Source organism: Pyrus communis, chromosome 6 (assembly GCF_963583255.1).
Source record: "Pyrus communis chromosome 6, drPyrComm1.1, whole genome shotgun sequence".
In the NCBI taxonomy this organism is placed as follows: domain Eukaryota; kingdom Viridiplantae; phylum Streptophyta; class Magnoliopsida; order Rosales; family Rosaceae; genus Pyrus; species Pyrus communis.
The window spans coordinates 5,495,845-5,567,933 of record NC_084808.1 but is presented as its reverse complement, the minus strand read 5'-3'; the positions used below and the strand labels follow the sequence as shown (position 1 = coordinate 5,567,933).

The 72,089-nt window shown below is 38.9% G+C and overlaps 2 protein-coding genes across 3 annotated transcripts; one reads left to right on the top strand and one right to left on the bottom strand.

Annotated features, from left to right (window-relative positions):
* Positions 1-32,874: 32,874 nt before the first annotated feature.
* LOC137735967 (uncharacterized) lies at positions 32,875-41,009 on the bottom strand. The gene is made up of 5 exons (XM_068475317.1): positions 40,848-41,009; positions 35,700-36,346; positions 35,275-35,605; positions 34,650-34,818; positions 32,875-33,290 (listed from the first exon to the last, which is right to left on the bottom strand). Exons 1-5 carry the CDS (start codon positions 41,007-41,009, stop codon positions 32,875-32,877), a joined length of 1,725 nt encoding a protein of 574 aa, XP_068331418.1.
* A 12,761-nt stretch (positions 41,010-53,770) lies between these two features.
* Positions 53,771-63,310, top strand: LOC137737210 (uncharacterized). 2 transcript variants are annotated; one of them, XM_068476628.1, is made up of 4 exons: positions 53,771-55,214; positions 60,862-61,698; positions 61,762-61,951; positions 62,222-63,310. In XM_068476628.1, the coding sequence occupies exons 1-4, from the start codon at positions 55,137-55,139 to the stop codon at positions 62,707-62,709; spliced, it is 1,593 nt and encodes a 530-aa protein (XP_068332729.1). In that variant the 5' UTR covers positions 53,771-55,136; the 3' UTR covers positions 62,710-63,310. The 2 variants fall into 2 exon arrangements, with proteins under 2 accessions (XP_068332729.1, XP_068332728.1); XM_068476627.1 differs by having other exon boundaries at positions 60,862-61,951.
* Positions 63,311-72,089: the final 8,779 nt, after the last annotated feature.

The window sequence follows — 72,089 nt, the reverse complement described above, 5'->3', positions numbered from 1 at the left end:
CATTAACTTTTAAGAGGCTGAAATATAAAGCTTTAAAGGCTTTCCCCTTTGAGGTGGCATGAGCACTGGTGGAGAGGCTACATAAGCCTTTATTCTATCAAAAGCCTCTTGGTGTGGTGGGCCCCACTCGAACTCTTCTTTATCTTTCAATCTTAACCGAGGAGTCAACGGCTAAATCTTGCCCGCCAAGTTAGCAATAAATCTCCTCAAGAAATTGATTTTTCCCAATAGCCTCTATAGTTGTACTTTGTTGGTGGGAGGATGTGATTCCATTATTGCCTGGGCTTTATTTTTATCGACCTCCACCCCTCTTTGATGGACAAGGAACCCCAAGAATTTGCCCGACTTTACCCCAAAAGCACATTTCTTAGGATTCATTTTCAACTTATGGATCCTCATTCTTGTTAAGACTTGTCTGAGGTGTACTAAGTGCTTTTCTTTAGTTTTAGACTTTACCATGATGTCATCAATGTATACTTCCATGCTATGGCCAATGAGGTCATGGAAAATAGCGTTCATTGCTCTCTTGATAAGTTGCACCAACATTTTTGAGCTCGAATAGCATTACCAAGTATTCATATGCTCCAACATGTCCCTAGCATCTAAAGGTTATTTTATGTATATCTTCGTTAGCCATTTTTATCTGACAATAACCAACATTCTCATCCATGAAACATAGAACTTTGTGTTTTGCAACTGCATCTATAGATGGGTCAACCATGGGTATGGGGTATTCATCTTTAGGTGTGGCTCCATTAATGTTTTTATAGTCAACACAACATCGAACTGCATTAGTTATGGCTTTTAATACAGGTACAATGTTGGCTAACCACTTGACATACTTGACAGGCCTAATAAATCCAGCCTTTACCAGCCTTTTAATCTCTTCTTTGACTTTTCCTTCGATCTCTTTTGACATTCTTTGTGGTGCTTGCTTTATAGGTTTATAGGTTTATATCCATCCTTAATAGGCATTATGTGTTCTACTAAGGTTGAATCTAAACCTGGCATCTCAGTGTAATGCAAAGCAAAATAGTCTTTAAACTCATACAAAAGGCTGACTATCTTTGCCCGATCTCCAGCTTCCAATAGGCCACTAATCTGTATAGGCCTTGGATCCTCCTTAATTCCCAAATAAATGGCTTCTCCATCTTCTTTAGTCTTGCTATTACTTCTTTCGACCTCCTTTTTGCTTCTCCATTTAAGTTGATTTCTTCCCCCATGAGGCACTTTTTCAAACTTCACATTCTCAGAGGCACTTATGTAGCAGGGACTTTTAGTGATTTCATATGAGCGTTATGCTACCTCTAGACTCTCCCGATCATAGAAGCTCCCATTTCCTTCACTGGTTTCCCATCTTTCCCTACTACATACCATTTTCGCCCAAGTCGAGCAGAATCTTTCTTAGTGACTGGGGATACTGGTTCTTTGTTCTTCCTTTCATTCTGACATCATTATAACTTGGCTGGGGAGGCCTTACATCCATCCATTTTGGCATTTTGGCCCCTCTATCCTCTCATTCCTCTGAGGCTTCATAATTTCTGAACACCTCGGACAACCCTTTTGGTTCAGAATCTCCTCTTAATATTTGGAAAACACGTCTGGAGGTTTCTTTCTTAGCTGCCTGCATGATGCTTCTGCGGGCGTCTTACTCTTCTTTCTCTCTTCTTCTGATCAACTCTTGATCAATAATAGCTCCTGATGTTGGCACTTCTAATTCACATTCACCTTCACATTTACTGTACAATACCAGCCCTTTAACTAAGGCTGCTTTGGGTTTCTTGGGTAACTTGATAACTCTTTCTGTAGGTTTATCAACTAGCCTCCTTTCTGCTTTCACTTCCCAAGTGGCTTTTCCCTTCCCTTTCTCAGCCAAAGTCAGGTTGATTATGTTTATAAGGGCCTCTAGGAAGAGATCTGTGCCAATCTTCATATTAGCCTAGGGTTCCTCCAAGAGAAAATTTCCTTTGACTATGAGGTCTTGTATCCAGTCCCTGAACTGGATACAGTTAGTTATGGAATGGTTGAAGGTATAGTGCAGCTTGCAATACTTATTTCCTCTTAATTCTTCTGGTTTAGGCATCTTCTTGGTGCTGTTGGGCACTATTACTCTTGCCCACACCAACTCTTTATAGATTTTTTAGGCCTTAGTTAAGTCAAAAGAATAACTTTGGTATTTAGGGGGCTTCATAGGGACAAATCCACCATCATTCATCACCACTTTCTGATCCTTGACTAGCTGAACTAAACCTTCACTGTTAAAGGTTTGAAAGGGGTGTTCATCTCTGCCATACACATCTCAATTCCCTCTACTCCATGACCATCACTTTCTTCTGGATATGCTCCTTCAAACTCTACTTGGTGAATTGTAGCTTTATTTTTGTAGAAATAAGGCAACTTAGATGAGTGCTTCACTTATTGTTCTTCAATCAGAAGCTTCTCATACTTTGTGGTAGCAATTACCAACTCTTGCAGCTCATTAAACTGCACATCATAAAACTTTTTTCTCAATGGTAGCCTCAATGGCTTCTGAGCAATGGATATGAGTTGGGCATGGTTAATAGGAAATTGGCGCCTCATCCTTGTTTTTCTAAACCTCATCATGAAATCTTCTGTAGACTCATACTTATATTGGTTTACTTTAACTAGATCGTTGATAGTCATCTCGGGCTTCATCTTATAAAACCGTTCATGAAAAGCCATCTCCATTTGACCCCAGTTGGCAATAGAATTGGGGGGGGGGGGGGGGGGGGGAGGGTTAACAGAGAGTACCATTGAGATGCCAAGCCAACCAATGAATTCCCAAACAATCTCAACTTATAGTTAGGATTGTCTTCAAACGCCACACAATGGTTGGAAAACTTGAAAATGTGATCTCTAGAAGACACACTGTCATCTTCTCCACTAAAAGTGGGAAACGCGGGCATCTTGAAGTTGAGGGGAAAAAGATTCTGCTCATCAATATACTCAGGATATGGCTTTTGGTAGGTGATCCTAAACAGCGGGCGAGCCTGAGGTTGAGCATTCTGGACCACCATTCTTCTTAGCTCGGCTAACTCTTCTATGAGTTGCTGGTTTGCTGTATTATTATGTGGGATATGAGGAGGTTCCCACTTCAGGCTACGATCATTACTTGAGAAATTTTCCTTTTCTGGTTTGGGTTTCCTCAATATGGTCCCTCCTCCCTTATTAGCCAATGGTGGTGGCCTATAAGAGGGATGTTTGTCTACAATTGTGAGCTCACCTTTCCTGCTGGATTCTCTAATTAGTTGGGGCATCCCATACTGTTGGAAATGTGCCCTAAAAGTCAATTATATGATGATACTTTACGGACATTTCACCTGTTAAACTAATCTAGTTTAATATAAAGGGCAAAGATTATTGTTTAAAGTTGTCTCATATAAATGCTATATGCTTAAAAGATATGTCAAAGGAATATGTAATTGGGAGAATGTGATCTAAAGAAGTTAGATTCATGCGATCATTCTCTTTCGTATACATATCCTAAACGTTCTTGATCATAGGATTGCCAATCGGGCATTGACAGTTCGTTAAGATCAGTACATGCTATGTCTTCTCTTAGAAAAAGTGACTGGTCTCGAGTTATTGGTGTGACTGACATCAAGACAAGCATGTAGGTGCTCAATAGAGAATGAGTCCATTGGATGTGATCAACGAGGAGTTCTCATACTCATGTCACATGAGAACTCATGGTTGGGATAATGCAAAGTAGTCCTTTAACCTGAGGCATCATAGTTGTCTTGTGGTTAGGTCCTTGATCTTTGACTATGTCAAAGTCACTCTGTCAAAGGGTGTCCACGGCATAGTTGGGGTTAAGCCACTTAGCCATGAAGGCAAGTGAATGCACAACAAGGGTTCTCTAACCTTCAAACCGTTTGAGGGAGAATACTCTATGATATGATTAAGAATCTCTGGCCAGAATATGAATGAGATTTAGGAAGTCATTCCAATTCACATTCAAGGTAATCATATAAGTAAAATAATCACATTGGATAGTAGACATGAATAAACTATCAAACCAAACAATGTGGTCAAGAGTATTGTATTAGAGAAAGACCTTATTGCATTGTAATCCTAAACTGAATAGGTTCTCCACCTCTTTTGATTAGCTTGGGTAGCCATGATATATTGCTAGGTGTGTCTCATGGTTTGTGGAAGCCCTAAAGGTGTATAATCACTAAAGGGAGAATTGAAAGTATGTTTCAATTCACAATCGATTTGAAGAGTTCTAATCACCCACTGCCTCGCTAAAAGGAACCTAATGGATCGTACACCATGTAAGGCAGAGATTGAAGAAACAACGGAGATGAGTAAGGATAATTAAATGGTTTAATTATTTATGGCTAGGATTAATTAATATGATAATTAATCAAACGAATAAGTTCATTTTAACTTTTGAGTAATTATTTGACCTCAAGGCCCATTGGGCTTAGAATCGTCAAGCCCATTAACTTAAGTTGTATGACAACTTAATGGCTAAAGACTCAAAAGGGCCCAAACAGCCCAAAGCCTTTGGAAGGCCGCCCATATTGTAAATGAATGGGTTTTGGTTCTTTTTGTCACTTAAGTGAAGTGACTATATAAAGGCCTTTATAGCCAAAAGTTCATAAGGGTTAACACAAAGCTCTATCTTCTCTTAGGAGGCCGGCCACCCTAGAGGAAAATAGTTGGCAATCTTTCTTCCTCTAGGTCACTCATCTCTTCCTCAATGCTCTCCTTGGTGTGAATACTTAGAGGTTCCCTATTTTGGGAACTTGGAGAATCCATTCCTTCATCCATCCACATCCATGGAGTCAAGGAGCAAGGAGACTAAGGAAAGAAGGCCCTCACATGGGTGAATATCCTTTGCTAAACAAAGAGGTGCTTCAAAGGTATAAAAGTTTCTCAACTTTTTTCTTTAAGATTTGAGTTGAGTCTTGGTTCACCACAATTACAAGGCCTTGAATTTCATGGGTAAAGTTTTGTTTTTGAGTGCATACAAGTATGATTCCGCCTTTTAATTGTTAATTGCATGCATAGATATTGCTCAAATGAACTAGTTTTCACAAATATTTCCTTCAAGTGGTATCAGAGCCTAGGTCTGGTAGTTCGTGAATCCTTTTGGGTTTTGTAGTTCATAGTCTTTGATTTGAATGTTGTAATTGTTACAAGCTTTATTCTTGCTTCTTTGAACGTAAATTCTGCTTGAAAATTTGCCATCTCAAATGTTGTAGATGTGGTTCATATGAACATGAATTTTGGAGCTAAAATTTGGTGCCATGTTTATGGGGAAATTCGGCCAAATCCAAAGGGTGGATTTTTGGGTTCATGTTGGTCTTGTTAAAAGTGTTTTAAAGTGACTATTGGAACCCCTAAGTACCCTAGGATGTTAACCCTCTTTTGAGTAGTGAAAATTTGAGTTTTATTGAGTGAAAACATTCATGGAGCTCTTATGGGTTTTCATGGATGTTCTTCAATGTTCTTGCTTTGTTCTCATTGTTCAAACCAAGAACAAAAAGGTTCGTTGTTTTGATTCAAAAAAAGGTGTTTGGTTATTTATTTGTTTTTATTAGTGATGGATGGTATGATTTTTCAAACAACACCCATACTCTTTTTAGTATTCACACCATACCCATCACTTACAACTTTCAAACACACAAATCAACTCACACACACCATCACTACTCACCATGACTGGCCACCCCTATAATGGGGGTACTTTTGGGGCTTGTATGCAATTACACAAAGTTTTGATACTTTTGTGTATTTGTACTTTGACCCGAAAGTTTACGTTTTTACATAAAGGCCCAAAATCACTAAAGGACAAATTGTTTTGCTCCTTTAATGGAGTTTTGGCATTTGTTGAAATTTTTGGGTTCTAGTTGTAATTACATGAAGTACTGGACTTTTGTGATTTAACAAAATGACCTTAAAAGTTTGTGTTTTGCAATATAGCCTAAAAGATTGAGGTTGTTGCATTTTGGCCCAAATTAGTTGAGAACAAAATAGTTTTGTATCTTTAAAGTTGCATTGGATTTTCATTTCATTTAGCTCCATCTAAATCAATTCTACGGATACAAAAACCAAATGACAATGTTGCATTCAAGCTTAATTAGTTAAAACATTAATTAATAAAGAAAGGGTGATTATGAACATAAGCCTACGATAATTGAGCTATGTGAAAGGCCGTCTCTCAAATTTGTTTGAACCATGGGAATCAGTAGATTAGATTTTGGTTGTAATTTGATATGATCAAATGTTGTAAAAAAGAATAAGCTCTTCTTTACTTCAAAGTAATTTGATTTGGTCAAATGTTGTAATAGAGCATAAGCACTTCTTTACTTTGAAGTACTCCTTTCTTGTTTTATTTGATTTGCATGAAATTAGGGTAGTAGGGCCCAACGCCCAATAAGAAAACACGCCTTAATGTGATTAAACGCATAACTAAAATCAATCACCATCCCTAAACCGAGATCCAACACTAGGCTCGTGTTGGATCGAATCAAAGGTTCATAGTCTAACTAAGGCCCTAAGGCAACTATATAGTCCATCAATGAATGCAAAGCTTATGTTAGTAGTACCATATACTCTTGCTTTAAAAACCATTTTACAAGCATAGTGGGAGTATCATATACTACTAAATCACAAATGGACCAATAATTGTAATAGGACCCAATTGTTTTAATAAGATTAAAATGCATGCTTATAAGTGATGAGACCTAAAAACCCTCAACAGAACCGTTATTAAGTTGACAAGCATGAGAGTGCTTTGAACACTCTTTCGTGGCCTTCCACAGTGGTAGGCTCCGATCGTTTGTGACTCATACACTGACTTCACCCTATCATGGGGGAGTACAAAGTATGTGCTTACACTCAGGAGGAGTTCTACACGCATACATGATGTTGTGAAGGTAGGCAACATGAATGATCAACATCATATCATTGTGAGGTTGTTCTTGAACCCCTACCCGAACTTGCATGGTGGGAATGACTTAACTAAGTGCAATGGAGCCAACATCATATCATTGTGAGGCATCATTCTCTAGAGGCCAAATAAGATGGGTATTTACATGAGATGTAAATGAGTAAGTGTACTCTCTCATTATTATTGATGCTAGCCAACATCATATCATTGTGAGGTGGGCTTGGTAATAGTGAGGGATATGGAATTTGCCAAAAATAGTGGGTGGTGCTATTTGATTTAAAGACCCAGATCAAATAGCTTAAAATCAATCAATTTATATTCGTTATGTATTTATTTACCGATATATTTGCAAACGCTATCCAAAACTTGACAAAGAAAAGCCGAAGGCTTTAGTTTCCGGACTTAGTACCACAATCCCATAGATTGTCTTGAATGGATTGTATATGTACCTAAGTAGTCTCATCCTCACAATCTTCCTATTGATAATCTATCAATGGAAGAACATGTTAGATAAGTCTATCATAAAGAGGACAACACAAACAACTAGTACTTATTCCTTTGTTGTATGAACAAAGAAACTTGAGAAGATTAGCACAAAGACATGGACACTTCTAGTGTCATAATTCTTCCATTACAAATCGTTGTATGAAGAAACAAGAGTTGCTTTGAATAACTCTTAGTTAATGCAAACACTAGTGTTTGTTTCTTTGTTAAATGAACAAGGAACTTGAGAAGTAAGCACAAGGGCATGGACACTTTATGTGCCATGATTCTTCACTTACAAATTGTTGTATGAAGACATGAGAGTTCCCTTGAACAACTCTTGAAAGTTTGTAATCATGTTTAGAATATAATGGTTGATTGACAAAAATAGTCCATCAACATGGACTTATCATGATTTTGAATCATTGAGTGTTGAAGTGTTAAACCACTTCAGGAGACGAAAACTAGCCAAGGACTTCACCTTTGAGTCCCTATCCAAATGGTTCACTAAGTTTATTGTAAACTATATAGTGAACAATAACTGCAAACTCTCCAAATCGTTTGATGTGTATAACACAATTGAAATAAGTTCCAAGAGAGATAGTGGGAGTTTAAGGGACCATGACTATTGTAGTCAATGGAGAAGTCAAATGAAGAAGGTGAAATAACTCCAAGGGAACAATCTTTCTTTATGAAAGGATGGACATTGGAAGGGGTATTTGCAAGAAATGTCTTGCAAATGTCAAGAACACACCTTTCGAAGGTGTTGTAAATTGTTCTTGAATAGTTCAAAACAATTGGTTCTTCTACTTGAATGCTTGATACCGTATTAGTAACTATGTTTTACAATCGTTGTAAAAGTGTGGCTAATAAGAAGTAGAAGATTAACGAGAGAAAAGAAAGTACTTCACAATCGCTGTATTTCCAAAATTTTAATACGTCTAACTATGTATTCTTAACATTTGTTGGGTCTAGCTACTATGAGCTTTAACTTGTTAATGCTAAAAAGTGGGAGGTTAATAAAGACATTATGATTGGCCTTTGGTGGGTACAGAATTAAAGCTGTAATAGCTTGACAACAAGAATTCAGTGATTCATCCTCAAAACTGAGTAACATCCATTGTAGTACTCATATATATATATATATATTGAAGGTAGTTACAAAAAGTGCTCAATAATATTCTATTTTTTTTTTCTCTTGTGTCCGACTTGTGGAGCAAAAAATAATCAAGAAAATTATGGAGGCGACAAGTGGATTTTTGGGTAAAAAAACAAAATTACCCTCGAGGCACATTGAGACTCCCACGCGCAAGCAGTGAACAATAATGGCTCAATCAAGGTCAAAAGTGATAAAAATAGGTATGTATTCAAGACCTATTTCATCAATCCTCATCAAATTCTCCCCACAAGGTAACCCCCCAATTATTCTTTTCAAATTAGGATTAATTGATTAATTACCCAATTAATTGATTAATTGCCTAATTGATTACAATTACACTGATATCACCACCATAAGTCGCCGGTCCCTATTTCTCCAACGAGGGCCGGCCACACCCCTATAAATAGCCCTCATTTCTCCAAAAAAAACCTAAGTCCAATTCCCTTCTAAAATTCTCCAAATTTCTCTAAACACTTTTCCCTCAAATTCTAACTTTGGCATCGGAGGTTCTTCGGCCAAAGCCCCCCATCCCCAATTCATCGTGGGCGCGTGAGGCTCTTGGCCTTGACCTTAGGTGTTAATTGTTTTGCAGGTGCATTTTCGTCCAAGAACAAGAAGGCGGAAATTTGCATCCACACGACTGTTTATAAGAGATACTCATCCCTCTTATTTAGGCCCTAAATGAGCCCCACAGGTCCTGGGCTCAAGTACTCCACAACCTCGCTACGTAGACATGACTTGTTAACTGTCACCCCCGTACCTGGTCAGTAGAAAATAAACCCCTTGTTCGGTGTTCGAGCTAAAAATTAAATAAAAAGAAAAAGATATGAGATCAAAATTAAATTCCTCTTTTAAAAACAACTCTATAATTTTTTACAAAGCTAAAGTAACAAAATAAATAAAGCTTCTAGCCTCGCATCTAATTTGTTCTCATCCTGCCTACCTTCTCGGTTGTCTAGTTTGTAAACCTGGATAGCAAAAGAGGGGTGAGCTTCAACAGCTCAGTAGGGACATGACCTTACAACAGTAAATTGACAATACTAAATTAAGTGTCATGGTATCATACACAATCAGGTATCAAATCATTATCGGTAATAATGTATGAATGCAATGAAAATTCTTCATCTATACCCATTAATCCGTATAACTATACACCTAGACCTCATACGCCTCATTCCGTACTTATACCATTGGTCCCGAGTGACTAATTATATGAACTAAGCCCCGTAAGTGAATCATCCCAACATTATGCGAACTAAGCCCCATAAATGAATCATTCCACATTATCTCTACGATATAAAGACAACTAATTACAATAATCCAAGTATTCATTAATAAAGAATGGTGTTTCGTCAAACAAAACAATCCATCCATCTCTTAAAACTATAGTGACAGATTTAAGTTCCTTATTAAAATTGAAATGTAAAGACAACCTTTGTTTTTCCACTTGTGGTAATGTATACTTGGATGGCGATTTCTTAAACACCATTGTAGAGTGATCCTTTCCTTCGAGACACACTTCGTGCTATGTTGAAGGAAAATTTAGAGAGTGAGGGTAGGAGAGGGACGACAAGAGAGAGATAGAGAAAGGGAGCTCAATTGTATGCAATTGCTTGCTTTTTCTCTTGTGGCCTTATGCCTTTATTTATATTGATCGCATGGGCTTTACTTGCCCTACAAGTAATACAAGTCATAAAAGGATTTGCTTTCCAAATCATATTGGAATCATACTTTAAGATTTACACAAACGCACTCCTAATAATATTAATGACAATACACATATTTTTCTCTTGATGCACACCTTATTTAATATTATCCATTATTTTAATTTAATTTATTTAATTTAATGGGTAAGAGTAGATATGGTATATACTATTATAATATTATTACATACATACATACATACATACATACATACATACACACACATATATATGTATATATGTGTGTCTGTGTGTGTGTGTGTGTGTGTGTGTGTGTGTATAGGAAGCCTTTAAGAGAAGGGATCCCCATTTTTCAAAAAAAATGGGGATATCCTCTTGACCGTTAGATTTGGCTTTAATGAAATCCTGTGGTTGAGATTCTGTTGCCTATGATTTAATCTCAGCCACAGAATTTCATTAAAGTCAAATCTAACGGTCAAGAAGGTATTCCCGTTTTTTTTGAAAAATGGAGATCCCTTCTCTTAAAGGACCTGTATATATATACATATCATGTATATATCAGCTCCCTTATCCATTGTCCAATTATTTGCGTAGTTCTAGATTCAGCCTGCATCACAAAACTCTTGGGAAGCCTCATGTATTGTTTTTGCTTTACCTATTGGACTATTATTAAGAAGAAAATGATAGAAAATACCTTGTAATCAAAGTACAAAATCCAAAAGCTTTGCCGAGTTCTTTAAAGTAATGTGTAGAGAGACCATAAGAGCACTACACTATATTTATAATGCTTTATTCCTTATCCTACTTAATCAAGGTCTTCTAATAAATCTGGAAATCTAAATAAAATAATAAATAAAAGTTTTCCTATTCAAAGTAAAATTTAGAAGGTAGAGAAAATTACACTTTTTTTTATCTCAAAAGGTTTCTGTTTGAAGCTTGACACATTCTCTTAAAATCCTCAAAATGAACCTTCCTCAAAATACGCCATCTTGTCTGTCAAAATGCCGAACACTTCCAAAAGCATCAATCTGGAAAAGCTATGTAATTAGCACTTATTTCTTCACCACAGTCAAACCGCATGGAGTTAAAATCTGAAATTCTCGAAGGACTGACGAACTTGCACCAATTGGAATTACTAAAAAATTCCTTCGTTTGATCATTTTTTCCTCAAAATAGATTCCCATTTCCTATAAATGTTTTTTGTCAAATAAGATTTTAAATAACTAATAAATATAACTAAGATTAGAGTAATAATATAGACAAATATTGACGCTTCACAAGTCAAAGGCATGATTCCATCTTGTTCTCCAACATTTACAAACTTACAAAAGTAAACTTTGAACATCTTCCTGCAAAAGGCGGCATTGGAAAACAATTATATGAATGATGTTCTTTCACACAATGTAGTATGCAATTGGGTCAGATTTACATTTTCAGATCCAAATCTACAAGTTTCAAATCCATATGCAACATTTGCACAAGACCTAATTAAAAAAAGAAACTCATCACTCATCTGGCATGGGGAGCCTATAAATAATGAATTTAGCAAATCGGTTGCCAAAGTACCATTCCATAAATTCAAGTCTCTGGCTTCCCAAAAAGTAATCCATGTCACATTGTCCATCGCAATTATTTAAATGTGTAATAAATATGCACTAGTCTCTCTAGCTAGCTCCATGTGTTAAAAAGAGACTGGCTTCTGGTCGAGTTTCACTAGTATGCGTCGGAATATTTGGTCATTGAATTGTTAATCAGTAAAACTTTAACTACACATCTTATTATTCCTTCATCTAATTCATGTTACAGGCCGACAAATTTAGAATATTTGGTTCTGCCGTATTATTAAGGCCATAGACCCTCCTAACGTCCAAGCTGCCCTACGAACCTACCCTTCTCTAGCCTCGCGTGTTAAAAGAGACGGACTTCTATCAAAGCTTTTCTTAGTTTTCATTGAGATATTTGATCGTTAAATTCTGAATCATTAGATCTTTAACCCTTAAGTCAATCGTTTCACCTAATTCGTGCTATGGAGCAATCAAGTATAGAATTTTTTGCCTCTGCCCTAGTAGTAAGGTCAAAGACTCTCCAAGGTGCTCTACGAACATTGGCATAGTTAGGATTTTCAAATAATGGGGTTATAATATTAACCAAAAAAGTTTTATTGGGACATTTCGTCGAGTACTTAGTAGGCACCTGCCAATTATTGCCAACATATGCCGAAAGCTTATGCCAACATATGTCGACAACTACTATTATTTGCAGAGGCTTGTCGATGGCAGATGCAAGGTATTGTGGAGTATTGTTGAAGACTGTCATGGCTTGTCAACTAAGGTATTTCATTGAGCACATGATGTGCACAATAGAGTCGCACACAAGAAAAGAGAAAAGGAAGCAAAATATGATAGAAGAAAATATAAAAATTAGGAGGATGAGGTTGTAACTTAGTTTTCTTTAATTGTTAATAGAGGTCAAATATAATACACAAACATATATACATGGAATTTTTTAAGTTGTTGGGGTTAAGAACAACTAATGACCCCATGCTAGCTTCGTAATTGTCTACGAACCTTCCCTTCTACCTTCCATCCCAACATGCCTTATTGAATAGAAAATGACACATGGGGTCCCAATGGTAGGAAGAACCTTACATCATGCCTCTGTAATTTTTTGAATAATTAATGTGACATATCCAACACTATTGTGGTCTATTTTATCTGACAGAGAGAAAGGGTCGGCGACGCAGAGAGAGAATAGACAGAGAGAGAGATTTGTTTGTAGGGTTGTGTAGAGGATGTGTTACTCCCGCAACGGAGTGCCTTTATTTATGGTGATAAGGGAGGTAAGAAATCATTCTCCACTGAGGAACACAAGTCCTAATAGGAAAGAAAAATTAGAATAAAATCTAATCTAGGATTTACACAATCATACTTAAATAAGAAGTTTATGACACTCCCCCTTGAGTGTGTAAATACTCAAGTAGATTCGGCATCATGTAGAGTTGAGGAAGTCGACTTGTCGGTACTGATTCTAAGAACATGCTAGTCTCAAATAAGGTATGAACTTGCATAAGAAAGTAAGTCACACAAAAAAATCCTATGGCTATGAAAAAACCCGAGTAGGGATAAAATCCATAGTCTAAGAAAAAATGTGTGAGAAATGGAAAGTCAAACGAAACATTTGCAGGACGTCATCAGGGATATGATCAACCCAAGGTGGTTGCCTCGTCAAAACCTCATTAGGTAGCAAAAACCCTGTGGGAAAAATACTCCTAATTGTAAGGAAAAAGAGTACATTAAGATCAAGCAAGTATACTTCAAGATACTCCCCCTGAGTTTGACATAATTCTAAAGACAACTAACAATGTTACAACTCAGAAAGTTTACGCATACCAATTCCTTGAACAAGCTTATGAAATGTCGCCTTCGGTAGTGATTTGGTGAAGAGGTCGGTCAAATTGTCTTGTGAACGGATTTGCGTGACTTCAATCTTCTGAAGCTCTTGCTGTTGATGTGAAAGCAGAACTTCAACCCAATGTGCTTGGTGTTGTCTCCTTTGGTGTAACCTTTCTTGAGCCATTCAATGAATGTTGCGTTGTCTTCATAGATCATTGTCGGGACATCAACAATGGGGTAAAGATGACTTAAGCTTCAAATATGGCCAACAACTTCTTTCAGCCAGAAGCATTCCCGAGTTGCTTCGTGTAGGGCGAGAATTTCAACATGGTTAGACAAAGTGGCAACTAAGGTCTATTTAGTTGACCTCCAAGAGATTGCGGTGCCTCCAATGGTAAAAACATAACCCGTTTGAGAGCGCGCCTTGTGCGGATCAAATAAGTATCTTGCGTCGACATAACCAACAAGGTAAGAATCAACTCGAGATAAAGGGGTACGACATCACTCGAGGATCCATAAGGATAGAACAAGCCCACATTAGTGCTACCCTTAAGGTAGCGAAATATGTCTTTAACATTAGTCTAGTGTCTGCGTGTTGGTGCATTACTATATCTTGCCAAAAGATTAACAGTGAAGGAGACGTCGGGTCTAATGCATTGAGCTAAGTACAATAAAGTGCCTATCGTACTTAGATAAGGAAAGTTCAGGCTCCAAAATCTCTTCATCATCCTCCTTTGGACGGAAAGGATCACGTTTTGCATCTAACGATTGAACGATCATAAGAGTACTCGAAGGCTTCGCTTTATCCTTGTTAAAGCAACACAACACCTTTTGGGTGTAGTTCGATTGATGTACTAAGATTCCATCCGAACGGTGCTCTATCTCGAGACCGAGACAATATCGAGTCTTTCCTAGATCTTTCATCTCATATTCTGACTTTAGGTGCACGTCAGTTCTCTGGAGCTCTTCAGGAGTTTCGATGAGGTTCATGTCGTCGAAATATACTACAACAATCACAAAACTGGAATGTGACTTCTTAATGAACACACAAGGGTATAGTTCATTGTTCACATATCCTTGACTAGTCAAATACTCACTCAGACGGTTATACCGCATTCTTTCGGATTGCGTCAAATTGTAAAGTGAACGCCTTAGCCAAATTGAGAGTGTATTTTGGAGTTTGGAAATATTTGATCTAGTCAATGCAAGTCCTTTTGGAACTTTCATATAAATTTCCATATCAAGATCCCCATAGAGATATGCAATTACTATGTCCATCAGCTGCATACTCAGTTTTTCGGAAACTACCAAACTAATAAGGTAGTGAAAAGTAATCACATCCATAACGGGTGAATAAGTTTCGTTATAGTCAATCCCAGGATGTTGTGAAAATGCTCACGTAACAAAAGGAGCTTTGTAATGCACAATTTCATTCTTCTCATTATGCTTCTGAACAAAACCCACTTATAGCCAACAGGCTTCATATGTGGAGGAGTAGGAGCTACAGATCCAAACAGCTTACGTTTCGCAAGCAAATCGAGTTCGGCTTGGATTGCTTATTTCCAGTTTGACCAATCAGTTCTACGTCGACATTCATCAACGAAAAAGGTTCAATGTCATCGCTCAACATGATCTCAGTAGCTACTACATATGCTAATGCATAGTCGACGATCATCTCATTTATACACCACCAAACATCATCCAAGCTAGCATAATGGATCAAAATTTCATGATTCTTGAGAGGTGGATTCGTCTCTTTAAGGATACTTTTGTAATCTAGAATTTCCTTATGAGTTGGATAGAATAAGTAGGCGACAATCAGATTCACGATGGGTTATTCAGGGGCCTGTGCCATGAGTTTCCTCTTTCGGGGGTGTGAATCCTTTGAACCAAATGGTCTACCATGCTTATATATAGGCGCAGATGATTGGCTAGCCACTAATGTACGTGGATCGGCCAAAGTGGTGTCTCGGGCCTCCAAGAGGGAAGTCCTTCATATATTTGGTACATCCATCTTTGCAGGCACATTCGCAGCTGGAATATGTGACCTTGTCACTCGTGCTAGATCCGTGAAAGCATCTGGCATGCTCTGACCTACACTCAGAAGATCTAATATGCGCTGCGCTTCAGTTTCAGACTGAGCAGTGCAGGGATCTAAATGAGATAAAGTAGGAGTTGTCCACGATAATTCACGTCGTTCTTCATGAACGGTGATGTTTTTATCTCCCCCTAACTACGGGAAGACTGTCTCATAAAAGTGACAATCCGCAAAATGAGTGGTAAACATATCACTTGTCAAAGGTTCTAAGTAACGAATGATCAAAGGAGAATCATATCCGACATACATTCCCATCCTTCGCTGAGGCCCCATTTTTATACGTAAGGGCGACGAAATCGACATATAGGCTACATAACCAAAAACACGTATATGTGATATGTCGGGTTTGTATTCGATAACCAACTGAAGAGCGCTATATGGTTGGATCGCAACAGGCCTCAAGCAAACCAACATGGCTGCATGCAATATTGCATGGCCCCAAGTAGCGATCAGGAGCTTGGTACGTATGACTAATGATCAAGCAATCATTTGTAAGCGTTTAATGAATGCCTCTGCTAGGCTATTCTGGGTGTGAACATGGGGTACTGGATGTTCAAATTTAACCCCAAATGACATGCAATAGTCATCAAAAGTTTTAGATGTCGATTCTCTAGCATTATCTAATCGAATAGATTTGATCGAATAATCAGGGTGGTAATCCTTGAACTTGATAACTTGAGCTAACAGTTTGGAGAATGCAGCGTTCCTTATGGACAACAAGCACACATGTGACCAACGTGTGGAAGTGTCAACCAAAACCATAAAATATCTAAATGGTCTGTAGGGAGGGTGAATAGGTCCACAAATGTCCCCATGAATCCTTCGTAGAAAAATAGGAGGATTCGAGTGAATCTTGTCATAAGAAGGCTTAATAATAAGCTTTCCCATTGAGTAGGTTTGACATGCGATTCCTTGAATCAAACCTAAACTTCAGGTTAGTGGATGCCCGTGTGATGATTTGACGTTACGGCGCATCATTATTCGTCTAGTGTGACCTAAATGATCATGCTAAAGTGTAATTTTGTACGCGATCCCTGAGGTAGGGCCGACCACATAGTGGCTCTCTATAGGGCATATGGTCATAGTATACAGACCACTCGGGATACGCTCCATTTTCTCTAGAATACGCTTCTGGCCATATTCGTAGGAAATGATGCACATAAATTTAACTCCATTTTCTACATAGGTTTTAGCGTGGTAATTATTGTGTCTAAGTCCTTGAAACTCAACAACATTCTTCCGAAACATGGAGAATAGAATGTCTCATTAATGGTCAAAATTGTACCATTGGACAACATTATACGTGCCTTACCGTATCTTTCAATTAGGTTGGATGGTCCTGAGAGGGTTGTCAGAGGTGCAATCTTAAGTATGAAGTTAGTGAAAAAGACATGTTCATGAAAAACGGTGTACGTGGTTGCACTATCTACTAGACAACTAACTTTCCCACTAGTCATACCTAGAAATAAAAATTAATTTGAATCGGTCACATGCATAAAAGTTCTAAAAACAAATATCCATTCAAAATAATTTAAGTATTCAAGGACGGTAATTAAAAAACTTAATATCCAAAAATAAATCACCAATAAATAATCCAAACATAAAGGAAAATTGTGCAAAATTAAACCAAAAGCAAGGGAGGATTCGGCCACTGGGTGGAATTCGGCCCCATTGTTCCACAATTCAACTAAAAATAGTTCATGTCTAAGATTCTAATCTTCCATAGGCGTGGTATGATCTTGAAAGTCAAAAACTTCTATCTTGGTACTTTCCGGTTCATCCACTTGCACAAAGTTTGCTTCAAACTTCTTACGACAAGAATGATATTCAATTGAAACCTTCTGTGGAGCACAGAAAACATAGGACCAATGGTCCTTTGAATTACAGTGGGAGCACATATCCGCATCCATGGTTTCAGGTGCTTTGCCCTTATTCTTGAAGTTTGGGGCTAGGAGAGAGGATAGGGCACTTTTGGGCTTGGTTTCCTTCCTTTAGGTAGGCCTTGGCTCTGTTGGCCTTGACAGGGTGGCTTCTGGCCGCCCCTACCACGCCTATGTTGGTGTTTTTGGGCGTTGCTTTGTGCTATAGCATGCTTCAGGCACAGCAGTAGCCCCAGTAGGACGAGTTTAATGGCTTTAGATCAATAATTGATTCTATTTTTCAATGAGAAGCAATTGATTCTATTTTTCAATGAGAAGTAAAACAAAGATCAAATCTGAAAAATTGGTGAACTTTTGAGCCCTATATTGCTACTGCAGGACAATATTAGTGGTAGAGAAGGTTGAATAGGTCTTCTCCATGAGATCCTCTTCGATCAAGTTCTAGTTACAAAACTTGAGAAGTGATCGGATTCGACAAACTTCATAATTATATTCATTCACAGACTTGAAGTCTTGGAAGCGTAAATGCTACCAATCATGTCTTGCTTCAGGATAGAAGATGTCCTTTTGGTTATCAAAGCGATCAGCCAAAGCGACCCAAAGTGCTCGTGGATCTTCCTAAACAAGGTACTCAGTTTGCAGTGCATCATGAATATGTCTTCGGTTGAAGATCATGGCAGTGGCTTTCTCAACTTAACTACAAAAAAAGTGGTCATTACCGATGAAGAGTTTCCGAGGGCCCCAAAAAATCGTCGTAAAAAGAACTTATTGCGACCATAAAATATGGGTCGTCGGTAATATTGCATGAAACAAGTTTTTATTACCAACGCACATAATGTCCTTTGAAAAAGTCTCAAGTTTCATCGGAAATGCATTTTTGTTTGGCCGGAAGAATTGGCACCAGTTGTATTAACAACGAGTAAAGTTCTTATCGGAAATATAATGGTTATTTCCGAAGGTTTACTCATGTTGACGAAATTGATTTAGTATTTTCGAGGGAAAAAAAGTCCTCTCGGTAATGTCTTTATATTTTTGAGGGAAAAAAAATCCTCTCAGTAATGCTTTTATATTTTCGAGGGGGATTAGTTGTTGTCAGAAGTAATCATATTTTTTCTGACAAAATTTTTTCGTTGTCAGAATACATTTTTAAGGAATGTGGTTTTGTTGGAATCAATTATTTACGGGGAATATTCTTGAAATAAGTTAGATCCTTAATTTAAATTCTACAATAAATAAATCATATAACTTAGAATACATATGGAGAAGATTGGACTTTAAAATTAAAAATAAAACCGTTGAGCAAAAAGGTGTATAACTTAATATAGTATTCTATGATAAAGAAATAATTTGTAGGCCTTTGTTAACTCATAACATTTGTCATGGACATTGAACGAAGTATAACCACATCACTTCCACAACTAAATTTTTAGACCAAAAAAAAAAAATACACACAACACAATGAGAGCTTATCCCCCAATTTCATCATATTCGTCATAACCGTTAAATCGTGAGTTTTCGTTTATAACCGTCGAAAGGTTTTGTTCCGTTACCTAATATCTGATTGTCTGTTTTTTGTGATTTTTTACGTATTCGATCTTGGAGCATATACAAACAAGTTTGACGGTTGGATTGTTGAAACTAGTTTTGTAGAATGTGTATTCCTTCAAAACGATAGATTCACCAAACACTTGGAGTTTATTTTATACTTCCATTAAGTAGAACATAATATTTTGTGGTATCCACTAGTGCAAATATTTTAAATTGAAGATCGAATTTGTTCATTGTACTCTTATAGGGTTGAGGAGTGTAATTGTAAAAAATCAGCAAAATCGGAGTTAAAACAACCGTTAAATCGTGAGTTTTTGTTTATAACCGTCAAAAGGTTTTGTTCCGTAACCTAATATCTGATTGTCTGTTTTTTGCGATTTTTTACGTATACGATCTTGGAGCATATACAAACAAGTTTGACGGTTGGATCGTTGAAACTAGTTTTGTAGAATGTGTATTCCTTCAAACCGATAGATTCACCAAACACTTGGAATTTATTTTATACTTCCATTAAGTAGATCATAATATTTTGTGGTATCCACTAGTGCAAATATTTTAAATTCAACATCAAATTCATTCATCATACTCTTATAGTGTTGAGGAGTGTAATTGTAAAAAATCAGCAAAATCAAAGTTAAAATAACCGTTAAATCGTGAGTTTTCATTTATAATCGTCGAAAGGTTTCGTTCTGTTACCTAATATCTGATTATCTGTTTTTTGTGATTTTTTATGTATGCGATCTTGGAGCATATACAAACAAGTTTGACGGTTGGATCATTGAAACTAGTTTTGTAGAATGTATATTACTTCAAAACGATAGATTCACCCAACATTGAGTTTATTTTATACTTCCATTAAGTAGAACATAATATTTTATGGTATCCACTAGTGCAAATATTTTAAATTGAAGATCGAATTCATTCATCGTACTCTTGTAGGATTGAGGAGTGTAGTTGTAAAAAATCAACAAAATCGAAGTTAAATAACCATTAAATCGTGAGTTTTCATTTATAACTATCGAAAGGTTTCGTTTCGTTACCTAATATCTGATTGTCTGTTTTTTGTGAGTTTTTATGTATGCGATCTTGGAGCATATACAAACAAGTTTGATGGTTGGATCATTGAAACTAGTTTTGTAAAATGTGTATTCCTTCAAAACGATAGATTCACCCAACACTGAGTTTATTTTATACTTCCATTAAGTAGAACATAATATTTTATGGTATCTACTAGTGCAAATATTTTAAATTGAAGATCGAATTCATTCATCGTACTCTTATAGGGTTAGGGAGTGTAGTTGTAAAAAATCAGCAAAATCGAAGTTAAATAACCGTTAAATTGTGAGTTTTCATTTATTACCGTCGAAAGGTTTCGTTCCGTTACCTAATATCTGACTGTCTGTTTTTTACGATTTTTTATGTATGCGATCTTGGAGCATATACAAACAAGTTTGATGGTTGGATTGTTAAAACTAGTTTTGTAGAATGTGTATTCCTTCAAAACGATAGATTCACCAAACACTTGGAGTTTATTTTATACTTGCATTAAGTAGAAAAGTGCAAATATTTTAAATTGAAGATCGAATTCGTTCATCGTACTCTTATAGGGTTGAGGAGTATATTTGTAAAAAATCATGAAAATCAGAGTTAAACTGACCGTTAAATCATGAGTTTTCATTTATAATCGTTAAAAGGTTAATTTCGTCCCTTCACCTAATATTTGAATGTCAGTTTTTTGTGATTTTTGGCATATGCGATCTCGAGGTATATTGTCACATCCCAGCCTAGACCCCCACAACAACGCGGGCTCAACTCAACTGTAACATGATATTGTCTGCTTTGGGCCCGAACCACGCCCTCATGGTTTTGTTTCTGGGAACTCACACGAGAACTTCCTAGTGGGTCACCCATCCTGGGATTGCTCTCACGCGAACTCGCTTAACTTCTGAGTTCCAATGGAACCCGAAACTAGTGAGCTCCCAAAAGACCTCGTGCTAGGTAGAGATGGGAATATACATATAAGGCTTACAGGATCCTCACCCATAGGACGATGTGGGATCTTACATATATAAAAACAAATTTTGACAGTCGAATCATTCAAATTAATTTTCCAGATAGTAAATATTAATATCTGATAATGTTTAGGGTTTAGGCTCTTTTCCTCAAATGAAACAATATTATTTTTTATTTAAAAAAATTGTTTGTAGGATTTAGTGTTTAGCCTTTTCCCCCAAATAAATAAGGGTTTGGCTTCCCTCCTATTTTTCCCACAATTTTCAAACTCTTGTTTTTATGGAATTTAAGCGGGTTGGCTTTTCCTCCAAATTAATTAGGGTTTTGGCGTGTCCCTCCCTTTTCTCCCACAATTTCCAAATTTTTTTGTAGACTTTGTTCGGCCCACAACCCAAAAAAAAGGAGGGAAACTAAAAAGGATAGATTAGGGCTGCCGTTCTCTATATTAACACCTCTAACCTTGATTAGATTAGGCCTACATCAATTCCTCAACGTTGTTTACCGTGTTTCAAACCCAATGCATGATCGTGAACCAGCGTAGTACTGACCTTCCGTTGTGCCTCTTCGCTACTTGAGTTGGTAAGAATTGGCCTACTAGCCTAACAATTAGGGTTTATGTATATATTTTACCTTCTGCCATTGAAACACCAATAGTTCTCCTTGTTTTTTATTTTATTTTATTTTTATCACTAAATTGTCAACATAATTCCATCTCAGAAGCTAACTTGTCATGGTACAATGTCGATTGCTTTTAGAATATTGAAGAGTTCGAGTAAGAATATACTGAATACACATTACATGTTCATGGTACAATGGCAGACTCTATGACATTGCTCAATGGAACTCTATATTAACATGTGTAATAAATTACAGCCCACGTTTCGTTCCAATAGCAGTTTATTAGATCATCTCACTTAGAGGCAATGGCTTTGTGGGAAGGGAGGAGACACAGTCAAAAATCGACCATCTAAGATGTTCGGCTGCAAGGATGGGATCGAGAAACCAGCCGATTTTAAGTTTAGGGTTTATGTAAATATTAAATTTCAATTTTATTCATTTTTCATGGCTGTCGGGATTTCCTAACAATTAGGGTTTATGTATATATTTTGCCTTCTGCCATTGAAACACCAATTCTAGTCGATTTTAGTTTAGCTTTCATGGTTTTGTTTTTTCATTTTTCTATCCTTCGGTACTAGGCATCTAATTTTCTTGTCTTTGTATGATTGATAGATATGGCAAAAAAGGGAAGGAGCCAAAAAAATTCATCAAGCACACGTCCTCTGTCATCTAGACTCTCTTTAAACCAACATGATACCACCACTGAACTACATGACAATGGAATGCAAGAGACCCAACATGCAAATATACAAGGTAATTTTATATGTGGATTTTTTTCATTTTTCTATCTTTCGGTACTAGGCATCTAATTTTCTTGTCTTTGTTGGTTGTTTTATGAACTTTGTCATATGTTAAAAGAAACTAATTCTCTAATAATTATGTCTTATTTAGCTTTGTGTTTTCTTTGTAAAATTGTAGCCACGACAACAAGCGGAATGAGTCAAAATAGAGCACCGCACACTGTTACTCATTCACCCACACCCTCTTCAGACCAACTTGATGTTACCCAACCATCACATGATAGCGAAATACATGAGACACAACAAACACCTATTGAGAATCAACCTTCAAGTGTGGAAGGTACCGTATTTATATCGGTTTCAAAATGTGCATTTTTGTAATTGGTTATTTATTAAACATACAAGCACATTATTATTTTTATTGATTAGGTCCTACCAAAAAGAAAGGTAGAGGGAAAGCTAAGGGTAAAGATGTGAATGGCACTCCGATTGTAATACATGATAGCAGGTAATGAGCACAAGTCACTAAAAGCATGATTGTCAAATAGTTAACTATTTAGATATGTGATTGTTTTAATCTAATTTTAATTTTATAGGATTGTAACTACAAATGCTACGAGAACTATAGGGGTGCTCTTTAATCAAGTTATTAATGGACCTTGGATTACATTTAAAGATTATCCAAAAGAGCAAATGGATGAATTGTATGGTCGTTTTAAGGGAACTAGATACACATACACATGTTCTGAAGAAGAGATGAGGGATGCTTTTGAACTACATATTAAAACAAGATATGCCGATTGGTTGAGCACATGGAGGAATTCGGTTTTTCACAAGTACAAGAATACTGGGGAGAGATGCATTAACTGCCCATCAAATGTATCTAAAGATGTTTAGTGTAAAATGGTTGAAAAATGGGAGAAGCCTAAATGGAAGGTAAAAGTTTTATTTAAGTAATATCATCTTATGATGGCTGATGTGTTATTTTCCTTACATGTAGATGCTTACTGTGAGATGAATGGGTTTTAACTTTGCTTTCTTTTTCATACAAAAACAAAGTGTGAAAAATGAATGCAATAGGGAGCAGTCCACAATTGTGCACACCACAGGTTTAGTTCCAATGGCAAAGTACAAAAAGGATGAGGTAAAAATATTATGTTTATGCTTTGTTTCAATACCGTCATTCTTGCATATTTAAATTTATTGAACGAACTTTTTTTATTTATAATCTTAATAGCTTGATCGTAGTGGAATTGAACCTAGCCCGATTGATTGTTTCAAAAAATTCCATGTGAGTAAGCGTAAGAGTGAAGGTGAAGAAACTTGGGCAAGTGAATAGGCTAAAGAACTTTATGCATGTTATCACAATTTCAATCTTTTTTTTTTTTTACATGATATTGTGTGTATTACCTATGCTTACATATTACAATTTTATTGAAGGAAAAAATGGACAACAAAAAGAATACTGCTATGGAAGAACAAAATGAAGTAAATGATTGGATCATATACAAGGAGGTGATTGGTCGCCCAAGTCATGGTCGTCTTCTTGGTGTAGGTGCTGGCTTTAGTACTAAAGATGCATATCCCTCAAATAGCCAAAGTTGTAATAAATGTATGTGCTTAGAACGTGAAGAAAGTCATGAGCAATTGAAGGACCAAGTCAACACTTTAACAGATAAGTTGAATTCTTTGTAAGAATTCGTTGAAAGACTGATGCCAAACAACTCAAATAATTATGCGCGCTCAGGGCCATTTGCTTCTATGGTAAATTGTTTTATTTCATTTTTATTATTTGTCTTACTGTTGAATAATATATTATTTTTTTACTTAAGTACTTTCTTTACTGTTTGTTTTATAGGAGAATGTTGAAAGTTGGTCAGATGCTCAATATGAAGATTAGTAGTGCATCATACTTTCATTTTGATATTACCAAATATCTAAACTTCTTAAGTTTAATTCGTGGGGTATTGTTTGTTTTTTTTTTCCAATTTAAGTATTGTCTATTTTCTTTTTTAAATAATTTTATGAATAATTTCGTTTGGATGTTGAGAAATTTAATACTGTGGTTTGGTTAATTTATTAGTAAGGATTACATATCTATTTTTATCATATTTTAATTTCAATACATAATTTAATTATAGATAGTGACACACCCCGACCGAAATCAGGGCATGCTGGCCGTCACGTGGAAGTGACATAACCATGTACACAGTACTGAAGCTAATAAAATAATAATACAAGTACGAATAAATAAAAACCAGCTATACACAACGTAAGTACATACATGTGCAAGCGTAAGTGTGAAAACAAAGTTCAGAGCTAGAAGACCTAATGCAGTCCGGGAGAACAATACTACATAAACACACCCTAAAGGTGGTCCTACACTGGTGATAATCTGTCAGATATGACGAGGAAATCCTCTGGGGAGCCACCAAAAGTCCTAACCAACTAGAACCTGGAGGGGCGCAAAACAAAAGTGTGAGTGGGCAAAAACAAAGCTTTTCGAAAACCATTTCATAAACAAAGTTCTAACCCCTCGCCGTAAAACCTGTATACTTCCCAGAAAATAGAATATACATATAAATATAAATCATGCTCGGAAGTATGCCATGTCAAATGTCTCTAAATAGAATGCAAGTGCTCAGGAATGTCAAATCAATGTCATGTAATCTGTCAGCTGGAGTCACCTAACGTGACTTGTACGGCTGAATCTAGAGCTCAAATCTCCATCGCACTAACTATACCTGCACACGAGTCGGAACCACCTAAAGTGGTCTGTACGACAAGAATGGGTGTAATATAAGTACATGATTGATGTTTTCCTTCTTCGTGCTAAAATAGGTTTAGTATAATGGCACAAGTAAGGGTGTCGAATCCACAGGGACTAATTGGACCTATATAATCACTTGTTTTGCAAGAACTCTTTACTAGAGAAATAAAACTAATCAATGTAGGCAGATTTGTTGTTGTAACTTGAAAGCATAAGGAAATGAAGTAAACACAAAATGAATGAATCAACAGCTAATAAAATGAGATAGTACCAATGGAGATGAAGCTAGGGATTCGATTTTACCATTGCTAACCCAAGGCCATGCTTGTTGAATCAGATTATACTCATCCATCTACCTATTTCTTGAGTTTGTTTCACTTAGATATGATCAACCATATGATGTGTGGATTTGATCAAATGTCTCTAATCATGAGCCTAATTGTGATGTGCAACTTTGGTTCCTAATCAAGAATATGTAGTGCACAAGAAACTTTCACAAAACCAAAGGGAACACTCGGCAGGATGTTTGCAAAACATTCCCTTCATTCATTCACATATCCACCAAGATTATGCATGATGTGTGCTTTAATCTTGGCTAAACAACCTGTGGTTAATTCAAATGATGATCAAGCATTAAAATCAACACACTAAGTCACAATTAAATCGGAGAATGAAACAAGAAATAGATAGATTAAATGAGAATTCTGAATTAACTACATGGCAATCTTGCAAGGCTACATCGAATCCCTAGAGAGAGATTAGTTACACTTCATGTTTACAAAAGGTTTGACATAAAAATATATAACATGAGTGAACATAGGATTAAGAAGAAAGAACCCTTGAAGCAAAACTGATGTCAAAATCCCTTAAGAGTTGCCTTCGGTGTTGGTGCTCCAAGTGTGTTGTAAATGAAGGTGGAGCGGCTAAGGTTGAATGGTTTCTGCGAATGGGAGAGTGTATGGACAGTTTCTGCGAATGGGAGAGTGTATGGAATGGAATGAAGCCGAGAAGAGAATGTGTAGAAATGGAATGGGAGCTCACGGCAATGAGGGAAGATTGGATGTGTTTGTGGTATCTTGTGTATGAAAATATGAGATGTGTTTAGGTAATGGGAATGTAAGGGTATTTATAGGAGGAGTGGAGGTGTATATGGCTGTTTGTTTAAGGTGTTTGTGTGGAGGAATGATGGAAAAACAGCTAGGACAACATGTGAAAGCTGGAATTGCATGTGAAGATGCTGGAATTTCAATGTGAAGTGCACGGCATGGGTGTTTTGGTGCATGTGTTGGCTGTTTTGTTTGTTGGTTAAAGCTTGTGTTTGCATGTGAATGTTGTTTGTGTGAAGTGTGTGTGAATGCATGTGGATTAAAGAGTGAATGGTGGCTGAAATAATGATGGAAAACAGCTAGGAGAAGTATGGAATGCATGTGAAATGTAAAGGGAAAAGCTGGAAATGGCTAGGAAGGTCATGTTGGAAATGTGCCCTAAAACCAATCATATGATGATACTTTATGGACATTTCACATGTTAAACTAATCTAGTTTAATGTAAAGGGCAAAGATTATTGTTTGAGCCGTCTCATATAAATGTTATATGCTTAAACGATAAGTCCAAGGAATATGTGATTGGAAGAATGCGATCTAAAGAAGTTAGATTCATGAGACCATTCTTTCGTTGACACATCCTAAACGTTCCTGATCATAGGATTGTCAATTGGGCATTGACAGTCCGTTAAGATCAGTACGTGCTATGTCTTCTCTCAGGGAGAGTGACTAGTCTCGAGTCATTGGTGTGTGTGACATCAAGACAAGTACGTAGGTGCTCAATAGAGAATGAGTTCACTGAACACGATCAACGAAGAGTTCTCATATTCATGTCACATGAGAACTCATGGTTGGGATAATGCAAATTAGTCTTTTGACCTGAGGCATCACAGTTGTCTTGTGGTTAGGTCCTTAATCTTTGATTATGTCAAAGTCACTCCATCAGGAGGGTGTCCACGGCATCGTTGGGGTTAAGCCACTTAGCCATGGAGGCAAGTGCATGCGCAACAAGGGATCTCTAACCTTCAAACTGTTTGAGGGAGAATACTCTATGATATGATTTAGAATCTCTGGCCAGAGTATGAATGAGATGTTGGAATGCATTCCAGATCACATTCAAGGTAATCATATAAGCACAAGACTCACATTGGATAGTAGACATGAATAAACTATCAAACCAAACAATGTGGTCAAGAGTATTGTATTAGAGAAAGACCGTATTGCATTTGTAATCCTAAAACTGAATAGGTTCTCCACCTCTTCTGATTAGCTTGGGTAACCATGACATGCTGCTAGGCGTCAACCATGGTTTGTGGAAGCCCTAAAAGTGTATTATCACTAACGGGAGAATTGAAAGTAAGTTCCAATTCATAATCGATTTGAAAGAGTTTGAATCGCCCACTGCCTCGCTAAAAGGAACCTAATGGATCGTACACCGTGTAAGGTAAAGATTGAAGATTCAACGGAGATGAGTAAGAATAATTAAATGGTTTAATTATTTATGGCAAGGATTAATTAATATGTTAATTAATCAAACGAATAAGTTCGTTAAAGACCTCGGGATAGTTTTGGACCTTAAGGCCCAATGGGCTTCGAACGTCAAGTCCATTGACTTAAGTTGTATGACAACTTAATGAATAATGATTCACAAAGGCCCAAATAGCCCAATAAATCCCCTTAAATTCGGCCATTTAGAGGAGGGTAGTGAACTTGGCTTAATTGCAAGTTTGCCACTCCATTGTGAGGTGGTATAAAGACATCTTTATAGCCATTTCATCCTTAGGGTTTTCTAAGGAGTAAAGATGAGAACAAACTCTCCTTTCTCTCTAGAAATGGCCGGCCACCTTGAGTAAAAACATCTAGCAATCTTACTTCCTCAAGGTCACTCATTTCTTCTCCAATCTTACCTTGGTGTGGAGACTTAGAGGTTCTCAATTTTGGGAACTTGGAGAAACCTTTTCATTCATCCAAATCCATGGATCTAAGATGCAAGGAATGAAGGCCCTCTCTTTGGGTGATTAGCCTTTGCTTATGCAAAGAGGAATCTACAAAGGTATTGATTTCTCAACTCACTTTGTTTTTGAGTTGAGTCTTGGTTCACCTATCTACTAGGCTTTGAAGTTCATGGGTTAAGTTTTGTTTTTGAGTGCATATAAACATGATTCCACCTTTTAATTGTTAATTGCATGTTGTTGATGTTGCTCAAATGAACTTGTTTTTCACAAATCTTCCTTCAGGTCACGGCATAGACTTCTTTGGTGCAGGAATGGGTGTTGTTTGCATGTGAATTGAAGTTAGGGTGAATGATGATGAATGGATGTGGATTAAAGAATGAATGGTGGTGTAATGATGAAGTGTGATGGCTGAAAATGGCAAGGGAAATGCATGTGTTTGCACGGCAAAGAGGGAATGTTGGTGTTTTTGTGTTGGTTTGAATGGTTTAATTAATGGGAGTGCATGTTTGAATGATTAAAGTGCATGTGGGTGAATATGTGGCTGATTTATGAAAGGAATGCATGTGTTGATGAAGTGGAATGACAACTAGGTTATGAGGGGAATGCATGTGATGCGTGGCAAGGTTTTAGAATGGGCTTAAAATAGGGTTGTTTTTGATGGAATGGATGGTTCTTTGCATGGCTATAAGGGAGAGAATAAGAGAGAATGGGCTAGGCCCTTTGTTGTATGTCCTAAATTGCATAAATGGCCTTCAATTTCGTCCATCCTTTTGGCTCCATGGATAAGCTATCCAATCCATGCCCAAAAATGCTCCAAATAGCCTCAAAATGCACTTTCTTGCTCCCTAAGCCCTTAGAACCTGAAAACACACAAAAGAAGCATAAAGAACTAAAATAACTAAAGAAACATAACGTAAATGTACGAGAACAAGCCATTTAAGTCGCATGAATATACTCCTATCAGTACACTCAAGTGCTACGATCACGTGAAGGCCGGGCGAATAATCGCGGGTCACCTACGAGTCGGAAACACCTAAAGTGGTCTGTACAACAGGACTGTGCACCTAACTTGGATCCAAGATGAGCTTGTGGTGCGGGAGGTGAACATCACGTGAAGGACTGTGCCCAACTCTGGGCGGGAGCACTAACACCGGGGGTGCAAGTTATAAGCTCTCTATGCATCTCAAATCACTACTGAACATAAACATAAACCATAACTTACCTGGCACTTACCTGTGACACACCCCGACCGAGATCAGGGCGTGCTGGCCATCACACGAAGGTGACGTAGCCATGTGCACGTGCAGAAGCTAATAAGATAGTAATATAAAGTACGAATAATTAAAAACTAACTAGCATACAAGGTACTAATACAAGTGCTAGCGTGTGAGTCACAAATTCAGAGCAAGTCTACAGCAGTCCAAAAGAAAATATGCGACAATAGTACACCCGAAAGTGACCCTACTATGATGGGTGTCTGTCAGAAGTGCCGGAAAAGCCCTCTGGGAAACCACCGGAACTGCTACTCAACTAGAACCTGGAGGGGCGCAAAACAAAAGTGTGAGTGGGCAAAAACAAATCTTTCGAAAACCATTCGTAAAAATACTTTATAACCCCTCGCCGTAAAACCTGTATACTTCCCAGAAAATAAACATATATATGTATGTATAGATATGCTAATCATGCTCAATTATATGCCATGTGCTCAATAATATGCCATGCCGAAATCTCATAATGATATGCAAGTGCCCAGGTATAAATCATATCAATATCACGTAATCTGGCAGCCGGAGTCACCTAACGTGACCTGTACGGCTGCATATAGAGCTCAAATCTCAATCTCAATATCTGAACCTGCCCACGAGTCGGAACCACCTAAAGTGGTCTGTACGACAGGCCTGGGTGTAATACATATAAACGCTCTAGTGCTACGATCACGTGAAGGCTGTGCGAATAATCGCGAGTCACCTACAAGTCGGAACCACCTATAGTGGTCTGTACGACAGGACTGTGCACCTAACTTGGATCCAAGCTGAGCGTGTGGTGCGGGAAGTGAACATCACGTGAAGGACTGTGCCCTACTCTAGGCGGGAGCACTAACACCGGGGGTGCAGGTTATGAGCTCTCTAAGTATCTCAAACCATTACTGAAACATAAACGTGAATAACACTTACCTGGCACTTACCTGTGCGTCCACAGCACCCAATATGCATATGTATATATATATGCAACTACTAACATAACCATCGATGCATGAATAATGATAATATAACGCATGGCATAAGTAATAAACATTAATTAAATTTCTGGGAAAAATATAGTATATAGGTATATACGGAAAACCAAAAGCCCACTCACTGGTATGTAGAAGGGTCGTAGCCCCCCTGCCTCGAGTGCGCACGCTCGTCCTCGGGGTACGTGTCACCTATATGCGAAATAGCTATAAAAACGTTAACTTTAAAGTACATAACCAACTTCTCGTAATAACTTCTCATACATTGCTCAATTTGGACAAATGAATATACCAACGTGACCTACACAACCTCAGGATCACAACCATATTTTTAGAAAAAAATTTCTCCGCCGCACGCGCCCCCACGCGCCGGCCAAGGCACGGCCACACGCGTCGGCTACGCGCAGGCACGTGCCTGGCACGCTAACGGCGTCAACTGACGCCGTTAGGAATATTTCGTCAGTTTTGACAGATTCCGTTAACGGCGTCAGGAATATTCCGTCACCTTCTCCGGCGAACCTCCGGCGAGGCTCCGGCACCGGCGCCGCCGCCGGAAAACTGGAAAAACCTCCCACCATGTTTTCTCACTCGTTTTTCAACCATTTTTCGTGATTTTTGCACCAAATTGAAGCCTAGGACTAGTAGAACACATTCAAACTACTTTTAAAGGCTAAAAATCACGCAATCATACCTGTCCACACAATCCAAAAACCGGCCAACTTCGAACCAAGCTATTCCGACGTCCAAACTCTTCCAACGAAGCACTCCGAGACTCCTTGGGACCTTACTAAGCCACCTACGAGCTTCAAAAACCCAAAAACATGCTAGATTAATCTTGCATAAATAGTACTCAAGTCGGACCACTTCGAATCGACATGAAAACGGTAGTTTTCTTACCTGAAAATGGTATGATCGAGTTCCCCTCAACCTCACGAGCTCGACAGTGCCCTCAGATTCCTCGATCTGCAATGATTTGGTGCAGTTGTGTGTGTGTCCGTACAAGTTCGAAGAGAAAGGGAAGAAATGGGAGCACGGGAGAGACAGGGAGAAGACAGAGGGAGAGAGAGAGTGACAGGGAGAATGAGTGTGTGTGGGTGTGGCCCAACACATGCCAACACCACACAAACGACAAATAACGTAAAAGAACGAACTAGGGGCAAAATGGTCATTTCGCACGTACGTTTCGATAATGTCGGGACGAGATGTTACAACCTGCCCACGTTCTTAGAATTTCATCCCGAAATTCAAAACAACCAAATTACAACCCCTAGTGATCAAAGAACAATCGAGGATACAAATCCCTCATCCGATCTTCTGTCTCCCACGTAGCTTCCTCGACTGAATGATTCCTCCACAAAACTTTCACTAGGTTCACCGTCTTGTTCCTCAGAACCTTCTCCTTCCAATCGATGATTGTCACCGGTTCCTCGTCATACGTCAAATCTGGATTAATCTCTAACGGTTGAGGAGGTATCACATGAGACGGATCAGCAACATAATGTCGGAGCCTAGACACGTGAAAAACGTTATGCACTCTAGCCAACTCCGGTGGCAACTCCAACCTGTAAGCTACCTCACCAACACGCTCCGTGACCACGTATGGTCCGATGTACCTGGGACTCAGCTTCCCCTTCTTTCCAAACCGCACGACACCTCTCCACGGTGAAAGCTTCAGAAATACCCAATCTCCGACCTCGTACACTCTGTCCGTAACATTCCGATCTGCTAAACTCTTCTGCCTGTCCTGGGCTGCTTTCAGGTTAGACTTAATCACCTGAAAATTCTGAGTAGTCTCCTCGACAATCTCCGGACCCACTAGAACTCTCTCGCCAATCTCTGACCAACATAACGGAGTGCGACAAGATCTACCATACAATGCCTCAAATGGTGCCATGCCGATACTCGAATGAAAACTGTTGTTGTAGGCAAATTCCATCAAATCTAACCGCTGGTGCCAAGCATCACCAAACTGTAGCACCGAAGCTCGCAACATATCCTCCAAAGTCTGAATAGTCCTCTCTGACTGTCCGTCCGTCTGTGGATGATACGCTGTACTGTAAAGTAGTCTCGTGCCCAAAGCTTCCTGAAAAGCCACCCAAAACTGCGATGTAAATCGTGGATCACGATCCGAGACAATACTCATAGGGACACCATGGTACTTCACAACCTTCGAGATAAACAACTCCGCCAACCGGCCCAAAGAATACTTCTCCCTCACTGGAATAAAATGTGCCGACTTAGTGAGCCGATCAACGATCACCCAAATGCCGTCAAAGCCATTATGCGTACGCGGGAGCTTGTACACAAAATCCATGGTGATATTTTCCCATTTCCACTCTGGAACGGGAAGCGGCTACAATAACCCAAACGGCTTCTTCCTTTCCGCTTTAACCTGTTGACAAACAGCACACCTGCTCACATACTCGGCTATCTCCCTCTTCATACCCGGCCAATAATAAAATGGTCGAATGGTATGATACATTTTAGTAGCTCCTGGATGCATGGCGTAAGCCGAAATATGTGCTTCATCAAGAATTTCCTTCTTTAAATCTACATTATTAGGCACGAACATTCTACCCTCTAACATCAACATGCCATCCGAATCACGAACTCTGAGATCTCGCTTCCTTCCTTGCTCTCGAGCTTGAATTAATTCTTGAGTTTCCCGATCAGCTACCTGAGCTTCGAGCACACGATCGACCAAAATTGGTCTAACTTGGAAATTAGCAAGTAAAGCCACATCTCGGTCTTCTGCTTCTAACCTCACTCCTGTAGCACGCAAGTCCGCCAAAAGAGGAATATGACTAGCGTACAACGCATTGACACGACCCTGAGACTTCCTGCTAAGCGCATCAGCCACTACGTTCGCACGACCATGATGATAATCAATCGTGCAATCGTAATCGCTGAGCAACTCCAACCACCTCCGTTGACGAAGATTAAGTTCCTTCTGAGTAAAGAGATACTGAAGACTCTTGTGATATGTAAAGATCCTACACTTCTCTCCGTAAAGATAGTGTCTCCACAACTTCAAAGCAAAGATGATGGCAGCCAACTCCAAATCATGTGTAGGGTAATTTAACTCATGAGGTTTCAACTGCCGTGAAGCATAAGCAATCACCCTACCATGCTGCATCAATACACATCCCAGACCATTCAAGGAAGCATTGCTATAAACCTCGAAATCACCGCTATCGTCAGGGAATGCCAAAACTGGTGCATGAGTGAGACAATGCTTCAACTGCTGGAAACTCTGTTCACACTTATCATCCCACTCAAATTTAACATCTTTCCTCGTTAATCTCGTCAGTGGCAAGGCAATAATCGAAAAATCCTTAACGAATCTCCAATAATACCCTGCCAAACCAAGGAAACTTCTCACCTCAGTGACGGTTCGCGGTTGCTCCCAACTCTCCACAGCTGCAACCTTCTGAGGATCCACCAAAATACCCTGAGCAGAAATGATGTGCCCCAAGAATGCAACTTGGTCTAACCAGAACTGGCACTTGCTAAACTTAGCATACAATTGGTGTTCCCTCAACCTCTTCAACACCAAAGTAAGATGTCGAACATGCTCCGCTTTCGACTTGGAATACACCAGAATATCGTCAATGAAGACAATAACGAATCTGTCCAAGTATGGCTGGAATACCCGGTTCATTAAATCCATAAAAGCAGCTGGTGCATTCGTCAACCCAAATGGCATAACCAGAAACTCGTAATGACCGTAACGAGTTCTGAACGCCGTCTTAGGAACGTCATCCCTACTAATCTTCAGCTGATAGTACCCAGACCTCAGGTCTATCTTAGAGAAGACACAAGCACCTCGAAGTTGATCAAACAAGTCATCAATACGTGGCAACGGATAACGGTTTTTAATCGTCACCCGATTCAATTGCCTATAATCGATACACAGCCTCAAAGTTCCATCTTTCTTCCTCACAAACAAAACTGGAGCGCCCCAAGGCGAAGTACTAGGCTGAATGAACCCCTTATCCACCAATTCTTGTAACTGAACTTTCAATTCCCGTAACTCAGCGGGAGCCATACGATAAGGAGTCAAAGAAATAGGATTAGTACCTGGAAGCAACTCAATAGTGAACTCCACGTCTCGATATGGGGGTAAACCAGGTAAATCCTCGGGGAAAACATCAGGAAAGTGTCTGACCACTCTCACATCCTCAACTCTATTAGGAACAGCCTCATCTAACACCACATGTGCTAGGTATCCCTGGCAACCTTTAGACAATAACTTTTTCGCTCGCAAAGCCGAAATAACGCCATGTCTCACCCCACTCTGCTCACCCACAAAAGTAACCACAGGTAGTCCAGGACGATGAAATGTAACTACTTTCCCGTAACAGTCAATATTGGCACGATAGAAGTGCAACCAATCCGTGCCCAGAATCACATCAAAGTCAACAATATTTAACGGGATAAGATTAGCTGACAAAACTACACCCTCAACTATCACTGGACATCCTGGGTACACACAGTCTACAACACATCTCTCTCCTCTAGGCATAGCAAACTCTAAATCGTACCCTAGAGGTGTGGGGCGAGGTTGCGTCACTTGAGCAAATGTATGAGAAATTACGGAATGTGTAGCTCCACAATCAATTAAGACTCTAGCAAAACAACCAAGAATGTTTAACGTACCCATAATCAGATCTGGGTTGTTCTGAGCATCCTGCAGAGAAATATTGTGAAGACGTCCCTGGCCCTGCTGTCGTCCACTGCGACCTCGGCTCGCCTGAACACCGCGACCCTGGGCACCACGCCCCTGACTGGGCTGACCTGACTGTCTCGAAGACCCTGCACTGCTGGTAGCAATCTCACCCTGCTGATACTGTCCTCCCTGGTACCACTGAGAACCACCTACCGGTGCTGGAGCCACTGGGATAACCACCCTGGGGATACGGGTCCTGGGGATACTGATACTGTCCCGGAGCATATGGAACAGCATCACCCTGGTAGTGGTAGGCACTACCTCGACCTGCCTGACCGTAACTACCCGGACCCTGAATCTGCTAGAGCGGTGCAGGTGGTGGCATATAGGTCTGCTGCGGCTTCTGCTGCTGACCCTGGGGACAATTCACAGCTCTATGTCCCATCTTCCCACACGTGAAGCAACCACTGCTGCCACGCCTGCACTCGCCGAAATGCCGGTTGTTACACCTGCGGCAAATCGGAGCTCTGCCTCGACCACCATCGCCCTGCCTCTGGCCTCTAGCACCACCAGAAAATCTACCTCCTCGTCCCTGTCCAGAGGCACTGAAGCCACCGCTAGAAGAACTCGAACTAGCTCCACCCCTCTTGAAGTTCTGGGTCTGACGGGGCTCGAGCGACGCTTGACCTTTACCTTTGTCATCTTTCTTCTGATTGCCGTCTTTTTCTTCATCACTGTCGCTCGACATATTCTCAGAATCCTCTATCCTCAACAATATCTCGTAGAAATCCTGGTAAGTCTCGCTGTGGGTAGTAGTCGCCATCGAACGCCACTTCTTCTTAGTACCTAGGCGGAAACGACGAAGCATCTCCGCCGGATTACCAGCGACGTCAGGATGGTAACGGGACAAATCAGTAAACTTGCGATAGTACTCATTAGCCGTCATCTTCCGCTGTCTCAGTTCCGTGAACTCCTGTTTCTTACGGTCAATGTACTCAGGAGGCACAAATCTCCTCTTGAACAATTCCTTGAAAACGTCCCAATCAGTCTTCTCGACTGGAGTCAAACGACGAAGCTCCTGTTCCCACCAGGCTGCAGACTCCGTATCCAGAAACCATGAGGTCGTCTCGACCCACCTCTCCATAAGAAGGTTCCCCTGATTGTGCAATACACGGAAAGTCTTCTCAAGGTGCTCTAACCATCGCTCTGCGCCCTCGTGACCCTCATTACCTTTAAACTTATCCAACTTCAGATTATACATGGTTTCCAGAGAAGTCCTCTGGGGAGGGCGCAATACTGACTGAAGGGCTGTAGCAAAAACTTCCCCCAATTGAGCAACATCGGGGAAGCTAGACTCAGAAGAGCGACGTGGTTCCCGACGAGGCGGCATAATTCTGACAAAAGACACCAAAACCATTAGAATACTCACACAGACACAGGACAGCCAAACCTAGGCTCTGATACCAAACTGACACACCCCGACCGAGATCAGGGTGTGCTGGCCATCACACGAAGGTGACGTAGCCATGTGCACGTGCGGAAGCTAATAAGATAGTAATATAAAGTACGAATAATTAAAAACTAACTAGCATACAAGGTACTAATACAAGTGCTAGCGTGTGAGTCACAAATTCAGAGCAAGTCTACAGCAGTCCAAAAGAAAATATGCGACAATAGTACACCCGAAAGTGACCCTACTATGATGCGTGTCTGTCAGAAGTGCCGGAAAAGCCCTCTGGGAAACCACCGGAACTGCTACTCAACTAGAACCTGGAGGGGCGCAAAACAAAAGTGTGAGTGGGCAAAAACAAATCTTTCGAAAAGCTTTCGTAAAAATACTTTCTAACCCCTCGCCGTAAAACCTATATACTTCCCAGAAAATAAACATATATACGTATGTATAGATATGCTAATCATGCTCAATTATATGCCATGTGCTCAATAATATGCCATGCCGAAATCTCATAATGATATGCAAGTGCCCAGGTATAAATCATATCAATATCATGTAATTTGGCAGCCGGAGTCACCTAACGTGACCTGTACGGCTGCATATAGAGCTCAAATCTCAATCTCAATATCTGAACCTGCCCACGAGTCGGAACCACCTAAAGTGGTCTGTACGACAGGCCTGGGTGTAATACATATAAACGCTCTAGTGCTACGATCACGTGAAGGCTGTGCGAATAATCGCGGGTCACCTACAAGTCGGAACCACCTATAGTGGTCTGTACGACAGGACTGTGCACCTAACTTGGATCCAAGCTGAGCGTGTGGTGCGGGAGGTAACATCACGTGAAGGACTGTGCCCTACTCTGGGCGGGAGCACTAACACCGGGGGTGCAGGTTATGAGCTCTCTAAGTATCTCAAACCATTACTGAAACATAAACGTGAATAACACTTACCTGGCACTTACCTGTGTGTCCACAGCACCCAATATGCATATGTATATATATATGCAACTACTAACATAACCATCGATGCATGAATAATGATAATATAACGCATGGCATAAGTAATAAACATTAATTAAATTTCTGGGAAAAATATAGTATATAGGTATATACGGAAAACCAAAAGCCCACTCACTGGTATGTAGAAGGGTCGTAGCCCCCTTGCCTCGAGTGCGCACGCTCGTCCTCGGGGTACGTGTCACCTATATGCGAAATAGCTATAAAAACGTTAACTTTAAAGTACATAACCAACTTCTCGTAATAACTTCTCATACATTGCTTAATTTGGACAAATGAATATACCAACGTGACCTACACAACCTCAAGATCACAACCATATTTTTAGAAAAAAATTTCTCCGCCGCACGCGCCCCCACGCACCGGCCAAGGCACGGCCACACGCGCCGGCCACGCGCAGGCACGTGCCTGGCACGCTGACGGCGTCAACTGACGCCGTTAGGAATATTCCGTCAGTTTTGACAAATTCCGTTAACGGCGTCAGGAATATTCCGTCAGACTTGACGGGATATTTCGTCACCTTCTCCTGCGAACCTCCGGCGAGGCTCCGGCGCCGGCTCCGTCGTGTTTTCTCATCGTGTTTTCTCACTCGTTTTTCAACCATTTTTCGTGATTTTTGCACCAAATTGAAGCCTAGGACTAGTAGAACACATTCAAACTACTTTTAAAGGCTAAAAATCACGCAATCATACCTGTCCACACAATCCAAAAACCGGCCAACTTCGAACCAAGCTATTCCGACGTCCAAACTCTTCCAACGAAGCACTCCGAGACTCCTTGGGACCTCACTAAGCCACCTACGAGCTTCAAAAACCCAAAAACATGCTAGATTAATCTTGCATGAATAGTACTCAAGTCGGACCACTTCGAATCGACGTGAAAACGGTAGTTTTCTTACCTGAAAATGGTATGATCGAGTTCCCCTCAACCTTACGAGCTCGACAGTGCCCTCAGATTCCTCGATCTGCAATGATTTGGTGCAGTTGTGTGTGTGTCCGTACAAGCTCGAAGAGAAAGGGAAGAAATGGGAGCACAGGAGAGACAGGGAGAAGACAGAGGGAGAGAGAGAGTGACAGGGAGAATGAGTGTGTGTGGGTGTGGCCCAACACATGCCAACACCACACAAACGACAAATAACGTAAAAGAACGAACTAGGGGCAAAATGGTCATTTCGCACGTACGTTTCGATAATGTCGGGACGGGATGTTACAACCTGTGCGTCCACAGCACCAATACACATATATATATGCAACTAACAATGCAGAAACAAACGGCAACATAATGCATGACATAAAAATGTATAAATGTTTCAATTCATTTTCTGGGAAAAACATAAGTATATAGGTATATACGGAAAACCAAAAGCCCACTCACTGGTATGTAGAAGGGTCGTAACCCCCTTGCCTCGAGTGACCGCGCTCGTCCTCTGGATAGGTCTCACCTATATGCGAAACAACTATAAAAACGTTAATTTTAAAGCACATAACCAACATCACGAAATAACTTCTCATACAATGCTCAAATGGGGTGTATGAATACACCAACATGATCTACTCAACCTCAAGAACATCCCCATATTTTTAGAAAAATTTTCCACCGCTGCACGCACCCCCACGCGCCGGCCAAGGCACGGCCACACGTGCCTGGCACACTGATGGCGTCAGTTAACACCGTCAGGAATATTCCGTTAACTTTAACAGATTCCGTTAACGCCGTTAGAAGTATTCCGTCCAAACTGACGGAATATTCCGTCATCTTCTCCGGCGAAGCTCCGGCGCCGTTGCCAGAAAACCGGGTAATTTTCAAAACCTTGTAACTTCTTCATTTTTCAACCAAATTTCACAAAATTGGTACCAAAATGAAGCTTACAACGAGAGGAACAAATCCATACCACTTTCAAGTGCTAAAACACACGGAATCTCGCCGGGAAAAGACCCCCAACTCTGGCCAACCCAGTAACTCATGATCCCAACGTCCAAAACCTTCAAACGAACCACCCCGAGCCTCCTAAGGACCTCACCAAGCTTCCTACAAGCTTGAAATTCCCAAAAACACAAGAATTAACGTGTGCATGAACAGTGACCAGATCGGGTTATCCCGAGTTCGACGTGAAAACGTAGGTATCCTTACCTGAAATGGGTATGGTTGAACTCCCAAGGACCTCACGAGCACGAATATGTAATTTGTTTCCTCGATCTGTGAAGGTTTGGATGATTTCTGGGTGTGTCCGTACAAAGAGAATAGGAAATGGGAGAGAGAGGGAACTCGGGACAGGGATGCAGTTAGGGGAAATGGTGAGGGGGTGTGGGAGAGTGTGTGTGTGGACCAAAACCAGCCAACAAAAACCAAAAACAACCACACAACGAAATAACCATGCTAGGGGCAAAAACGTCATTCCACCCCTATGGTTCGAAAATTCGGAATGGGCTGTCACAAATAGAATAATAAATTTTTCGATTGTAAATTCCTCTTGTTAATGTGCACATTTCTAACAAAAACATTCCTATAGGAAATACCCATTTTCAACCAAATATTGGTTATGAAAAATTTGCGACTACTAAATATGGTAAATAATATATATTTCCAACGAAACTTCACTATTAGAAATATTTATTACCTACGAAACTTCATCATTGCAAATATATATCTTTGACGAGGCTTCTTTGTTGAAAAAATATATATTCCCGATGAAGCTTGCCATTGCAAATATGTACTACCGACAAAGCTTGAAGTACATATTTTCGACGATGCTTGATAATCGCAAATATGTTTTTGTGCTTGTTTCTGTCGTATGGTCGGTAATTGTAATTGCAATGATTGTGCACTCTTGTAAATAAAAATTACTTTGTTGGAAAAAGATTTTCTAACATAATTGTTTGGTTGAAAAAAAAAGTCATTGTAAAAAATATTTGTCATTATTTGAAAAGTAATTTCGACAACTCTATAATTATTTACGCCCACATTTCCATGTCGAAAATAAAATAAATTTGCCATTTTGAAAATTCATTTCCGATAAAAAACTAACTACTAACGACTAGTCATGTGCGTCGAAAATGAATTAATTTCGATGGCTAGTTGGAAAAAAAGTATTTCCAATGGATCAATTTGCGACCCCCATCGAGGACTTTTTCCCGTCGTAAATAAGTATTTGCGACAGCAAAATGCCTTTTTCGATGACATTTGACCCTCGCTAATGACACTTCATTTTGTAGGTTGTCCATCTCATCTTCAATGGCAGGATGCAAATTCTTTGCGGTGAGGTGGAGCTTCACACCTTGGACCCACTTGAGGTAGTTCCTTCTAGAGACCTCTAAAGCGGTGAAGTCAAGTTTGTTCAAATTCGACATGTCCCTATCACAAAATAAATGGACAAGAATGTGGTTAGTGCAATGGTGAATAAAAAAAAAAATCAATCCATTCACGTAGGAGTAGAATAAACAGGTTCTAATATATATGTATTGGTTTAAATTTACATGAAAAAAAAACTTCAGGTTTTCTTGGGTGATGTTTTGGAAAACTTTAGGTTTTCAAACAAGGCATATTTATAGAAACTTCAGGTTTCAAAAATAATTATGAACTTCAGGTTCATATGTTCCTATAGACAAACACAAATATACATACAGAAATATGCAACAAGAAAATATGCAAATAGGACTTCAGGTCTAGAATTATAATCGAATTAATTATTTAGACTTCGGGACAAATTTAAAGTGTAGGTGAAAAAAATTATAAAACCCATAAGGCCTAAAAAATAGGCATCCCAAAATAATGGAGAAAAATTTGCGCCATGGTCCAAGCCCAAAAATTTGGCTCGAGTAGATATGAGCCTTACATGAAAGCAATCCCAGGCATCACAAAGAAGTGGGTTGCGAGTTCAAGCCCAAAAAAAGAAGGGGCCCAAATGGGCAATTATCTGGTGTGACGCAGTGTGGGTGCACTGATGCACCAGTTACGAGTTGGGATTGGGAGTGGGCAAGGACACTGATGTACCAGTGTGGGCGAGGATACAGATGCACCCGTGTGGGGCTGGAATCTTGTTGCAACGCGGGCACGGGGGGGGGGGGGGTGCGGGGACACCAAAACCCAATTAAGCTGGTGTTATTCGCAGGCCGGGTTTTGAGCAAAAAAACCCATATGCACAAAAGTGGGTTGCAAATGCAGGCCCAAATGGCATGGCCTATAATAAGGGTGTCAATCCTATACAACATATACACGGATGCATCAACAGCAACGGCTAGGATCCAGTGCAGTGGGAACATCGTGACCAACGGGCCGGTGTTAGGCCAAGAAGAATGCCAGAGCCCAAAGGGCTGGGGCTTTGCCGAGAGACAGGCCAAGCCCAAGTGGGCTTAGGTTTTTGATCTAGACACCTCAACGCGAATTGGGTGAACTCGTCGAAGAAGAAGACTGGCGCCACCGCTTCAGGCAGTCATGTCATGGTGCAAAAATCACGGCAAAGGTCACGCGTTCAACGACAACCCATAAGTACGCCGTCTAGGCTTCGGGTTTAGGGTTTAGGCCTGGAGCTGGTGGCTCCAGGTTCGGGTTTCTTAGCTCAGAAAAATAAAAATATGGCCCATGCAACATGGTTTGGTTTCAACAAAACCCTAAAATAGTCTTTTGTAATTTTTGTCAATTCTAGATTCTAAAATTAATGAAATTTCATGCATAATCAACGTATAATTCAATGCATGAGCAGATATATGATGCAATTCATGGCAATATCAATTCAAATAATTCAATGATTATGAATATAATGCATACATAATTTATGTAGAATCTAAAATTCGAAAAACGTAAAGTTGGGTCATGCATTATGGTGAATGTTCATGCTATCAGAGCTACAAAAATATCGAGATAAAAACCGTTATTTTGAAAGAACCTGATTGCGTGATGATATTGATGAATTAGTTTGATGCAAAAAACTACCACATCAAATTCCTAAGCGCAACGGTAGGAGCGTGCTGATAACGTGTTGTGGTCTATTTTATCTGACAGGGAGAAAGAGGGTCGACGGCACAAAGAGAGAATAAAGAGAGATGTGTTTGTAAGGTTGTATAGAGGATGTGTTATTCCCCCTACGCAGTGCCTTTATTTATAGTAATAAGGGAGAGAAAAAATCCTCCTCCTCAAAGGAATACAAGTTCTAAAAGGGAAGAATAACAAGAATCAAATCTAATCTAGGATTTACACAATCATACTTAAATAAGAAGTTTATAACAAACACATTAATTTTCACCTTCTTCTGAGTCGACTGACATATATTTAATATTTTGACTTTAGGATGAATAAAGATCTCTAGTTTTTCGCTGGTCCATTGAGCAGCATCAAGATCTTTTAAGATGAGTGGAATAAAACTGTGCGTTAGTGGTTGGTTTTGTCTCCCATGGTATTCGCTATAACTTTCCCTAAATGTCTTGGTTATTTACATAATTAACCACACCAGATTCTTTTGATTTAGAATTTTGTTTGATATTTTGGCGAATTTAACTACGTGTTAAATGGAGCATAACACAGGCTTGATTAATTACTTGATTTGGGAATTGTGAACAATTTTCTTTTTGTCCTTGAACCTATGATTTCAATGCAAGGGTGTACGACAATATTCTCTTAACCAATTGAGCTTACATATAACTTGCAACAAGGCAAAATCATCATTTTGTAAGAATCAAATCAGCAAACCCTGATTCATGAGTTAAAATTGCCAAAATAGAAACTAAATGAAAATTTGCTCAAACAATAGGGACCATAAAATTTCATCATTTGCAACAAGGAATGTTCCATAAGAGTCCCTTATTGAGAGACAAATTGAGATTCAAGCGTAAAATTCGTAATGATGTGAGTTAGGGCCAGCTTTCAGACTTTCGAGGCCCTGTGCAAAAGATAGTAAATGAGCACTTGTATACAATTTTTTCTACAAAGCTAATTCATATGTCTATAGTTGTACTAATAAGGGATCTTAATGGAGTTATAATACTTGAGTTATAGTTCAAAACAACAAAAAATCAAGAAGAAAAAAAAAACTAAATAATTAAATTTTTTAGAGCAAAGCTGGCAAAATCAAACTACAAACATAAAAATGACTTCTCTTATGCATATGGACTCCATATTTTTCTTATTCACAAGCAGAATCTAGAAAATTTCCCAAAGATGAATTTTTTTGGCACAAACCAAGTTGGTACATATGTAAATGAAATCACCTTTTAGGGTCCCTTTAGGATTGGGGGCCCTTGTGCAAGGGCCTCTTTGCACTTGCCCAAAACTGTAAAAATGGTAATAATTGTTATTGATAATAAAGTGGTATAAGGAGATCCTATTTAACAAGGATTATGATAGCCACTTAATACTACGATCTTAGGTTCGAATCTCGTGGATGGCGAATTAGATAACAAAGTAGGTTGCCCATTGTGTGCTAATAGAGATTTTACCACAAACACAAACGAGTTAAAAACTCCTAAATTACTTGCAAGAATGACAAGGCTGTTGTAGTATAAACGGTTCTTGCAAGGTTGTTCTCCACAGGGATTATTAAATAATTCAAAACAAACCAAATTCCAATTAATTATTGTAAAGCAGAAAGTTGAGATGATTGGTTTTATACCCTACTTAAATTAAAACGAATTTAATTAATAAAAATAAAGTAATCTGCAATATTGAAGATGAAGGGGAAAGAAAACTGTTTTGGAAAAATCAAATTAAGAAAGCACTAGGGTTCCACCATCACCTAGCAATCTTATGTATTTTTACCAATTACTTATGATCTACACATGCCACTTTGAAGGTTAGGTTTTCCTAATTTATATTCTACTTGGAACCTCCAACATAGAACGTATATCTAACATGCAACCCGTGCGGACATTCGGATCAAATATGAAATGAGAGACTCATTATGCTTTATGAAAACCCTTTGAAGAACCGCGAAAACCCTTAAGACGCAGTGTTCATCTTAAGTGAAATTACAATTATTAATCACAAGAAGTCAGCGTCAATTTCAGGGAACCTCCCGACCAAAACTGCATCAAATTACTTTTGTAAGGATCCTAATGGTGATTAGGCATTAAGACAATTAGATAGTTTTAATCACGGTGATCAATAATTCAAAATACGCATTTAATCAATCACAAGCAATTAAATAAAAATTACATATTCATGCTAAGGCTTAAGGCTTCGCCCTAGAAAAAGAAATTAGTTACGCATATTCATAATTAAAATCATTGAAAATATTATTAAAAATAAAAGGAATGAAAACACCTTAAAAGGAGAAAATCTCCAAAAATCCTAGCAAAGTTCTCTATCTCCAAAGTTTCATAAAAGCAAAACATCCCCCAAAACTAAAACCGGCCAACACCTTTTAATATCTCCCTAAAGCCAGCGCACAAACCCTAACAATCAAGTATTTTATTCCCACTAAGAAACTAAATAATAATAAAATAAAATAGAAAATAAAGTCCTAATTAACTAGGAAAAGCTGCATAGAAACTGTCCAGCCACGTTTTAGCCTCAAATCTTCTCCAAATCCAGCCCAAGATAGCTTGTTTTAGAGATAAGAACGTTTTGAACACATCTCCAGAAGGCCACAAACTCATCCGAGGTCATCCTGGGCTCCGAAAACGCAAGTTAAGCCCAAAACATCACTATTCCAGCAGTGCGCATTGCTCCTTTATTTCATTTCCAGAAAATCATCGCTTGGTAGAAAAATCTGATCTTTTGATACGATCAAGCCAAGTGACTCATGAACGTCCTTCAATTAGAATTACTCCAAAATTCATCCATTTGTCCATGTTTTTCTCCAGAAGAAATCGAAAGTCCTATATTAGAAATACAATTCAAAGTATCAAAATTCTTCTAAAATATTAACCAAAGTATACTAAGAATAGGGTAAAATATATAATATGAAATTGACTCATAATGTGGTTTGGCCAAACTTCCCTCCCCTTAGTGTAAAAATATCGATGTACTCAAAAAAAAAAAAAAAAAAAAAACAAAAATAAGCAACAACCAAGTATTATGATACAATCTATATCCTAGTTTTTAGTTGTTAAATTAAAATACACCATTGACTAATTTAAACATAATTACAGAATCAATTACAACAATCAACAGAAAATATATCTTGACACAATCAAAGACAAATCATATCTCAATACACCTCCTCAGGTTGGCAAGTGGATATTGTACACTCCCAACTTGCCAAGCAAAGTTTCGAAAGTAGCCCTTCCTAATCAGCCAAGTTCGAGCTTGTTGATGTGTACGCAATAGAAACTAAACCTGATTTGAGATGTTGTGCTAGATGACAATCTAGCTCTATGTGCTTCGTTCGCTCATGAAAAACAGGATTCTTGGCAATATGTACAACAAATTAGCTGTCACAATGCAAAGTTGTTGCCTTCGAATGTTCAACTTGTAACCGCTTAAGTATGTATCGAAGCCATATGAGTTCACAACACACATCTTCCATGGCTCGGTTCTTCGTTTTAGGGGAGAACGTTCAACGATACTCTGTTTCTTTGTTTTCCAGGAAATCAGTGTATTCCCAATAATACAATAGCAGATAACTAATTGCCTGGTGATAGGCCAAGTTGCCCAATCTGAGTCACAAAATGCTTGTACTCTATATTATTATGAGATGGAAAGCATAAACCTTGGCTTGGCGATCCTTTAATATAATGCAGGACCCTCATTACGGCCTCTAAATGCGGCTGATGTGACTCATGTATAAAGCGGCTCAAGATGTGAATGATAAAAGTATGTCTGGCCTGGTCACTGTTAGATACGTAAGTCATCCTACCAAACAATGATATCAAGTGGGGCTATCAAGAGGCTTTCCTTCATCGGATTTGAGTCGAAGTGTTTAGTCATAAGGAATGCTCTGAAGGTCGAGCACCTAGTAAACACGCATCATCAAGGACCTTGAGGGGATGAGATAAATATCCCTTTTGGTGATCTTGCCACTTCTATACCCGAGAAATATTTCAGAAGTCCTAAATCCTTAATGCGAAAATGACGATGGAAAGAGTCTTTCACCATTTGAATTACTTGAGAATTATCCGATGTAATAACGATATTATCAACATAAAATAATACAATAGTAAAAGAATTATTTGGGATCAATTAAAAAGTAAGTAATCTGCCAAAGATTGTACAAAACAGCTTCGCGAAGCGCAGTAATGAGCATTGCAAACCAATTGCAAGAAGCTTGCTTCAAGCCGTAGAGTGATTTTGGAGCTGACACACCATGTTCCCCTCTTGTCGGCAAAGACCGGGAGGTTGTCGCATATAAACCTCCTTGTCCAAGTTGCCCTAAAGGAAAGCGTTTTGAACATTGAATTGATGAAGGGGCCAATTGCAGGCAGTGGCTAGAGCAAGAAGACACCAAAATGTCACCAATTTGGTTGTGGGGGGAATGTTTCTGTGTAGTCAAGACCTTCTTGTTGGGTGTATCCTTTGGCAACAAGGCACACCTTGTATAGTTCAACAGTGCCGTCATAATTATTCTTAACTTTTAATACCCATTTGTATCTAATGGGTTTCTGGCCTGCAGGTAAAGAGGTGAGGACCAAAGTATTTTTTTTGTTCTAGTGCCTCAATTTCCTTGGCAATAGCTTCACGCCAAAGAGGATCAAAGAATGCCTGAGCATAAGTAGTGGGTTCAGCTATTTTGGAGATGCCAGCAACAAAAGTTTATAAGGATGAGATAAATTGTGATACGAAATATAATTGAAAATAGGATACCTAGTGTCTGTACCTAGTGTAGAAGAAGATGATTATATGGGTGTAGGGGGAAGGTGTGCATCACAGTGGCAGTCGCCAAAGAGGACTGAAGATTGTGGGATTTGATTCCGGATGACGAAGTGGGGATGGAGCAAGGGGAGAGGATATGGGAGCGGTCTAGGGTGGTAGGAAGTTGGGAGATGTTAGTGTCAGGGAAAGAAGGTTTGTCTGGTTTAAGGTTTTAGATGAAGAGGAATGGATAGGGAAATCAAAAGAGGTATGAAGAGGTGGGGACATAAGGGATTGAGGAAACCGAATGGCTTTGATTTTCTTGTTGAATTGTGTGGACACAAAAGAGAAAAAGGTTTTTTAAGTAAAGTTTGTGTTTTAGATTTTAACGTCATCAAATAAACCCAGATGGTGGGGGAATAATCATCAACAATGGTTTCCTGTGAGATATACTAAGCATTGCCATACTCTCAATATTCTAGTGAGCTACAACAATTTTTTTCTGACTTTCTTCCTGAGCAAGAAGACCATAATCCATTCGTGTGGAAGGAAGCGGCTTCATTATGAGAATGGCCCCTCGAACAGTTCAATAGTATTCATCTAGTCCCATTAGTAACTGCATCAAGCGTTGTTGTTCATTGCGCTCAGTCAAGGATTTTAATGCCTCGTACGAGCATGAATCTATCTCGTTGTAGGAGGACAATTCATCGTAGTACCCTTTGAGTTTGGGGAAATAAGTGGAAATAGTCATTTGGCCTTGTGTATGGGTGGCTATGGCCCTCTGATTTTCGAAGATATGTGTCCTCTGATTTTCGAAGATATGTGTGGTGTTCCCTTGAGAGAAACGTTCCTTCAAATTTGTCTATACTTTGAATGTGGCATCGGTGTAGAGCACGCTGTTGGAGATTTCAAATTCTAGTAAATTGAGAATCCAAGGGAGGATCATATCATTGCAAAGCTTCCACTGTTGGTATCGCGTTGGCTATTTTGTGAGTGATGGTTTTGTGATAGTTCCATCAATGAAACCAGTCTTATTTTTGGCACTAAGAGGTATGCTCATCGATCTACTCTAGGTGCCGTAATTGTCTCCGTTCAATGGTTTGGAGACCAACATCAGGCTAGGATGTTCGGAATGGTGTATGTAATAGGTGTTGGAAGGATCGGCGGAGTCATCCATAGTGGAGGATGTTGTTGTGTTTGGTTTATTAATGCCATAAGCAGGAGATGAGTCACGATTGTTGGCCATGGTGTTTGGTCGAATCATAGGCTCTGGTAAAATGGTAATACTTTTCATTGATAATAGAATGGTACGAGGAGATGATATTTAACAAAGATTTTGATACAATCTATATCCTAGTTTTTAATTGTTAACCTAAAATACATCATTGAGTAATTTAAACATTGCATAATCAATTAAACAATCAAGGAAAACATATCTTGACACAATCAAATCAAGGAAAACATATCTTGACACAATCAAAGGCAAATCATATCTCAACAAAAAACCACCACTGATGTGAGTAAAGGAGTCTATGTTGGGTCATATGATACGGTCATTCTAGGTTAGACCATAGTTGACTTTTTCCTCTGGGAGAGTTGCTGCACGTGGTGGATCGATTATCACTCTTAAAGTTGATATACGTTACTCAACACATAAATTTGTTTTGGTTTTGAGCGTTGATAAAACCACTCTGCAGTACATGGAAAATTGTAAAAGGCTATAGGATCTAGGATTGGGTTCGGTTTCGTTCGATTCGATTTTTGGCTGAAACCAAAAATCAAACCGAAATCATTGTTCGATTCGGTTCGGTTCAATTTTCTATTGATTTTTGTTCAGTTCAGGTTTTTTCGGTTTGGTTTCAGTCCAGTTCAGTTTTTTTCATGATTTTTTTTTTTTTTTTTTGAAATCTGAAAATTGATAAACAAATAAATCTAGAAATTGGTAAAGAAATGAATCTGGAAAGAAATAAATCTACAGCACCAAGAGCAACACAAGCACAAAATTGATCAAACTACTATCTTAATCCACAACTCACACCAATAATTACATTCATTCATTTGAAATTCAAATAACTAACAAACCCACAACACAAAAATCGAACAAATCTGCAATACAAACCAAAACAACAACCCATAAATTTACACCAAAATTTCAATCTCTTTCTCTGGAATTTACCCTAAAAAAAACTCATAAATTGACAAAATAAATAAGAGAGGCTAGGGACCTTAGCCTAGAGTGAGAAGATCGAGAAATGGAGAAGAAATTATAACTTAGATGTTGCTCTTGTGGGTGGGCTGTCGAGACGGCTAGATGGAGAGACGACGAGAGTGGGCTGTCGGGATGAAGGGAGGGCTGGCTACGGGTCATGGAGAAGAACGGAGAAATTGGAGGCAGGGATGACACACCCCAATCGAAATCAAGGCGTGTTGGCCGTCACGTGAAGGTGATGTAGCCATGTGCACAGTGCAGAAGCAATATTAAAATAAGAAATGCGAATAAATAAGTGCTTAACGACACTAAGTGTGAATTCACAACCAGAGCATAAGTAGCCTAAGTATAGTCCAGCAGGACGAATACTAATTATACAACACCCAAAGATAATCCTACAGTGGTGATAATCTGTCAGAACTGCCATGGATTCCTCACAAGCCACCAACAAGCACTTCTAACTAGAACCTAGAGGGGCGCAAAACAAAAAATGTGAGTGGGAAAAAACAAAGCTTTTCAAAACCATTTCAATTATCAAAGATAGTAACCCCTTGCAGTAAAACCTGTATAATTTCCCAAAAAATAGAATACATATCTATACCACAACCATGCTCAGAATAACAAAATCCTCATATACATGTCATGTCGGATATCTCAGCATAAAAATATATAAGCCAGGTGATATAAATCAATGCAAAATGATATGTCAGCCGAAGTCACCTAACGTGACTTGTACGGCTGAATATAGAGCTCATCCATCTAGCCGAAGTCACCTAACGTGACCTATACGGCTTAAATCCACATCTGAACAAATATACCTACACACGAGTTGGAACCACCTAAAGTGGTCTGTACGACGGAACTAGGTGTAAATAAATACGCTCAAGTGCTACGATCACGTGAAGACTGTACGAATAATCGTGGGTCACCTACGAGTCGGAACGACCTATAGTGGTCTGTACGACATGACTGTGCACCTAACTTGGATCCAAGGTGAGTGTATGGTGTGGGAGGTGAACATCACGTGAAGGATTGTGCCCTAACCACAGACAGGAGCACTAACACCAGGGTGCAGGTTTATGAGCTCTCAACACATCTCACATAATCATCAATACATAAACAATCTACAACTCACTTGGTACTTACCTGAGCGTCCACAGTGTCAAATCACATTTATGCATACTATATTAATTCAATGATGATCTACATATAAATCGATATGCATGGCATTTCTAAACATAATTTCATTTAAATCGATTTTTTGGGTAAGATCTCAAGTATATAGGTATATACGGAAAACCAAAAGCCCATTCACTGGTATGTGGAAGGGTCGTAGCCCCCAAGCCTCGATTGACTGCGCTCGTCTTGAGAATAGGTCTCACCTATATGCGAAACAACTATAAAAACGTTAATTTAAAGCACATAAACGAAACTAGCTAATAACTTCTCATACATTGCTCAAATGGGGTGTTTGAGTACACCAACGTGATCTACTCAACACCATGAACATCCTCATATTTGTAGAAAAAAATTTCGACCACCCACGCGCCTCCACGCACCGGCCAAGGCACTGCCAGACGCGCGGCCAACCCTAACGGAACAGTTAACGGCAGTTAGGAATATTCTGTTAAAAGCTTAACAGAAGTTAACGGCGTTACCTGATGCTGTTAGAATATTTCGTGAACTCTGATGGAATATTCATCTCCTTCTTCGACGAGCCTCGCTGGTCGCCGTCTGAAAATCAAATTTTCGCCGGTTTCTGGAAAACTTTAAAGCTTCATATCTTTCTCGTTTCTTAACCAAAATTCATGAAATTTGTACCAAAATGAAGCTTACAACAAGTAGAACAAAACCTTACACTTTTAGGACTTAAATCCAATAGGATCTCGCCGGAAAAACCCACGATAATTCGGCCACCTTTGCAACTTGTCAAACCCGAGCTTCCTAATGTCCAAAACCTTCCAAAATTCTTCCCTAAGCTTCGAGAAGAAGTTCTAAGGCTCTCTAACACTTCCAAACTCAACAAAACCTCTTCGATCACGATGGATGAACAGTGGACCTCATCGGGGTTTTCTGGTTCTCAAGTAAATGAAGTCTTCACGTCCAACTAACTATATGGATGAGCTCCTGGGCTCACAAGGAACACAAAAGCAACCTCATTGATGTCGATCCGTGCATGCAAGGGTTAGAGTGAGAGTTGTCCGTACAGTTGTACGGAAATGGAAGAAAAGTTCGAGAGGGAAGAAGTAAAAGAGAGGGTCAACGAGTTGATGTGTGTGTATGAGTGTGTGTTCTAGGTTGCAACCAACCAAAAACAAATAAAATCTAAGTTTTAATTGGGTCCAAACCATTAGGACTTAACATATTTGGTCCACATCCAAAGATTAAACTATACAACACCACACAACGTTCAAGGGCAAAATTGTCATTCCACGCTAGCAAAGATAAAATAGATTATATTTCGGGAAGGGTTGTCACAAGGGACATGGAGGGAGTCTGGAGGCAAGGGACGAGAGAGAGAAGAGGGGAATGAAAAAGTACGACTGCTGCTAGTGGCTAGGGCTTTGTTGATTTCTAATTCCACAAAAGACTATAGATTTGAATCTTTATATAGATTTGAATCTTTATAAATAGTTTAGTCATACAATCATATCAAAACAAAACTTGTTCCCAAGTTGGGTTGAGCGAAGCAAAATAAATCATAACTATCATGCATATAAATATACGTGAAAAACTTATTTTTAATTGATGTTTTGTATATTTGAGCTCATGTTTAACTGAAAATAGGTTTGGATATTTAATACCATTATCAACATAATGCGAGTATTTGACTTCTGTATGCCTTTGTGTTCCTTAAATACACTCTCACATAAATGAAAGGAAGGGAGGAGAGAACTGAATTTCGAGCGATAAATATTTATAACTATTTAAATTACAAATTCTTTATAAAATTATTGTGATTACTGAGCACTAATAAACTAGTTCAATATAGCTAGAGACCTATGGTATTTGGATTAATCAAGCTCGACTCCTTAAAGGACTCCTTATAAAAAAAGTTCAAATAGGATATTAAGCATATCAACGTAAAAGTGAAACTTGAGTTTTAGTATATTTTGTTCGTAAAGCTCATGCGTAGAAGAAATGAAACGGAAAAAAACTCATTTAGTAACTACTTTTAGTTTCCGAAAAAGAAAAGAAAAATTAAAAACTATTTTTCGAGTTTTCTAATTAATAATGTTCTTTTAATTTTTAATTTTCTAATTTTTGAACAAGCTTGAATTTACAAGAAGGATTCTCTAGAGTCTTTATAGACATGTAATAGTAGTACATAATTTGTAATGTAACTAGAAAGTTGTGAAAACACCAAATACAATTATGATTACACTAATGTCTAAATTCAGCAACCACATCAAATGTCATGTTGGCTCCGTGAAACATATGTGTAAACATTATTTGTAAAACTTTGTTCTTGAGGTGAATAGTTTTTCAATAGTAAACTTAATTTTCCAAAAAAATTGCGTCTTGCCATTACTAATGTTAACGAGGAACTATGAATTTCCGTTCATATAAACACGATTGATTCCCAGTTTAAGAAACCGCAACTTCTGCTTTGCAAAAGTGAAGAATAACTCAAGAAAACTAGTAAAATTTAAGTTTGGAAAGAAAGCATCCAACGTAAGTACAAGTCATAAAGTTGGGACACAGCTTGGCTTTGACTATCCCTCCTATGTCCTATCCAAAGGTTTGGAATACAAACAATGCATCGAGAGCGTGGGACTTGATTTGGATTTTATGGAGCTCCAATATCTGACGCTCTCTCTCTCTCTCTCTCAACCATGTGTTCCGTCGCCAATTTATTCGTGTGCTTCAATCCCCTCTACTGCCGAATGGGGACGTTCTCTAGATTCTCTCGAATCCTGTTTGTAAGGATTTCAGACTTTTTTAATTGCGTTTGTTCATCACACATTGTGTGGCCAGTTTTTAAATATTATTTATGTTTAATTTTAAGTAAATTATTTGTGACTACATAACATATGATGAACAAATACGATTAAATGATTTCCGAAACCTTCACAAAGAGTATCGGAACAGGATGGCTGCCCTCCTTATCTCTCTCCTAGACTCTCACTTCGCAATTCTCAACTCACACTCTCTCTCTCTCTATTAAAACACCAAAATCCCACAAAAATAAAACACCAAAATCCCACAAAAACAACACACGGAGAGGGTCGGACAGACTCAGGCTCGGACAGCACCTATAAAATACAAAGCACCAGAGAGACTCTCAAGACTGAGGAGTAGAGCAAAACACAGAACAAATCTGCTATCTTTATCATCATCTATCCCATTCCTCTTTTTGTATCTTATATTATTTAGAGGTAGAGAGAAAGACAGAGAGAGATCTCCTGTCGTTCTGCATTGCCCACTTTGTAGTGGACGAGGTAATCTCACCAGTTATTTCCCAAATATCCAGAATTCAGGTTTCGAAGATTTTCTCATTGAAGCTTTGAATCCACTCTCTTTTGCCCTTTTTATCCATACCCACAAAGTAAAAATTGAAATTGTGAAGTGGGTCGATTCTCTTTTTTCTTTTTCTTGAAATTTTGAAGTTTTGCCCTTAATTATTTGTTTGAGGGGTAGGGTTAGGGTTTTTGATAGTGGGTGTTTCCTGTCTTGGTGGAAATTTCTAGGGTTTTTGTTGGATCGCAACTGGGTACTGCTCCAATTCTGCAGTTTTGGACTAATTAGGGTTTGTCCAGTGCAAGGAACTGGTTAGTATTGGGATCATCTCGGCCCCGCATCAAATGACCATACGTTCCGATCTTTTGGCGAATGGAATTGTGCATTGGGCAGTGCCGGGGTGAGTACATGAACTCTGAGATTGCATAGAATTATGGAAAGTATTGTTTTTCTGAGCATGGAAGAAGATTGTACATATTAAATTCGGTGCAGGAGTGATCAGAGACTTGCCAAATCGGTGTTTTGGAGCAAAAGGGTATCTGGGTTTTCGCTGCTTTTACATGCTTGATCTTCAGCTGGGAATGAATTTGGTTTTAGGATTTGGTAATGAGGACGAGCTGATGATACTATATTGGCCCATAAGGCGACACAGAGGATTAGATTGTAGTGGACTGTTTTCGTTTCTCAAGAAACCGTTCGGGTTAACTTAGTTTGAACAAAATTCTTAGAAATCTTCTGGAGTAGTTAGTTCATTTGGTTTTTTTGTTGGATTTTTGTTCAGATTTGTGTTCAGTTGTTTACATTAAGGTGGTGCTTGTGTTGAGCCTTGATTTTTCAAGTAAGTTTGGTGTGATATCTGATTTACCTGCCTGCACATCTGTGTGGAAAGGATTAAAGGATTGGTTGAAGTGACTGAGAAGCTAATAGCAGATTTTTTGTGCTGGGAATGAATGCGGGGACATGGTGCATGGACAGGAGCATAGTTGCTGGTTCGTTCCCTTTCTGGAACAGTGTTACTGGAAACTAATTCAGGATTTTTCTTCTTTGGAAGATACTGGTTTTTGGTACTGTCAGGCTTTATGCAATGTCGCGCTGCTTTCCATTTCCTCCACCCGGATATGAAAAAAAGGCTAGGACAGATGATGTGGACTTGCTGAAAAAGGTTAAAATTCTCTCCTTTTATTTTTTCATTAATATCTTTTAATTCGTATAGCATTCATTATGGACATGATTTATCGAAAAGATAAAAAAGGTTAAATGAAGTAATCATTTGTTAGGCGCATACAAGTGAATATGATTACTTCCTGCAGTTAACTAGTATGGCTTACTTATCGATATGCAAAGTTTCTGTCTGTCATGCCTGAAAATTGTCAATTAAAATAATGCTGTGGTTTAGGAACACATAAAATTTGTAAATATGGAGTAACTAAAGATATAGGTGCCAGTTAGAGTCCAGTAATTGCTGGGAAAAACTGGTCATTTTGTCCTAATATGTAATCAATTACATTTGTTGGATGCTTTTCTCACCTGCGTGTTGAAGTGAAAATTTATTGGATTAACAACTACTTGTTCAGTTTGTTGGAATATGAGGAGCTAATTGAGAAACATAAAATGTTTTCCACTAATTACCGACTATCAGGTTGATGTGTTTACTCCCATTCATGTTCGAGTCCTGCTCTTACCAAGAATTTATGGTACCCAAATTTGGATTTGATATCGGGGACAGAGAATAGATGGTGGCGGTTTTCATGGTTGAATCTCAACCTTTGATATCAAATCGAAGGGTTAGTGTCCATCCATTCCTTGGTCACCTGGTGTCCAGGGGAACATTTTCTATTCATGTTCGATGGGGTCATGTTGAATCAGCAATGGTTTACGTTGCTCTATATGCTGGTTTAGTACTCCAAGGCCCTTTTCTTTTCTAGTGCTAGGATGATCATATTGCAACTGCATCTGGATGATATGTTTTGATGTATAAACTGAAGTTATACTGAACAATGCTGATGGGTCTCGCTTAGTTTTGGGATTCCAATACAAATCACCAGCTAGTCAAACATACCCTCAAGTCATATTCGTCCAGTCCCCGATTTCATCTTATAGGCCTGAATTATTTCTCAAAGTGGAGCTAATACTTGTGACATTATTCAAAGGAGGCCTAGTCTTGCCCAGCATTGATGCATCATGTGCAAAAATAACCTGAAAGTATAGATCATCTATTCCTCGTCATATGATTACATTAAAACTTGGCACACAAACTGTTTTGGGGAGCAAGTGTGAATTTGGAGATATCAAAATTATGCATTTGTTTTGAGAAGTAATAGGGTTCTGAAAATATTAGGGGAAGGAATCTGAACGAAGCTGAAATGGAGGAATTTCTCTCTTTGTTGCCTTTTATTGAGTATTAGTAGGGGCAAGAAATACGGAGGTGTTTGGTTCTTGCTTTGATTTATGTGGTCTGGACGGAAAGAAATAAGGGCTTTTGAAGGCTATGGTGGAGTGGGGGTTGAGGAGCTATGGAATAAGGTCCAGTTTTGGTCTGTGCTCTGGGAGTCTATCTGATGAAGAGGTTCTTGGATAGAATTTGTTTTGGGCCTCAGTAGGCTCAAATTTCCTGGATTTTTTAGGAGAATGTTTTTTGTCCTTATACATGTGGGGTGGAGTTCACAAATATTTTAAATTCTCTCTCTCTCTCTCTCTCTAGCTTAGATTTTTCACTATAATGTTACTATTGAACGTTGTTTTTGTTAGGATTTTGGCTCGTCAAATACGTCCTAGTTGGTTTAGGATTGTTTTTGGAAACCTTGAGGTATACCGATTCTTGTCCTAGAGGGATTATGAAAGAATTTCAATTTCCTTGTTCAATTTAGGTTTGGATTTCTAGAAGTCTATTTGGATTTGGATAAGTGTAATTTCCTAATCCACTTAGAAATAGGAGTTCAATCAGCCTTGGGACATGTAAGCCAACCCTATGTCTATAAATAGGGTGCGGCAAGGCTGATTTTTACTGAGAAAGAAAATAGCCAGACAGCCAATAGTTTTGAGATTAGTTCTAGGGTTTGCAAAAGTTCTGTAATCTTTATTATTAATCAAAGGAGCTATGATTTCTCTACCTAGAGAAATCACAACTGGACGTAGGCAAAAGTTCTGCCAAACCAGTATAATTCTTGTGTGTTTCTAAGTTTTCTAATATTTGCTAGTTTAGTCTATTGCCGTTTGTTGCATCAAAGAACAAGGTCTAGTGTGCGGGGTTTTCAACAGTTTTCTGTATGCTGTAGCTGGTCGGTAGGGGTTTTTATGCATTCTGCTGGGCAGCTTGACACTATATTTTGTACTTAGATCCTGAGCATATCAATAAAATCTTTCCATTTGTCTTAAAAGTAGAACCAAGGAGAGAAAACAAGAACATGAAAAAACTGTCACAAGAATGTGCTCCACAAAGAACTCTAGGATATGTCACATACGTGTTTTCATGTGGGCGTTTGTTTTCTATTTGAGTTTGTATTTTTCTAAGATTGAATACCAGTTTTTGGCATAAAACAATAATTCCCCCAATTGTTTGGTAAGCACAATCTTCTGGTGCAGAAATTTGAATGTCCTCTTAAAGCCTTGGCAGAGATGGGGAGAATGATTGTTGACAGAATTTTAGAGTACAAATTGGCAACTGTACAATTTGAATTTAGCAGACACAGAGTTAAAACATGTAGGATGCTAATTGGGTCTGGCTATAATTACTTTGAATTGTTGCCTGTTTCTTGTTGCTCTTCCTGAATTGCGTTCTCTGAGATTATCGTGCCAACTTAAGCCTAAATGTTTTCTGGAGAAAGAACGGACATATTATTACTTAAGCCTTTTGCAACTTTGATATTTAGATTGAGGGTCACTGTTTAACATTATGCTAGCCTGCCATTACTGTTGGGTTCTGTGATTTTCTTTTAAACCAAAACTTGGAATGATCAGTAATTTTTTTTTTATTCTTCTTTACTTTGTGAATTGCGGCCTTTATCATGTTGTACAGTCTTCCTTTCCTTTCTGTTTTCTCATTCCCTATTTACTTGTCTTGATTTCTTCATCCTCCTTTCTTGGTCCCCCCCCTGGAGTTTTCCTTCTTTAGTAACCATATATATTGTTCATCCTATCTTGTATAAATTGTATCCCTGGTAAATTGCTCTAAATTCTAGTTGCTGCTTGTTATTATCATATGAAGTATGTGTTAACTTGCTGTATAACGTTTAACTGGTTGATGATTGTGTCTGTTTTCTTTCATTTCATATTCAGAGGATAAGGTGTTAGAAACCTTGTCACTGGAGTTTCCTTTAAATCCGATTACCACCTTTTTTTTTTCTTTGAAGTTCCTTTCTTTGGAATGGCTCACACCATGTCCCTGTTCCTACTCACCCAAGTACAATTGGGACGTTGGAATGGGGACGTGTTGTGATGATCCACTAAACTGGGAAAACCTAAGAAACTGGGTTTCTTCTTCATTATATTGATCCATAACTGCTTCATATGAAGAGTAAAGAAAGTTAAATATCTAGCACAAGTTAATCCTAAATTAATGTTCAATAGACATTGCAATTGGTGCCTGTGTTTTATGTGTGCATTTGACAGGGGTGACTTAGGTGTTATGTGATTTTGTAGGAGTTTTGTTTTAAGATTTTTTTTCCGGAAGCGGATTCTGATGAATCACAATAAAATGTTTTCCTTAAAGCACAGTCCTTATTGGTTGGTTTGTCTATAAGTGGAAAAGGTAGAAAACAGAAGATGAAGAGCAGCTCTGTGATTGGAGAGTGAAAAAAAAAGAGTATAGGTATATACTCAAAGTGAATGAGAAAAGACAAAAATGAGAAAGGTGTAGGGGAACAGAACAGTTTTTTGGATCGTTGGATGAGCTAGATATTCTTCTTTCATCAATGCTTTTCTCTTGCCTTTACCGGTTGCTTTGAAATTTTGGTTTTTAATTACTCTTTTTTTGTGCTAAATAATTTTTCCACATACAGTACAGCAAATTGACCAATAATCTTCCTTATGCTTTTATGCCTTTCTTTTGGTGATTCTATAGTTCTGACAACCAATGTCTGATCATTATCGTTTTCTGCTCCTGGTTCACCATTGAAGGGAACTGTTATAAGAATATAAGCCTTGTTTTAGAACTTGCAATAAAAAGATATTGCATTACTCACCTAGTGGCCTAACAAGCATTTCGTTTGTCATGATATTTGTTTGGCTCGAGGCCTTCAAAACTGACAGTGTTAGGAAGTTTAAGAACGAGAATTGAAGTCAGGTGGTTTTTGACCATTTTTAAGCTAGAAATTTTTGCATGCGACTTTGAAGGAGATATCCCAAGGTTTTGTGTATTTTTGCTCGAGAATTTTGTTTGTCCTTTTTTTACGCGTACTTATTGAAGAGGGCTTTTGAAAGTCCGAAAGGAGCTGCTAGCTTTTGAAGTTTCTGGTCAGGAGTTTCAGGCAAAGAGACAAATCACTATTAATGTTGTTGATGACAAATGGAGTTTTACATTTAATTAGCATGGCATTACTCCCTCATTGTAGTGTGGAGGTGTTGAATGCATATTAAATGAACTTTAATCTCACAAGTTGATTAGCTCTGGCTCCTCTCAGTGTTTGATAATTTGATACTAGTTTAATAGCTATGTTGATCGGTTGAATGCGTTGGGAAGATTTCGCTTTCCATATTTTTAGAATATATGGAGCTCTTTACCTTCTTGTATTCGCTCTTTAGGGTTCAGTTTGTGTACTTCCTTGGGCTTGCTTGTAATCCCTTTTTCTTTCTATTGTGTGTTATTTAAATACAGTTTTACTTATAGTGATGTAGTACCATTGCAAAATGCTTGCATTAAATTTAGGGTTAGAAAAGGCACGGATCTTTATTTTTTGTTTGTTGACGAAAGGCAAAGTTCTTTATAATAATAAATCAATGCCAAAAGGCAGTTGATAATGTAACTAAGTCTTTGGATTGCTGGTTCTTTTTATATGGTAGGATAGGAGATGATTGATGACTGGGAGACTGGGGAATATGGATAATTGTAAACTATATTCTGTGGTGGACACTGCGTAGAAAGCTGGCTATGAAGCAAAGAAGTTTCCGTGCATTGCACCTCCTTTATCTTGGTGATAATGGTTTTTTTGATGATCAGTCTTTTATTATTGGTTTGTATTTAAAATGTTCTGATTTTCTTTCTTGGTTGTTTTTCCTGTTTTGTTAGTCTTGAACATTGGTTTTGGGGTGGATTGCCTTTGTATGTCTTATTTCTGCACCATCTTGCTTTTTTCTTCTCCTTCTATTTAAATGTTGAAATTTTGTCTGAGGAAACAATCTTGTTGTGGTTCTCACGTTGCAATGATTTAGTGGGTGGTGGTTCTTGGCATAGTACAATTTTGTGCTTCCGATGCACTAGAGTGACACTGCTTTTTGTACTATTCACAGAATGTTTTTCCCCCCCCCCCCCCTCCCTCCCTTCTCTTCAAAAACTATGTATTTGACTATTTGAAAACTGCGAACATTTGTTATCCCTTCTTCTTTTCTGGTTTTTGGGATCTTTTGAAAAGGAATGTAAGGATCTTTACGGGTATGGGGTACCTTTTGGAAGGTGGACATATCAGTTGACATCAGGTTTAGTTATGGTTCATTTTCGTGGCATTTCTTGCAAGCAAGTCCTCATTGTCTATTAAATCTTTAATAAACTAACTTGGAACACAGTTCTTCCTCGTAATACTAATAGTACATATGTCTTATGATTCTTGATCATATATCCTTACCTTTTATCTTTTATAACTTTTCAATAATTACAGGAGAAGCACAGAGAAAAGAAGCATAAGAAGGAAAAGAAGGACAAAGAGAAGAGACAGAGTAAAGAAAAAAGTGATGGAAAGCATCGGGAAAAGAAAGACAAGAAGGAAAAAAAGAGAGACAAATGGAAGGATAAGGAGAAAGACAGGGACCTGGTTAAAGACAAAATTAGTACCTCAGATGAGAAGAGAGTTCCAGGAAAAAACGAGGGTCATGGTGAAGAGAGATACATTCAGAAAGAGTACAAAGGCAACTGTATTGACAAGAGAATTACGGGGAAAATTGGAGGTTATCCGGCAGAGAAACTCGGTCAGTACCATCATCTGGCTGAGCAAAACCAGAATTCTGTATCAGTGGAGTTGGGTACGAGGAGTAAACATGAGGCCAGGGCAAGTGGTAACCATCTGGTTGAGAATATTACTGAATTAGACGGAAACAAGGATGATGGGATGGTCAGATTGCTGACCAAGGGTACTGACATTTTGGCCAAAGTTAAGGAAAAGAACAAGGACAGGAGAGTTGATGACAGAAGGAGAGATGGGCAAGGAGTCAGGGGGGCAGCACAGGTTAGTGGGAACACGATGGTTCAGAACCTTCTTGGTGTGGTTGAACCTAAAGTTGGACTTTCCAGACCATTGGCGATCAATGTGGATAGAAAGATTGTTGGAAAAGAAAAGACCAAAGAGAAGGAAGGTGGTGACAAACTCAAGGACAAACATAGAGAGAAGAAAAAACAAGGGATAGACAAGGACAAAGATAAAGAGAAGAAAAATGAAGTGAAAGCAAAGGAGAAAATTGAATCTAAGAATGGAGAGCCATATAAAGAGAAGAAAAATGAAGTGAAAGCAAAGGAGAAAATTGAATCTAAGAATGGAGAGCCATATAAAGAGAAGAAAAAGGAGGAGAAAGCAAAGCAGAAAAATGAAACTAAGAATGCAGAGCCAGATAAATTAAGAAAGAGGGATAAAGAGGATCACATAGATTCCCATAGTGTTATAACCTCCCAGCTTCCAGAGGACAGCAACGAAACTGCTGGTGCTGATGGAAATCTTAAGAAACGAAAGGACATACAGACGAATGGAGTTGTGCATGGTGAGTTCTTTTTTATGACGTTAAGTATCATCGTTGCAGCCCAATCATGCTATGTAGTTGTCAAACACAAGTTGGCCTCTTTTGGCCTGCAACTGAGGGAGGTTGTAGGTCCACTTTGCTATCCTTTCTTTCTTTTGATTCAGAATAATGTTTTTCAGTTTGGTATCAGTTGATTGGCAGTGCTATTGAATCAATTTTGTCTAGCAGGTTCAAACTTTGGTAATTTTTGTTCTTAGTTGACTATTGATGCTTCCCTTTCTCATCTTACAGCCAACGATATTAGGCCCAGTAAACTGTCGAGACCCTCTTCATCCTCTCATCAATTGCCGGTAAATGGAAGAACACTAGGACCTTGCCAAAATTCCATCCCATATGTGTCAGATAGGCTGGGTACAGCAAATGACATTAAGGTGGACATTAAGGACCGCAAGATAAATGGTAGTGGTGAAGCTCCGTTATTGGCTGTCTCCACTACCAAGCCAACATCTACAGCTACACAGGCTGTTCCTATTGCTGAAGCATGCATGAAACCACCCCATCCGGATTCCAGATATCTAAGCCATGTGTATTTGGTTCCGAAATTGGATGAAATGCCTGATCATGACGATCAAGATTGGTTGTTTGGGTGCAGTGATGCCCAATTAAAGAAACCCAAGGTGGAATCTTCAAAGGTTGAGGAGACACCTAAGGCATGGTCAGAGGTCCTGCGGATAGAATCAGCTGATGTACATGCTCTGCCGTATGTCATTCCATATTGAGCAACTCAAATGGGCATGTTTCAACTCGTAACTCTGGTGCGGGCAAACCCTTGATAGGACCACATGAGAGTGAAGCTAGAAAGGCGTCTGGGCACCTTGGATTGTTTTGAGTTTTTTAGCTGCATTCATCTGTGATTGCACTGTTGCAGTGATCATGACTCAACACGTCTCAAACACAAATGTCACTCAAACGTCACCGGACACACTCAACACGTCAGGGCATGCTCCGGGACCGGGCTGGCTATTTGGATTCAAGGGGTGGTTCCCCAACAGCTAATTCATTGAAAACGGAAAGTTTCATAACGCGACCAAGTGAAAGGGGGTTGCGTAGGAAGGGAGAGAGAGATATATATAAGGCTTGTGCATTTTTTGTTGTGATTTGGTTAGGAGCTGATAAGCCCACTCTAACTGAGCGTTTAAGAGAAAACTAGATGTGGTATATTTGCAACTCCGCCACAATTTTGGTTTGTAACATAGAACAGCTCCTATTTACATGAAATGTCAGATAGAAGAAGAGTTTACAAGTAGAATTAGTTTCAAAGTTGGTGCACGTGAAATGTAGTAGACTACAGGGCGATAATTTCTACTCAAGGTTCTTTGTGGCCGATTCACATAATTTTGTGCTTATGATTGAAATTGATCGTATTATCAATCATTTTGTAAAGATCATTTCTGTAAAAAAAAAAAAAAAAAAAAAAAAAAAAAAAAAAAAATGAAAAATGATAATATGAGATTGTTTAGTCTTCTAACGGTAAACAATTGATTGGGACTACAGTGACTCATAATATGATCTTTACAAAGTGATTTATAATATGAACAATTTTGATCATAAGCACAAAATTCTATGAATTGGGCACGAAGATTTTGAGGAGGAATTCCACGAAGAATTTAAAAAATACAATAATATGATAGTTACAAAGTGATTCATAATATTAACAGATTTGATCATAATCATGAAATTCTGGGAATTGAGCACGAAGAATTTGAGTAGGAATTCCACGAAGAATTTAAAGAATATAAAATTATTGAAGGGTGGCACAAACGTTTCTTATAAATCAAATTATGAAGTTCTGAAATTTCCCAAATTAATTTTCATTTTTTAACACAATGATATATTTACACCAAGGGGATAGGAGAATAAATTAATTGTGAGCTTGCCGTTTTCGAAATTTGAACTTAAAACCTCTCAATTACAAGTGAAGTTTTAGTGTGATGACCCATCCCGAATGAATATATATTTTATCCTCGAATGTGTGGAAATGACGATTATGTCCTCGAGGCTTAGTGACGTGTGTGACTGCCCGTCCCGAATTATTTTTATCGATGGCGTGGAATGACGATTTTGCCCTTGAACATTGTGTGGTTGTGTAAGTAAATGGCTAAGCTTTTGGACCAATCTATTTTTCTTCCTAACTTTTTGGACCTAATTGGAAGTAAGATTTTGTTGATTTTGTTTGGTTGCCAACTGGACCACACTCACACACACACACACACATCCAATCCCGTTGACTCTCTCTCCTCCCTCTCGGATTTTTCCATTCGTCCGTACACTCGTATGGTCATCTCCTCAACTCTCGTCATCTTTCACAAATCGAGTTGTTTAAGACCACCATCGTACTCCTTATGACTTCACGAGTTGAGTGGTACCTTTGGGACGACGAACGGTTCACAGGAACTCGAGTTACCCGAACTCCGGTGAGGGGTGATTTTCTGACGTGATTTTGAGACTTAAGAAGGTAATACTCTTGCTTTTCTAGCATGTGGGTTCAATCTTGGAGTGGTTTTGACGTAAGAACACTCGGGCTTATTTAATTGCAGGGTTTGGTCGGTTTCTTCGAATTTTTCCAGCGAGATTCCATTGGTTTTAGGACCCCAAAGTGGTAAGATTGTGTTCGTCTCGTCCTAAGCTTCATTTTGGTACAAATTTCATGAAATTTGGTTGAGAAATGGCACAGATATCAAGCTTTGAAAATTTTCCAGTTTCCAATGACATAGGTGGTGGCCGGCGGCGTAGTCTGGCCATCCACCGGAGAAGAAAGGAGAATATTCCATCAACTTTGACGGAATATACTAACGGTGTCAGGAATATTTAACGGTATATTCCATTTTTGGACAGAATATTCCCTAACGCCGTTAGGGTTTCCGTACGTGTGCCAGGCACGTGCCTGCATGTGGCCAGCACATGAGGGCGCATGGGTGGTCGGAAATTTTTTCTAAAAATATGGGGATGTCGTGGTGTTGAGTAGATCACGTTGGTATATTCAAACACCCCATTTGAGCAATGTATGAGAAGTTATTAGCTAGTTTCGTTTATGTGCTTTAAATTAACGTTTATATAGATGTTTCGCATATAGGTGAGACCTATCCTCAGGACGAGCGCAGTCAATTGAGGCTTGGGGGCAAGACCCTTTCACATACCAATGAGTGGGCTTTTGGTTTTCCGTATATACCTATATACTTGAGAGTTTTCCCAGAAAATCGATTTAAATGAAATTATATTTAGAAATGCCATACATATTGATTTATACGTAGATCATTGACTTAATATGGTATGCATAAATGTGATTTGACGCTGTGGAAGCTCAGGTAAGTACCAGGTGAGTTGTAAATTGTTTATGTAAATTGATGATTATGTGAGATGTGTTGAGAGCTCATAAACCTGCACCCCGGTGTTAGTGCTCCCGCCCGTGGTTAGGGCACAGTCCTTCACGTGATATTCACCTCCTGCACCATACGCTTACCTTGGATCCAAGTTAGGTGCACAGTCCTATCGTACAAACCACTATAGGTGGTTCCGACTCGTAGGTGACCTGCGATTATTCGCACAGTCTTCACGTGATCGTAGCACTTGAGCGTATTTGTTTACACCTAGTCCTGTCGTACATACCACTTTAGGTGGTTTTGACTCGTGTGAAGGTATATTTGTTGAGATATGGATTTGAGCCATACAGGTCACGTTAGGTGACTCCAGCTGACATATCATTTGCATTGATTTATAACACCTGGCTTACATTGTTTTATGCTGAGATATTTGACATGGCATATTTATGAATTTAGCTATTTTGAGCAGGGTTGTGGTATAGATATGTACTCTATTTTGTGGGAAATTATATAGGTTTTACGGCGAGGGGTTACTATCTTTGATAATTGAAATGGTTTTGAAAAGCTTTGTTTTTGCCCACTCACACTTTCTGTTTTGCACCCCTTCAGGTTCTAGTTAAGAGTGCTTTTGGTGGCTTGCGAGGAATCCACGGTAGCTCTGACAGATTATCACCATTGTGGGATTACCTTTGGTGTTGTATAATTAGTATTCGTCCTGCTGGACTGCACTGAGGCTACTTATGCTCTGGTTGTGAATTCACACTTATTTCGTCTTGCACCTTATCTTATCTAGTGCTCTAGTTAGCTGGGTTTTTATTTATTCGCATTTCTTATATTAATATTGCTTCCGCACTGCGCACTTGGCTACGTCACCTTCACGTGATGACTAGCACGCCCTGATTTAGGTCGGGGTGTGTCAACGTGGATGTATGTATATAGTGTTAAAGTATTTTTCTCGGTGACGTAACTAAATTGTATGCATCATCACAAGCGTGTTGACGCGAGTTAGGGCCAAATTGGATTCGTAACGGTAGCCAAATTAGGGCCTTATATTTCTTTTTCTTTTGGCAAACCCATGACTACACACATATACATAGACACGTGCAAGCCCTTCTCGCTCCTCTCTTCTCAATCTTTCCTTCCCTTCCGTACAACTGAGTTCTACAACTTTCATACACCATCAAAACCTTACAGATCGATCTTGAGAATTTCCTATTTATACTCCTTTTGAGCTCTAGAGTCTCGTGATACCACTTACTAAGCAAGTTGACCCCGAAAACCTTGGATTTCAGAAACTCTGGTGAGGAGTTAAAATGAATCTGACGTGATCGTGGGTCATTTAATTGGTTTTGAGGCTTAAGAAGGTGCTTCCCTAGTTTCCCTAACACTTTGGTGTCATTTTGAAGTGTTTTAGACATCGAGACACGCGGGTTCATTGAGTTGCAGACTTTGTCAGAATTTTGAGGGACTTTTTGACCATTTTCCATCGGGTTTAGGACCTCTAAGAGGTAAGGATTTGTTGTCCTTCTTGAGAGCTTTAAATCCATATAAAATTCATGGAATTTGGTTGAGTTTTGAAGAAGATATCGAAGTTTTTCCAGTTTCCGGCGTAACAGACGGCGGCCGGCGGCGGCTCCGGCGAGGTATCACTGTTAGTTTTTAGATGGAATATGCTGTTATTTAACGGAATATTCCCTAACGCTGTTAAAGATTTCGTCTGTGTGCCAGGCATGCGCCTACGTGTGGCCATGCCTTGGCCAGTGCATGAGGGCGCGTGGGACATCGAAAAATTATTCTAAAAATATGGGGATGCTCGTGGTGTTGAGTAGGCCACGATGGTATATTCAAACACCCCAATTGAGCAACGTATGAGAAGTTATTACACAGTTTTGGTTATGTGCTTAAAATTAACGTTAAAATAGTTGTTTCACATATAGGTGAGACATTTCCGGAGGACGAGCGTAGCCAGGCAAGACTCGAGGGTTACGACCCAGCTACATACTAGTGAGTGGGCTTTTGGTTTATATATATATATATATATATATATATATATATATGTGTGTGTGTGTGTGTGTGTGTGTGTGTTTCCTAGAAACTGTTTTAAATGGAACTTCATTTAAAGTGCCATGTCATGTTTGCTTTACATTTTAGCACATGCATTAGTATAGCTTTGCATAATATTGCACGATGTTGCGGAGACCCAGGTAAGTTCAAGTGAATGTATATTGACGGTATGGTTGCATGGTAGTTGATTATGAGTTGATGCACGTAGAGCTCATTGTCCTGCACCCCGGTGTTAGTGCTCCGCCCATGGCCAGGGCCTAGCCTTCACGTGATCGTTCACCTCCTGCATCGCATGCTCAGCTTGGATCCAAGTTAGGTACCAGCTTGTCGTACAGACCACATTAGGTGGGTCCAACTCGTAGGTGACCTGCGATTCGTCTCACAACCTTCACGTGATCGTAGCACTTGAGCGTACTTATTTACACCTAGCCTGTCGTACAGACCACATTAGGTGGTTCAGACTCGTGTGCAGGTTTAGTGTTGTACAGGTCACATTAGGTGGCTCCAGCTGGCATATCACTTTTGCATTGATTTATATCACATAGCTTACATATTTACTGCTGAGATAGTGACATGGCATATACTTGGTTTTCGTTGCTCTCAAACCTGATTTCTTTATATGTATATAGTACTATTTTCTGGGAAATTATACAGGTTTTACGATGAGGGGTTATTACTTTTGAAAAGCGAAAAGGTTTTTAAAAGCTTTGTTTTTTCCCATTCACGTTTTCTATTTTGCGCCCCTCCAGGTTCTAGTAAGACGTTCGTGTTGGTGGCTCACGAGGACTCTATGGTGGTTCTGACAGACTCCAAGTAATGTAGGGTTTTCTTTCATATCTTGTATAATTAGTATTTAGCCTGCTGGACTGAACTTAGGTTATCTATGCTCTAAGGATGTGTATCCATGTTTTTAACATCTTCACTCGCAGTTCTATACTTACCTAGTGTAAAGTAGTTAGTTTGGGTTTTTAATTACTCACACTTTCGTATCATTACCACTTCCGCACTGCGCTCATGGCTACGTTACCTTCATGTGACGGCCAGCATGCTTCGAGTTAGGTTGGGGTGTGTCAGTTTGGTATCAGAGCCGGGTTTGGCAATCCTGCGTATTTTTATGAGTATTCTAATCATTTTGATGTCTTATGTCAGAACCATGCCGCCTCGAAGAGAGCCATGTACTTCCTCTGAATCTAACTTTCCTGATATTGGCCAATTGGGTGAGGCCATTCCTAATGCCATTCAGTCTTCATTGCGCCCTCCCCAGAGGACTCCTCTGGAAACAATTTATAATTTAAAGTTGAATAAATTCGTGGGTAATGAGGGGCCCGAGGGAGCCGAGCAGTGGCTTAACCATGTCGAGAAAACTTATCAAGTGATGCAGTGACATGGGAATTTCCCCGAGGATAGATGGTTCGAGACAACCACTTGGTTTTTGGGTAAGGGGGCTAATCCTAGTGGAGGCAAGAATCTTTTTAGTTGTCACCGGAAGAAGTTGCAGATTTGGTGGTTTTTAAGCGATTATTCCAGAAGAGATTTGTACCCCCAGAGTATTTAGATCATATGAGGCCAGAATTCACACAATTAAAGCAAGGGAAAATGTCAACTAATGAGTACTATAGAAAGTTCATTGATTTATCTCGGTATTGTCTGGAGATTGCTGAGAATCATGCTTAGATGCTTCGACGATTCAAGTGGGGTACTCGAAAGAAGTGGTGTTCTATGGCGACCACGACTCCCTGCTCTACATATTAGGAGTTTTACGAGATTTTATTGCGGGTTGAGGATTCTGAAATATGCCCAGTGACAGTGAAGAAGAGGAAGAAAAAGATAATATTCAGAAGAAAATAGTAATAAAGATAAAGGTCAGTCATCTCAGGGACCTCGCAAGACGCAAAGTTTTAAGAGGAGTGGTGCCAGTTCTGGTTCTTCTAGTGGGGGTTCGAGTTCCACGGCGCCACAGATGGGCGGCTGTTCTGGAGGTTCCTGCTTTCAGAGACAAAGAGATTTCGATGGTTCTGGTGGTCCATTTTGCCGTAGATATAATAGTCGACATTTTGGAGAGTGTAGACAGGGCAACAGAGGTGGATGTTTTATTTGTGGTCAGATGGGACATCGGGCTATCTAGTGCCCACAGAACCAGCAGAAGCCCCAGCCATTTGCTTTGCCACCACCCAGTCCTTATTCAGAAGGTTCCAAGACCTAGGGTTTATACTCAGATGGGTTATGGTGGAGCATATCATTATCAAGGTGATATAGCTCCATATTCTAGAGGACATTATCAATACCCACATGATCCATATCAGCAGAGTGGTTACGCTCAGTATTCAGGAGGCTACTCGCCATATCCGTCATATCCAGCTGGTGGATCACAATGGTATCCTGGAGGATAGTCCCAGAACGTTGAGGTTGCTTCTAGCAGTTGATAGAAAATTTACCACACACGCAAACGGGCTAAAAACTCCTATAATACTTGCAAGAATGACAAAGTTATTGTAGTATAAATGGATCTCGCAAGGTCGTTCTCCACAAGGATTATTAAATAAATCGAAGCAAACTAATTTCCAATTAATTATTATAAAGCAAAACGTTGAGATGATTGATTTTATAACCTACTTAAATTAAAACGAATTTAATTAATAAAAGAAACTAATATGCAATAATAAAGTTCAAAGAAAAAGAAACAGTTTTTAAAATACCAATTTATAAAAGTACTAGAGTTCCACCATCACCTAGCAATCATTTGCATTTTTACCAATTACTTATGATCTACACATGCCACTTTGAAGGTTAGGTTTTTCTAATTTATATTCTACTTGGAACCTCACATAGAACGTATATCTAACATGCACTCCATCCGAACGTTCGGATCAAATCTGAACAAGAGAGACTCATTATGCTTTATGAAAACCCTTTGAGAAACCATGCAACCCTTAAGACGCGGTGTTCATCTTAAGTGAAATTACAATTATTAACCACAAGAAGCCAGTGTCAATTTCAGGGAACCTTCCGACCAAAATTGCATCAAATTACTTTTCTAAAGATCCTAATGGTGATCAAGCATTAAGACAATTAGACAGTTTTAATCACGGTAATTAATAATTCAAAGTGTGCATGCAATCAATCATAAACAATTAAATAAAAATAACATATTCATGCTAAGGCTCAAGGCTTCGCCCTAGCAAAAGGAATTAGTTACACATATTCATAATTGAAATCATAGAAAATATTATTAAGAATAGAAGGAATAAAAACACCTTAAAATAGAAAATCTCCAAGAACCCTAGCAATTACTCTCTGTCTCCAAAGTTGCATAAAAGAAAGTGTTGTCCCAAACTAGGGCTGACTAAAACCTTAAATATCTCCCTCAAAGCCAGCTGCACAAACCCTAGGAACCAAGTCTCTTATTTCCATTGGGAAGCTAGCTAATAATAAAATATAGGGTAAAGTACAAAAAACTACCTCAACTATTGGTGTCACGACACTTTCATACCTTATCTTTTAAAATTGACAATGTCATACCTCATCTTTAGAATTTGGTCCAATGTTATATTTTCCGTTACTTGGCCGTTTACTTTTCAGTTAAATGCTGACGTGGCTTGATTCGGGGCCCACTTTCTATTAAAAAATCATTAAAATATTATTAAAAACTAAAAAAAAAATTTAATATTTTTTAAATATTAAAATAATAATAAAAAGTAAAAAAAATAAAATAAAATAAAATATCCCCCTCCCCCCTCCTTTCTATTCTCCCCATCTTCATCTGCTTCCCCCATCTGCAAATCCCAAAAAAAAAAAGAAAAAAAAAAATTCCAATTTGTCTTCCCCCACACCCACACTCAGTTTCCTCCCTTCCCACCCCTTCTTCTTCCTCTTGCAACATAGAAAAAAAAAAAAAAAAAAAAAAAAAAACCAGATCCCGTCGATGGGAAGATGGGTGCGCAGAGAAGGTGGAGGATGGGTGCGGAAGAGGATTTAGAGAACGGATGAGAGTGGTGGATTTGGGGTTTGATGGGTTTTCAAAAAAAAAAAAAAAGATATATATATATATTATTTTTTTTCTTCCTCCTTTTTTTCCTTTTTTTCTTCTTCTTCCTCCTTTTCCTTCTCCTTCTTCTGCAGGGGAGTGTTGATGGTTTTCAAAATTTTTTTTTTTTTTTTCTTCCTCCTCCTTTTTTTCCTCTTCTTCTTTTTCTTCCTCCTTCTCCTTCTCCTTCTCCTTCTTCTTCCGCAGGGGGGGTTGATGGGTTTTCAAATAATTTTTTATTTTTTTCTCTTCCTCATCTTCTTCTTCCTCCTCCTTTTCTTCCTCTTCTTATTCGTCCTCCTTCTCCTTCTCCTTTTCCTTCTTCTTCTTCCGCGCGCCAAAGGGGTGGGGGGGAATTTTTATTTTTTTTTCCTTCCTCCTTCTCCTTCTCCTTCTCCTTCTCCTTCTCCTTCTCCTTCTTCCGCAGGGGGGGGTTGATGGGTTTTCAAATTTTTTTTTTTTTTCTGGGGTTTGCAGGTTGGGGGGAGGGGGGGAGAAGAGAGAGGAGGGGGGGGGAGGGGGAGGGGAGGGATGAACTGAGGGTTATTTTATTTTTTTTTATTTTTTACTTTTTATTATTATTTTAATATTTAAAAAATATTAAATATTTTTTTTTTTGGTTTTTAATAATATATTAATGATTTTTTAATAGAAAGTGGGCCCTGAATCAAGCCTCGTCAACATTTAACTG

Bases quoted from the DNA above. Each gene is read 5' to 3' on its own strand.
- LOC137735967 (XM_068475317.1), bottom strand. From the start codon at position 41,009: ATGTCGAATTTGAACAAACTTGACTTCACCGCTTTAGAGGTCTCTAGA. The intron at 35,606-35,699 runs GTGTAACAACCG...AATTGTCCCCAG, and splicing joins AGAGCTCCGATTTGCCGCAG to GGTCAGCAGCAGAAGCCGCA. The intron at 33,291-34,649 runs GTTTACCCCCAT...TGCGTGCTACAG, and splicing joins TTTCCCCGAGGATTTACCTG to GAGTGAGGTTAGAAGCAGAA.
- LOC137737210 (XM_068476627.1), top strand. From the start codon at position 55,137: ATGTCGCGCTGCTTTCCATTTCCTCCACCCGGATATGAAAAAAAGGCT. The intron at 55,215-60,861 runs GTTAAAATTCTC...CAATAATTACAG, and splicing joins ATGTGGACTTGCTGAAAAAG to GAGAAGCACAGAGAAAAGAA. The intron at 61,952-62,221 runs GTGAGTTCTTTT...CTCATCTTACAG, and splicing joins GACGAATGGAGTTGTGCATG to CCAACGATATTAGGCCCAGT.